The sequence below is a fragment of the Pteronotus mesoamericanus genome, unplaced genomic scaffold, assembly GCF_021234165.1.
Source record: "Pteronotus mesoamericanus isolate MK-2021 breed Mesoamerican mustached bat unplaced genomic scaffold, CSHL_Meso_final contig_26, whole genome shotgun sequence".
In the NCBI taxonomy this organism is placed as follows: Eukaryota; Metazoa; Chordata; class Mammalia; order Chiroptera; family Mormoopidae; genus Pteronotus; species Pteronotus mesoamericanus.
In genome coordinates, this window is record NW_026555109.1 from 8,102,753 (window position 1) to 8,174,841 (window position 72,089).

Genomic DNA, 72,089 nt, shown 5'->3' on the forward strand with positions numbered 1-72,089 from the left:
TGCTATTTCAGTGTCTATTGAAATGATCATGTGTTTTTTGTTTTTCATTTTGTTTATGTGGTATATTGTGTTTATTGAGTAGCAAATATCATACCATCCTTGTATCCCTGGGATGAATCTCACTTGATCATGATGTATGATCTTTATAATGTATTGCCTGATCGAGTTTGCCAATATTTTGTTAAGAATTTTAGCATCTGTGTTCATCAGTGATATTGGCCTCTAGTTTTCTTTCTTTCTTGTGTCATTACCTGGGTTTTGGAATTAGGGTAATATCGGTCTCATTATACAAGTTTGGGAGACATTCCTCACCTTAAATTTTTTGGAATAGTTTGAAAAGTATAGGAGTTAGCTCTTCCCTAAATGTTTGGTAAAATTCACCTGTGAAGCCATCCTGTCCAACACTTTTGAGAGCCAGGAGTTTTTTTTTTATTACTGCTTCATTTTCTCTAGTTGTTATGGGTCTATTCTGGCTTTCTGTTTCTTCTTGATTTCGTTTTGGAAGATAATGTATTTCTAGAAATTTTCCCTTTTCACCCAGGTTGTCAAATTTTTGGCATATAGTTGTTTGTAGTAATTTCTTACAATGCTTTGTATTTCTTTGGTGTCAGTTGTAATTTCTCCTATTTTGTTTCTGATTTTATTTATTTGGGTCCTCTCTCTTTTTGTCTTGATGGGTCTGGTTAAAGGCCTGTTGATTTTGTTTATCTTTTCAAAGAACCAGCTTCTAAATTTATTGATCCTTTGAATTGTTCTTTTAGTCTCTATATCATTTAATTCTGTTTTAATATTGATTATTTCCTTCCTTCTGCTCACCTTGATTTTTGTTTATTTTTGTTCCTGTAGTTCTTGTAGATGTTGCATTAGGTTGTTTATTTGAAATATTTCTTTTCTTTTCTTTTTCTTTCTTTCTTCTTCTTCTTTTATTTTTATTTTTTTTAGGTCGGCCTGTTTCTTTATGAACTTCCCTCTCAGGACTGATTCTGCTATGTCCCATAGGCATTGGGTGTTATGTGTTCATTTTCATTTGTTTCCAGAAACTTTTTTATTTCTTCCTTGATTTAATTGTTAACCCATTCATTGTTTAATAGTATGTTATTCAGTCTCCGTGAATTTGAATGTGTTTGTGTTTTTTCTTTGAGGTTGGTTTCTAGTTTCAAATCATTATGACCCAAGAAGATGCTTGATATGATTTCAATTTTCTTGAATTTGTTGACATTTGTTTGTGTCCTATCATGTGGTCTTTCTTTGAAAATGTTCTATGTGCATTTTAAGGTACTGTATATTTTGCTTCTTTGGGCTGAAAAGTTCTGTATATATCAATTAAGGCCATTTGATCTAGAGTATTGTTCAATGACTATATCCTTGGTGATTCTTTGCTTGGAAGATTCTATTCTCTGTTGACAGTGGGGTGTTAAAACTCCCTATGATAAACATGTCATTGTCAAAATATTTTTTAAAGCCTTCCAATATTTTCATTTTATACTTGGGTACTCCTCTGCTGGGTGCATGTAAGTTTACAAGGGTTGTATCTTCTTGGTGGATTATTCCCTTAAATATTATGAGGTGTCCTTCTTTGTCTCTTTTTATAATCTTTATTTTGAAATCTTTTTTTTCTCATATAAATATTGCTATTCCAGCTTTTTTTTAATGTCAGTTTGTTCAGAATATTTTTTCCATATCTTCACTTTCAGTCTGTGTATATCTTTTGTTCTGAGGTGTGTCTCTTGTAGACAGCATATATGAGGGTCCTATTTCCTTATCCATTCAACTATTCTATGTCTTTTGAGTATTTAATCCATTTACATTTAAGGTTGTTATTGATAAGTACTTTTTCTTTGCTATTTTTTCCTTTCTTACCTATGTCTCTCTCTCTCTCTCTCTCTCACTCTCTCTCTCTTTTCTTCATCTTCCTAAAGCAGTCCCTTTAGCATCTCTTGCATTGCTGGTTTGGTGAAGATGTACTCATTTAACCTTTTTTTTGGTCTGGAAATTTCCTTATTTCACCTATTTTAAATGAGGGCCTTGTTGGGTAGAGTAGTCTTGGTTGCAGGTCTTTGTTTTTCATTACATGGCATATTTCTTGCCATTCCCTTCCAGTTTGTGGGGGATGACTCAGTAGGGGGATCCTGGTAGCTGCTTCCTCAGTTCTCTCCCCAAAGCCTGCATCACCAGACTCTCCTCCAACATCTCTAGTCCACTCTCTCCATCCCCCTTTACAGAAGCCCAGAGTAAATGGTTACAGAGAAAATTATATGTGTTGGCCCTTTGAAAGATTCTCTGTGACTCCAGGAATCTCTCCCTGGCAGAGAAACCCTTCCACTTTTCACAGTTGGATATCATCCCAGTTCTTTTCCAAACTCTGGTGCTGTAGTCTGGGGAGCTCAGCTTGGGGTTTAGACACCACATTCTTCAGGCAGAATCTCCTGGCCACTGAATTTTCCTCTGGCACTTTAGCTGCCACCCATGGGAGCCCAGCCAGCCCTCTTGTGTCTCCTCTGCACTCTACACTGGTCATGTTGTGGTGAAGCAGTTTCTTTTGTCGGTCAATAGTTACAAGGCTTCTCCCCAGTTATTGTTGCATTGATTATTACAGATGATTTCTCTATAATTTCATTGTAATTCCAGATTGGTCCTGGGAAGAGGTTAGTCTAACTTTTACTTACTCCTCTGCGATCTTGAATTTCTTGGCCTTGCTGATTTTATTTACCTTAGTACAGCCATTTTTTTTGAGTCTCATTCCTCATATTAGCTTGTGAGACTCATGAGAACACTGGGTCCTTTACGTGTCTTTTCTCTCATTGTGATTTTAATCTGCATTTCTCTAATGACAATGATGTTGTTGACCATTTTTTTAAGTACCTATTTTCCTTTTTGTTTCTGGTCATTTATTTCACTAAAATATACTAACAAGTTTGAATAACAATTAAATAATTGATGATATGTACACTAAGTAATATGAAGACAGCTAATCAAATACCTTTATATAACATACTAAATAATCTACCAACAACAGTACAGTAAAAACTGAAATTCTTTAGAATGGAAGATTTCTACATGACACTAATATTAACTGTGAAGAGGTAACCAAGAATGACTTTTTAAGACCACTTTTCTATAGATAATATTGCCAAACCTAAAGGAACCGCTGTTTTGCACAAAATAAGTAATGTGCTTCATTGAAAGTGAGTTAAAGGGTTTTCAGCATTTGTTCTATATTACATACTATAGGAAATGTGGAGAGAGTGGATTTTACTACATGCTCTTCACATTAGGTCCCAATTTTTTAAAAACAATTTTTGACTCTTTTTTTAAAGATTTTATTTATTTATTTTTAGAGAAAGGGTAAGAGAAGGAGAAAGAGAGGGAGAGAAACATCAATATGTGGTTGCTTCTCATGCACCCCTCACTGGGGATCTGGCCTGCAACCCAGGCATGTGCCTGACTGAGAATCGAACTGGCAACTCTCTGGTTTGCAGGCTGGCACTCAATCCACTGAGCCACACCAGCCAGGCATAATTTTAACTCTTTAAGTATACACTTAAGATAGCTTCATAATGGAAGAACACTGCATGTAAAAATCTGTTTAAAGCATACCATATCAAAATGATTGCTACTGGCTGGGTATTTTCTTCATTATTCTATTTTTATCTAACCACGTCAAACTCCTGCCTCCTAGCCATATTGGCAAGAATAGCTTAATGAGCTACAAAGGAAGAAAATAAAGAAATAAGAAAGAGATGAAAAGAGCTAATGGGCTAAATTGTTTTGGTAGTCCCGAAATCAAAATATTTTCTTCAACATAGATATTTTAAAAAATCAATATCATGTCACTCTGCCCTTATTCACTTTCATGTGAATCTTTGTATATGAATATATTAAATATCACCATTGGCAGCATAATTTGCATGCCCAATTTTGAAAGCCAAACTCTTATTCCTGACAACATTTAAATTGTCACATAAGCATTGGGTCATAGTTACAGGTAATATAATCTGAGTTTTTCCCCCCATAAAGTGTTTTGGAAAAAAATAATAAGGAAGAGAATAATGAGAGTTTTATCTCAGAATGAGGTCACCATTTGATTAGTTGGGTCCAATTCCAACCACACCTTGGTATAACAAACTCCACCACATACATTATGTCTGCATGCAATTTTTTCAGTTTTCTAAGGAACAAGAAACATCTGTCTCTTTCAGTCTCTTCATAGTATCCAACCCCACAGACAGATGTTTTCAAAACCACGTTGTCTGTGAACATTTAAAGGAATACTATATTTGCATAAACTCTGGGAATTCCAAGCTTCGTGCTTTCCATACTGTTTTAGTTTTTCAAATCAATATTTTTTTGTTCTGTACCCGTCATTTTGTTTTACTCCCCATAAAGCAGACATTGTGTGCACACATCTGTTAAATCTGGGCTGCATTTATTACAGTTCTGTTCTTCCAAAAACAGGAAGGATTAATTACCACAGACCGGCTCTAGAAGCACCCCCGTGTTTCTTAACACACAAAATTAATTCAGAGTTGACAAAACTCTTTCAGACACAGCCTGCTTCCTGCTGATGACGCTTTATTAGCATATTCTTCCCAGAAAAAAAAATGCCTCATAGACCCTTTTTACCTCTCCTCTGAGTTCAATTTGTACAGCACTGAGTGACAGGCAGCAAAATGGCTTGAATATATCTAAGGCAAGTTGCCAAAATCCCCCCGATAGAAGCACTTTGGAGCCTTTGTTCTGAGCACATTAAAGTCACAGAAGGTCCATGTACTGTAGACAGTGTGGGGCAGGCAGGATGTTCTCAGTAAGACAAAACAGCAGGTGATAAATGACATTAAATAACAGTGAGAATTTACCACAGACTAAATTAACTACTGGAGTGAAATGTTCTCAGCTCTAAGGCTATATTAACAGTGAATTTATAATTAGGTGATTATCATACTTTTTAGTGTTTGAGGAAGTCTATATGTAAAAATGATGAAGACAGCTCTATTTGACTCTGGAGAGGCACCACTGGAAGTGGTTCTAAAAATGCTAGAGAATAATTCTTCTTTCAGGCCTTATAAAGTCATTCGTAAATATAAATGCTTGGAGTAAATTAGATTGCTGGATCTCTCTCTCTCTCTCTCTCTCTCTCTCTCTGTCTCTGTCTCATCTCTCCCCCACCCCCTCTTTCCCCCCACTCCCCCTCTCTCTCTCACCCGTCACTCTCTCTTTCTCTCTTTCTCTTTCTTAAAAATAAATCAGTCTCAGAGATGTGACTGCCAGGGAATCCACCTCTCCAAAGTATAGCTTTGCAAATATCCACAAAATTAACGAAGTTAATTATTGGCATGATAATTTTTAAGTTGCATATTAATTTGTGTTTTTATTTTTTTCTATCAGAGACACTGTTTTTAAAATTAGGCCACTCATTTTCTAATAAGAGATTTCTTTATGATTCTTGTGTGTGTGACCTTGTAGAGCATTTCATTTTGGATTTTACCAGAAAACTGAGAATCTAAATAATAGCAATGTAATCTTTCAAAAAAAAATGTGTCAGGGAAAGAATATGAGCTGCTAAATTTACCATTGACTAGGTTTTCCTGAAATCATCACACTGCAATAGTTTTGTCAAATAATCTTAAACAAAATAATAAAAACAGAAAACTACAATAACCTTTAAACTCCTTAAAACCATTTTTCCTTCTACATTATTTTTCTCTCCCAAACCTCTGCTCATGTCCCATGAATAGTGTTTCACAGTTTCCTGGCTATCCATAAGAATCTTTTCCTCAAAGGAGAACAAGTTCCAAATGGTGCCAGGAGCACATATGGGTCTTTGGTAGACTTCTCACCATGTAACATCTTGTGCACTTTTCATGAGGATTTCTTTTAAAGCTAGAACACTTCATTTTTGGCAACCAAGACCTGTATGTCTAGACATATTATAGTGCTTGGTTACAATTGTATTTCCATAATAAAGTAGTATCCATTCATTCATAACTTTCTCAAAAAACTCTCCTTTTGGGCTTTAAACACTCCAGGTTTAGCATGAGCCAAAAAGTGAATATTTGGAAAGTTTCTGCTAAATCCATTTTATCAGATATTGACTTATATGACTCAAAAAATCATTTTCCATATGTCCACAAGAATTATTACCCAAAAAATAACCTGTGAGAAACTGACTTTTATAAAGTTTTGAAAGTGACTAGTCCTTTGAATTACAAGCTCAAAAGCTAGAATGAAAAAATAAATTAAACCTAAAAAAAATTCTATACATACATATATATTCCACTAAAGCATAAATGCAGGCACACACAACTCCATTTAAAAAAAAATGTTTGCACATATCCCTATATGTGTTTCCCTTTCCACTTATTATTTTATCTTGAAAATATTTTTAGTGAACTCCCATCTTAAACTATTCAAAGTTCAAGGATAGTTGTATAACCTCTGTATACACGGGGAAACTATAACCTTTTTAGTCATGACTGTAGTTCCTAAAAGCATGTTAAAGTTCCCAGATATCCTTCCTTGGTCCTGCGTGCTGCTTTGCATATGATACCTCTCTATCTGTTGTTCAAAAGTGTAAAAGCTGTTTGCATGGGTTACTGTGTTGTGGGTGATTTTTAAAATCATTCTAATTTGAGTTTTCCTTTTTTTATGACATAATCTAGAAAAATTATAAATACACCACAGGTATGAAATAAGTAAATATAGCATTGGAGTCAATATGCTCATTTCAATGCATTTCTTCTCTTTTAATCCTTCCTGCCTCTTTTCAGCACTCAGAGTTCTCAGATTCTCCAGGGACTTTCTTTTAAGATGGATTAACTAATGAGTGGTAACTTAATGGCTGAATATTTCAGCCCTTCCAGAATTGTTTTCATTCAAAAGAATACAGTAGTACCGCCTTTTTCTGTATTTAACGTTTCATAGTTTTAGTGACTTACAGTCAACCGTGGTCTGAAACTATTAAATGAAAACTTTCAGAAATAATTAATAAGTTTTAGATAGCTTGCTATCCTGCTCTGTCCCATCTGGGATACAAATCATCCCTTTTCCCAGCATCTCCATGCTGTATATACTCAGCATACATTAATTACTTAGTAAGCTTGATTATCAGATCAACTGTCGAGGTATCTCAGTGGTTGTGTTTAAGTAACCTGTACTTTGCTTTATAATGGCCCTGAAGTGCAAGAGTGTGATGATGGCAATTTGGATATGCAAAAGCGAAGTTGTGAAGTAATTTCTTTGAGTAAAGAGATGAAAGTTCTGAATTTCATATGGATAGAAAAAAATATATGCTAACATTGTTAAAATCTACTGTAAGAATGAATCTCCTGTCCATAAAATTATGAAGAAGGAAAGGAAACATGTTAGTTTTGCTGGTGTACCTCAAACTGCAAAAGTTGTGTGCTTAGTTAAGATGGAAGGTAATTAAATTTGTGGGTGGAAGACATCAAAGGAAAACATGTTCCAGCTGAAAACAGGGTGCTGCAACAAAAAACACTGAGCCTATAGGAAGACAAGGTGTCCCCTGAGACAAATGCCATCAATTCATTTACCACAAGTAAGGGATGGTTACATAGATTCAGGCATAGGTTTGACATTTTATCATCTTCCATCATTACAATAAAATATTTTTAGAGAGGGAAATCATGTTCACATAACTTTTATTATAGTATATTGTTATTGTTTTAAGTATGGTTATTTCTGTTAATCTCTTACTGTACCTACTTTATAAGTTACACTTTCTCATAAGTATATATGTATAGAAAAACAGTATATATAAGGTTCAGTACTATCTGTGGTTACGTAGGCATCTACTTGGGGTCTTGTAACATATCTCCCACAGTTAAGGGGGAAGGAATGTACTCATAAAAGCAAGAGTAACTGAAGGTAAACAATAAACTGATAATGGAATTTAAAGCATTTGGAACACTGACAATAATGAAATTTTGTTAAAATTGATTTCACAGCAAACTCTTTGTACATTACTTATGTAATCTCCCTGTGCTTTAGTTTGCTCATCCACTGAATAAGAAAAATGTGTCTACCTGTTTGGCTAACTGTGGAGCATAAACAACATTGTACACATAGGTTACATGGAAGAGTTCTGATTAAAGATATTCTCAGTAAATATTAGTTATCATTAGTATTACATTAATGTGATTATCAAAGATGACTAAAGAGAACCCTGAAAATGTCAATTCTGGGCCTAAACCCAGAACTAATAATTTAGAATGTTTTTAATATTTAAATTATGATAATTCTGATATTTAGAAAATATTAATTCCTATGATCTGTATAAAATTTTGAGTATACACACAGAAGTCCTTTTCAAACTTAGTAAAACAGATATTAACCACTAATACATAGAATTCACTGCTAATGGCCACATGTTTTATGTGAAAAGTAAGTCTGAGGTGATGTCACTGGTCACTCAGGATGATCCAAACTAGACTGCCCTTGGGCTATATGTGGAAAAACTGGTGTGACATAACTGAATTACCCAAAAGCTCATATCATTCACTCTAGCAAACCATTTTCAATCTCTTCAATATTGTACATTCTTAAATCAAAGACCATAATATACTCATTTAAAACATTAATCTCCTTTCATATGGTGAAAAGGAGACTTGACTTGGGTGGTGAACACACAATACAATATACAGATGATTTATTACAGAATTGTGTTTTTGAAACTTGTATAATCTCATTAACCGATGTCACCTCAAAAAATTTAATAAATATGAAAATTAATCAATATATGCTTTCAGTATTTAAACTACTACATAAATATTTCTATGTTATTTTTATTTATAAAGAGAAGCCATTGACAACATGAACTTAGGTCTCTCTTAACAACTTTGCTGCCAAACCAAAGATAACAGTCACACAGATTTTTAAAAAATGAAATTTGATAAGGTTTAGGGAATCTGGTTAATTTTTGTTACTTTTTTTGTTTATCATAATATGACAAAGATACTACATAGATTTTTTGGTGTAACCAGAAAAATGTAGAAAATAAACACCTTCTAAAATTATTTCATACTAGGTTCAAAATGATAAGCCACTTTGTAATGACTCATAGGATTATAAAGCAAGTTAGACAAAGAAAATGTCATTGAAGTATAGTAGTTAAAAAATTGTCTATATCATAGAGTGCAAGGCAAATTATAAAGCTAACACCAGAATTGGGAATAAAATCTTAATTTCTATGGCCCCAGATTTTGGGTACTTTAAACTAAAAAGATATTGAAGCTTTTTCTAAATTCAAGAGGCCTCTAGCCTCTTAAAAGTATACATATTTTCCTTTCTTTCACTTTTATTATTAGTGGAAATTTCTACTCCTATGCTTAAATATAAAATATAATTGAGCAAAAAGTATATATAAACTACGTATACTTATTTTTCTCCTATAAACTCAGTGATGGTTATACTTCATATTAGATTATTTCTAACATTTAGGCATCACTTACTAGTTTATATTGGTAAAATGTTTCACAACTCAAGTAATCACTTCATCATCTTAAGAACCCTGCAATCTTTCCATTAACAATTTCATTTTACAACTGAATGTATCATATTCCTGCTTCTATTAATTACCAGAAACAATGATAAGTGTAGTAGAAATTGCTCTAAAAACTAACTATAGAGATTTTACCATGTGCCAAGCAGTGTTGTACAGTTTATGTTCATTATTTTAATTAATTTTCAAAACAACAATGTGAGATATGAGCTTTATATGTACCATCTTACAAATAAGAAATTTCTCAAGATTATAAAACTGATACCAGAACTGGTAATAAAACTTCAATTTTTCTCACCCCAAATTTTGTGGACTTAACCACAGTCTTTGAAGATTTACTGAAAATTGTTTTAAACAGTCTTCATGGGACTTCACAGAAGATGCTTTACTAAATTCTTGAAGTGCTTAAAAGTGGTAATGAGTAAATGATTCTTTTTTGACTGCTGAGCAGATGGTGTTGGTGAGCACTATGAGGTTTATCTTGTAGGTTCATATCTTCAAGGATCTTAGTGAATTGAGAAGTTAGATATAAGGTTAAGTAATCCAAAGAGGAAATAGGATGACCATGTAGATTTCACAAACTGTAAAACTGCAATTGCATAGGAATATGAAGCTCTATTGGCAGAATCTGAGAGAAGGGATCAGTGCAGCAAAATGGTCTGCAACGATGTCACATTAGCTCATTAAAGTCTCATCATGAGGAGATCATTCTGCAGGGGGTAAGTGTTACCACCTGGGAGAACACAAAACAAAGGGCAGGTGATGAAGAACAATTCTCTGTGTGGGGATCATATCATATGGGAACATGAATAAATAATCAGTAATGAATAAATAAAATGTATATTAAAATGAGATATCTGAGCCAGAAATAAGGGCAGGAATATGCTTGGATTTAAGTAATTTTAAGTAGTAAAGAAAAAAACAGTCTTATGACTATTTATCCCTTCTGGATTAGATCATACGTAAGAGCAGGATTACCTAAATGTCAAAAAGGCTTGAAGCCAGAGAGTCAGAGTACTAGGAGAAAAACATTTCATTAATCTAAATTTATTAGTTAGTTAGGATCTAGATGAGGATTTTATGGATAGGAAAGGAAAGATTTGGATACTTTAACAAAAATGAACTTGGAATGACCATTACAAATTTAAGGTAAGAAACACCAAATATAAATCCCATTTGCATTTGGAAAGAAAATCTAATAATTTTTAATAATAAATAAAAACTATAACAACTTATTCAAATTATTTGCCAACCTGCCTCCCTTGTGGAGCTAACACAAAAAGTAAAATGAATAAAATTAGCTATTATTTCTCTTATGGCATGAAGACACTCTTTTGCTGTGTCAATGATCGATATAATTTCCAAAAGAGTAAGAAAATGAAGAGTAAAAAATGGATTTTACCAAATCTGTTCACAATGCTGATGAATTAAGATACTGATTTTAATTTGAATACTAACTCTGCATTCTATAAGCCTTATCTATTGCATATTGTCACGCTAGATAAATAGTACATAGTCATTTCTAAAAGCTGGGTTAAGTGTCTTTGGCTGATAATACTAAGGCATTTCAAAATTTTATTAAAGTTATTTATTTTTTTTTACCAGTATGATTAACATTTTCATATTATAAGAGCTTTAAACACTTGTATCTCGACTCCAGGGAACCTCTAGGCTCTTGGTCACAAGGGAAGCTTGCATCATAAACAGTCTTTCAAACACATGCAGGGTTGTATATATAAAGACCCTTCCCATTTTCTCTTCCTGATCTTAGTTCTCAAACTTAAATCTGTCAACTTACTATATGACTGCACAGGAATGTGTTAAATACTTGTATGCCTCCTGCGGAACACAGCTCTGTTCTACATAGTCCTTAGGTCGTCAATGAGTCTGAGGCATGCAATTCTCCCTAGGATCTCTGGGCATCTCTCCTGAACACGTGGGCAGATGTCAGAACTCCTGGCATACATGCTCTGAAAACACAGAGTGGAAATCCCCTTAATTTGCTACTTAGGCTTTTCTCTAAGAAATCTCACAAAATTAAGAAGGAGTAATTCAAAATTCTATGAATTAAAGATAGTAAAAAGCAGTATCAAAACAAAAGGGTGATAATAACAGATTTAAATAATTTTAACAAGAGTCAAAATTACTCTTTTGACAAGAATATGAAGACCTTTGATTAATTAGGGAATACCCTACACACCCATACTGATGACTAGAATGACATTAAAAGGTATCCACTTTCTATCTGCAAAAAGAGAGAATGAGAAGTAAATTATATTGTCAATGTTAAACAAGAATATGGGAAATGTCAAAATTAAATGGTTTTCTTAAAAAACAATAAAAATGTTATCTCTAAAAAGTAAACTCACTTGAAAACACATTGAGAAATTTGTTAAACTACAAAGAAAATACACTCTGATTGATATGGCTGTCTCAGTGGATTCAGTGCTGGCCTGCAAACCAAAGAGTCACCGGTTCGATTCTCAGTCTAGGGCACATGCAAGGTCCAAGTTAGGAGAGCATGAGAGGCAACCACACATCAATGTTTCTCTTCTTATCTTTTTCCCTCCCTTCCATTCTCTAAAAATAAATAAATAAAATCTTGAAAAAAAGAAAATACAAAATACTAAGTATATTAAATGGTTTGCTTAACTATCAAAATTTATCTCAAAATTGATATTAATACTCGACAAATAACCATACTTATTTTTATTGTATATACAGGAAAAAGTACCCAAATGCTATTTGTGTTGATATTGATCCTTAATTTATTCAGTATTAATCACTTTAAAAAAAGAATTGGCATGTTGAATCAAACCTGGGTTGCCAAAAAACCAGAAGTGGGTTTTATTACTTTGTAAATTGCATTATTAAATTCTTATAATTATACTGATGGTGATTGTATTATTTTCTGTTTAACCTGAGAAAACTAAATCTAAACGTAGTCAAAGCTTTGGCCAAGGTCACTTGTAAGATTGTCGTAGGCATTATGAAGAACGCTGGTTTCTTAGGTTTCTGTGTCCATATTAAATCACAGGGACTATCACTTATATAAAAGCTGACCTCCCTGCCTAAAAAGAGAGTTATGGGAGATGAAACCAGACATACAGGCTCAGGCTATGCTGGGCTCTCCAGTGTATCTCCATGAAGGCACAACCTAGTTTGTTTTCTAAAGTGTGATCAGTTTAGTGGGTTGGCTGTTGTCCAGAATTGTCAGGAAAGAAATAGGAATATTTAAGTAGTTAAAGAGACACATTTAGGGAGCCAATGTGGTCACAAAGCCAAAACTATTCTTCAATATTACTTTTATTGGAAATAGCTCAGGTATTTTAGCCCAAGATTTCTGATCTCTTATGTCAATCTTTAGATTAGCCACAGTCTTGGGAAGAAAGAAGAACATGACTTATTGGGTACATTCCTCAAATCTTTCAAAAACCTAATAATAAGCTAAGACTAAAGCCAGATTTTGTAATTCTATGCAAAAGTATCTTTGAGCTATAAAATATGCTTTAATAATTGTGTTCTATCAAGGATTTAAGAGGCATATATAACCTCAAATTATATCCTGATTTACTCAAAGTCATTTTTGGAATAGTTACTGTGATTCTATAATTAAGGATAAAATTGAAGATTAAGTATAAAGGTGGTTTTTGGGGACGATGGTGACTTCAGCACAGCAATCTCTTTCATCCCCTAATTTTGCCAATCCTTTCTCTCAGAAATAAAAGGCACTTTGGGTTCGGGTGAGGATAGGAGGGTATTGTAAGAATGTTTGGATAACCTAGGTAGAAAGTTTGGGGTATGAAGAGTTGCTGATGAAGATAAGAAGTGCGTGAATTTTTGGAACTGGGTAGAGAGTGGAATAATAGGCAAAGAACATAGAGAAGTTATTTTTAAACATAAAGAGCCAATTGCCTCAGACAGACAATAATGACAACCCCTTCCTCTGTATAAATGCATTATAAATAAGATGCTATTAAGAGATTATTTCTTCTGCCTATGAAATAGCAAAGATTTTGAAGAGAGTTGAAAAGATAGTGAGGAAATAGTATAAACTGGTGTAGATTTTTATAAAGTTATTTTATTATATATTAAAACCCTTAAAATGCGTATATTGCCTGATTTATTTTCTCTTTCAATATGCATCTTACAAAAATAATCTAAAAGAAGCATGAAATATATGAATGTGTATACACACATATATATTATTTAAAAATTATCAGTAGTAGAAATGGAGACAACCTCTATTTTGAGCTATATGCATATGATAGAAAGTTGTAGCTTTTAAAGATTCCATTGTAAAATTGTAGGTATTAAAAATAAAATAGGAGCTTTGGCCAAGATGGAGGCATAGGTAGATATACTTCGCTTCCTCACACAACCAAAAGAAAGACAACCTATTTAAAAACAAAAAAAACAGAACTGTCAGAAAATTGAACTGTATGGAAGTCCAACAACCAAAGAGTTAAAGAAGAAACATTCATCCATACTGGTAGAAAGGGCAGAGATGGGTAGCCAGAGCAAAGAGGATGTGGAGCAAGGTGGCAGCTGGCAGACCAGGCAATCCCACATTCGCATGTGGATAATCCAGGAGGAACAACTGGGAAGCAAGACAGGCCAAGCTACCCATAGGTCCACTGCGGGAAAAGAAAGCTTCAAAACCTCTGCCTGTAAAAACCTGTGGGGTTTGTAGTGGCAGGAGAAACTGCAAGTCTCATAGGAGAGTTGATTGGAGGGGCCTGTGGGGTCCTAGAACGTACACAAGCCCACACACCTGGGGAATCAGCACTAGGGCAGTACCTCAAATGGCTCAATTGCCTTGTGGATAGCAGGGGAAATGACTGAAAGAAGGGCAAGGGCTGAGCAAGAGGCATTGTTCCCTCTCTGATACCTCCCCCACATAGAGTGCCACAACTCAGCAAAGAGGGTTGCCCCACCCTGTCGAATACCTAAGACTCAGCCCCATACAATGTAGCAGCTGTACCGAGACAAAGAAATATGGCCCAAATGAAAAAACAGACCAAAACTCCAGAAAAAGAACTAAGTGATGAAGAGATAGCTAACCTATCAAATGAAGAGTTCAAAACACTGTTAATCAGGATGCTCACAGAAATGATTGAATATAGTCGCAAAATAAAGAAAGAAGTGAAGGCTATACAAAGTGAAATAAAGAAAAATATACAGGGAATCAACAGTAACAGAAAGGAAACTGGGACTCAAATCAAAGATTTGAAATAGAAGGAAGAAATAAATATTCAATCAGAAAAGAATGAAGAAAGAATTCAAAAAAATTGAGAAAAGGCTTAGGAACCTCTGGGACAAATTCAAATGATCCAACATCTGAATCATAAGAAAGTAAGAAGGAGAAGAGGAAGAGTAAGAAATTGAAAACTTATTTGAAAAAATAATGAAGGAAAACTTCCCAATCTGGCAAAGGAAATAGACATACAAGTCCAGGAAGCTCAGAGAGTCCCAGAGAATTTGGATCCAAAGAGGAACACACCAAGATACATCATAATTAAATTACAGAAGGTTGAAAGTAAGGAGAGGATCTTAAAAGCATCAAGAGAAAAGGAGAGAGTTACCTACAAAGGAGTTTGCATAAGACTATCAGCTGATTTCTCAAAAGAAACCTTGCAGGCAAGAAGGGGCTGGAAAGAAATATTCAAAGTCATAAAAAGCAAGGGCCTACAACCTAGATTACTCTATCCAGCCAAGCTATCATTTAGAATGTAAGGGAAGATAAAGTGCTTCCCAGATAAGGTGAAGTTAAAGGAGTTCATCATTAACAAGCCTTTATTATATGAAATGTTTAAGGGACTTATTTAAGAAAAATAAGAAGATCAAATCTATGAATAGTAAAATGACAACAAACTCACAACTATCAACAAGTGAACTGGAAAAAAAAAAGACAAACTAAGCAAACAGCTAGAACAGGAACAGGAACAGAATCAGAAACAGAGATCATATGGAGGGTTATCGTTGGATAGGGGGAGTGGGGAGAGTGAGGGAAAAGGTACAAAGACAAAGAAGCATAACTGGTAGGTACATAATAGACAGGGGGAAATTAAGAATAGTATAGGGAGTGGAGAAGTCAAAGAACTTACAAGAACATGAACTAAGCGGGGAGAATGCTGGATACAGGGGGGTTGCAGGGTGCAGGGGGATAAAGGGGAAGAAGAAATGGGACAACATTAATAGCATAATCAATAAAATATACTTAAAAATAAAATAAATTAGTAGCTGTTATTAACATATTTATAATAGTTAAGTTTTTAAAAAAATCATACTATCATAATGCTCTCTGTAATGTAGTTACAAAACCAAAATGAAACAAAAATATATGCAGAGAACAAAAGAGCAAGTAGAAGAGAAAGGGAGAAAAATTTAATTATTATTAACAAGCTTTTTTTTTCAGGAAGTAGCTTTCAGATAACTTTTAATAAATTGCTGTTTTTCTTTCACATTTCTGGGTTTTCTAAATACTTTGTATTTATAATTAGGAATATATTTATTTTTCAAAGTTAAATAACTGGGTAAGGTACTTCCAGTTTCCTGTATCTGTCCATGCACATCTTCTTGCTTACTAACAGATACTATTTTTTTTTAATGAAGTTATATTGTGCTCAGTTTAAAATACTTGTCTACCCAGAATCCCTTGCAGGAAGGGTTTGCCACACTGTAAGAACAATAATAGGTTAATAGGTCAATGAGTCTAATTGCATACACTTTTTGAGCTTTTGCATTTTACCCTATGCCTCCCTTATTTTTTCTCCTTTCTGGAATGCAAATGTGATACCCAAAGATGGAACAGTCACATTGCTAATAGGAGAGTGGAATGCTCTAAACTAAGAAAGAAATTAGAAGAAACTAAGGTTCTTGAAAATTTCATCAAGCTGTTGCACAAGCCCTCTACCACCTACATTTGTGTTTCTTTTCATATGAGGAAAAAAAATAGCTTTCTACTCATGCAAATCACTCTGCACTGCCATTCTTTACCTGCTAACAAAGGTGAACTTAACTGACACAAATCGAGAGAAGAAACATATTAATTTACATTCAACTCTAATTTCTAATCCCTAAATCCAGTCAATATTTGAAAGGAGAGATTAAAAAATTAATAGATTCTGAAAAATCTCTAGACTGGGGAGTTTTCTTCTACATCCTCACCATATTTCAATATTTGGGCAATCAAGAAATATTTGATGATTTTGCATTGGTGCTCTTTTTACTTGGATGGATAATTTTTACCCTAGTTTCTCTTAATAGTTGACTATCACATGTTATGTGATTGGATATATTTACCTTTTAGTTCAAAAATGGAAGATAGGAATTTTTATGTAGTAGGATATTTATGTCAGGTTACTTTAAAAGCAACATTATATATTACCGCATACAATTTTCAGGTTTAAAAGTAGAATGATGAATAAAATATGGTCAAAAATAGAAGAGAATTTTGACCAGTGAACATGACTGATCCTTGGAATAACTGAGGGATTTAAACAAGCATGATTCATGCTTTTGATCTCTCTCAAGATTTAAGCTGCCTTTTTGTGTGATTCCTAACTTGGGGCATTTCAAAAGTAACTTCTGTTCCAAAAAAGTCCATTTCTTTTTCTTACCTTACTAGAGTATTAACACTAGCTTTTGGCATGGCTCTATTTAACAGGTCCTTCTAGACATGACTGAAAAACCCAGTATCAGAAGCCATTCCTTTAAAATGCATGCATTTTTCTAAATGATGGCCAATGAACCATAACAAAATAGAACCTCTCCTCTCTGGAAGTGATCAAACAGGTTCAAAAAGAATATTTGATGGTATGCCAAGCAAGCACATTTCTGCGATTATAAAAGCAATGCCCACACCCAAAACAGCCAGACTTTTCTTCTTTATTATAGAGCAGTTGCATCCCATAGTAAGCTTGATTTAGCTCAAGATCAAAAATCCCAAATCTGTCTCTATGGGTTTGGTGACATTTCACAGTGGCACTGGGACCCAAGTAAAATAATTTCAGTAAATGATTCTGGGAACATGTCAAGAAGAAATTGAAACCTAGGGCCATGTTTTGCAGTCCTATTAGAGTTTTTCTTATACTACTCTGAACTGTCCATTTAGAAATCTCACTGAAGTATTGAAAACATGTTGCTTGCTTGGTAAATCATGCAGACATTCATACATTGAACAAATACCTACTGAGAATAGATACTAAAATGTTATCATATACTTATCATGCTTTTGAAACTAAAATTGTTCTGTTGTTTTTATTGTTCTTCCAAGCAACTTTTTTTTCCCTCTGAACACCTTCAAATACTCATTTTGTGAAACTGTGTAAGGTGAAGCTAGCTATGTTTTTTTTCTATACAATTCTACATTTCACACTATCAGCATTTTAAATGCCTAAATTGTATTTCTGCTATTTTACAAAATTTAGAAGAACAAACAAAGCCTTAATTCCTCACGTGGGTGCTAATCAATCCATAGCACCATATCTACACTGTTATGCAGCGGTGATGTATAATTAATGAAATAATAGAATCTCAATTAGAACGGGCTTTTACGGTAATCCAGATGAAAGCACAGTTTTAACATATATTCACATAACAAGTTTTATATACATATTATTGTATTGTTTATATACATATATATTGTTTATACAAATATATTGTTTATATACATATAATACATACTATATAATATGTATATAATTTATATTATATATAATATGTATATAAAACTTAATATATATAAATATATATTAGTGTTCAAATACATTTGTCTTGATTTTCCTGCCACCACTTTCCCCCGCCCCAGCCACCCCCACCTCCCACCCTCAATCTTTCCCCACTTTGGCTTTGTCCACAGATCCTTTATTCATATTCTTTGATCTGACCCTTCCCCTTCTTTTCCCTGTTACTCCCCTCCTTCCTTCCCTCTCATTACTGTTGTTTTGTTTTTCTTTCAATGTTGTTGGTTATATTTTGCTTGCTTGCTTGTTTGTTTTGTTGATTAGGTTCCACTTATATGTGAGATCATTTAGTATTTATATTTCACCCCCTGGCTTATTTCACTTAGCATAACTCTCTCCAGTTCCATCCATGCCATCACAAAGGGTAGTAGCTCTTTCATTCTTTCTGTTGTGTAATATTCCATTGTGTAAATGTACCACAGTTTTTTGATCCACTCATTTATTGATGGGCAGTTAGGTTGCTTCCAGCACTTGGCTATTGTAAATTGTGCAGCTATGAACATTGGGGTGCATAGGTTTTTTTGAATGCGGGTTTTGGGATCTTAGGGTATAATCCCTGCAGTGGAATTGTAAGGTCAAAAGGCAGTTCCATTTTTAGCCTTTAGAGGAAATTACAAACTATTTTTCACAGTGCGTGCACCAGTTTGCATTCCCACCAGCAGAATACTAGGGTTCCCTTTTCTCTACATCCTTGCCAGCACTTTCTGTTTGTTGATTTGTTTATGCCGGCCATTCTTACAGGTGTGAAGTGGTATCTCGTGGTTTTAATTCATATTTCTCTGGTGGATAGTAATGATGAGCATCCTCTCATATGTCTCTGGGCCATGTGTATGTCCTCCATAGAGAAGTGTCCGTTCAGGTCCTTTGCCCATTTTTTAATTGGATTGTTTGTCTTCCTGGAATGGAGTTGTATCAGTACTCTATATATTTTGGAGATCAAACCCTTGTCCAAGGTATCATTAGCAAATATATTTTCCCATACAGTTGGTTCCCTGTTCAAGTTGTTGATATTTGCTTTAGCTGTCCAGGAGCTTCTTGTTTTGATGTCCCATTTGTTTATTCTTTCCTTTATGTCCCTTTCTCTAGGAGACATATCAATGAAAATACTGCTGCATGAAATATCTGATATTTCCCTGCCTATGTTCTCCTCTAGGAATTCTATGGTGTCATGACTTATATTTAAGTCTTTTATCCATCTTGAGTTTATTTTTGTGTATAGTGTAAGTTGGTGGTTGAATTTCATTTTTTTGTGTGTAGCTGTCCAGTTCTCCCAACACCATTTGTTGAAGAAGCTATTTTTACTCTATTTTATGCTTCTGCCTCCTTTGTCAAATATTAATTGACCATAGAGAAATGGATTTATTTCTGGACTCTCAATTGTGTTGCATTTATCTATGTATCTGTTCTTATGTCAAACCAGACTGTTTTGATTACAGTGGCCTAGCAATATAGTTTGATGTCAAATATTGTGATCCCTTCTATTTCGTTCTTCTTTCTCAAAATTGCTGTGGCTATTCAAGATTGTTTATGGTTCCATATACATTTTTGAAATGTTGTTCGATGTCTGTGAAATACATCATTGGTATTTTAATAGGGATTGCATTGACTCTGTAAATTGCTTTGGGTAGTATGCACATTTTGATGATGTTAATTCCTCCAATCCATGAACACTCTATATGCTTCCATTTATTTGTGTCTTCCTTAATGTCTTTCTTCAGTGTTGTGTAATTTTCTGAGTACAGGTCTTTTACCTCCTTGGTTAAGTTTAGTCCTAGATACTTTATTTTTCTTGTTGCTATTGCAAATGGGATTATTTTCCTGATTTCTGATTTTGATATTTCATTGTTGGTGTACAAAAATACCAAATTAACAATCATGTTCCTTCTAAGTCCTTGACCATCCAGCCAAACCATTGACCCCAGCCCATGGATTGGTATATAGTCACATGTCTGGCCATTTCTTCTTCCCAGAAACAAAGTGGTAGATTTTCAAATGAAAAGTATATTTTCCTGGTTATCCTGGTGTTTCCGTATTAAGTAAAGTGACCAAGGCCTCAGAATTAGAAATGTGCTTATGATACAGTAGATCAGACATTTCTCATCCAATGTGACCCAGATACTACCACCTCTTAGTGTCCAGTTCATCCATACTTAAAACAACTTGAGCCCCTTGTGGAGAATCATGGTTTATAATACTTGTCAGTTACACAGTGGTAAATCAATTTACAAATCATGGATAGTGCAGTGAGTTGTCATTAATGGAATAGACCTTTGTTAATTAATGGATATATTTTTCTTGCTATTTCTGTATCTACTTGCTCCACTATATGTGCATATATTAAACTCTATAATCACACATTTATATGTCATTGCTATTGAACAAATTTTATAGTCTGTAATAAAAGATTTAAAACACTGGGTGCATTACCAAAAATTTGATGCTTTTACAATATACCAATATACCATATACCCTCTGTGGAATATCAAAACTTGTTTTAGTAAGAGTGGAAAACAACACCTTATAAGATCAGAATTCTATAGTATTTGCCATATATAATTACCATGTTCATTAACTGAAACTCTTTCTTTCTCTAGACAGGAAAGCACTTTTGAATCCTCATGCATGAAATTCAAGTAATTTCTGAGGTGTGCCCTGAAGGTAGAGGAACACAGTACTGGTGGTGTGCTGGATAATGAAGAAAGCAAGTCGTAAGCACCAAATTTGGCCTCATAATCAAGCACAGAAAAGAGAAAGCTAGATTCTATGTTTATCCCCTTTCTTTCCTCTGTGTGTGTGTGTGCATGTTTATCAGGAGTGATAGTGATATAATTTATTCTGTAGGTAATGGACTATCGAGACAAGATGGGAAAGAAATAAAAAAGAAAACAGCCAGAAATCCACACCCTACTGATAAATGCAGAAATATACATATATTTTCGTTTTGTTTTCTGAAGAGAAGGAATGAATTTTTGTTTTTAAAAGTGAAATTGCATTATGTTAGTGAGGTTTTTTTTTTTTTTCCATTGGGATGATAAGTATGGAAGAAGGAAGTATACAAATATTTAATAGTGAAAAAGAGTGAATTATGGTTAGCTAGGCCATATTGTTTATCATCCAAATGGTGACACTTATTCTAGGAACATATGTTTCAGTTGTGTCAGTTGTAAACCAGGACTCTCTTTAGGTAGCCAGGACATCTGGTCATTCTAACAAAAGTGGACATTTTCAAAATATTTGGCTGTTTATTTAACTTACAAATCTCCTTCTTGGTTTTAGGACTTTGTACTTCCCTCTTGGAACAAAAGTGAAGAAATTCTGCCATTTCTGACCTTTTCTCAACCCAGGCAAAGTCAGATATGCTTCATGAACATGGGAGAAGGATGTAAATTCAAAAGGACAGCAGTAATGGTTTTACAGTGACTGTTTCGTGGTGTGTAATGATGACGGCTAGGGTCTTCGGCCAATTTAATTTTTTCTGAAGGTTTATTGAACAATTATTATGTATTTTAAATATGTTAATTACTTCTAAGGACAGTTTATTTTAGGGATTTGAATACTGGGTCAAAGAGATAAATTACTTGCCCAAGATCACAGATCATGGAAGAAGTGGAGCCGGGGTTTGAAGCCAGGCAGTCTGGTTTCAGAGCACATATTCAGAAGGACTATAAGATAGTGACCTTGTTGTTTCTCCTCCCCTGTTTCTTGCCCAGTTTCAGGGTTTTCCACTTGTTTCTGCAATATATTCCATAACTTTCTGATAAATTCTTTTTCTGATTTAAATTTTTGTTTATGTTATTTGCAACCAAGGATCTTGACTGAAACTATAACCATCACACGTATTTTAAATCCTCTTCTTTGCTATAGCTGTAATGATGAAGAGACTTTAAGGGAATTTATCCTGAGTAGCATTCTCAATAAAAATCAGACATTATCATGTAACTATAAAAAAATTAATAGTTTTGCAAACTCTGGTAATGGGAAAACATTTGAAATGCCCTTAATATATGCTTTAATTAATTCAATCATTATTTAATTTAAACACTTGAAAATTATATTAAAAACAAAAACATTAGCCTTCGGGGTAACTTTTATTTTATAAGACTAAATAGTAATACTTTCTATTTATTCAAAGAACTTTCAACTCCCTTCACAGAGTTGGTTCTTTCGAATGTTCAGACAGATTAAATTTAAGAGAGCTTGGGTTAAAACAGAGGTATCCTGCCACTCGGAATATTGATCTATTTTTAAAATTTCCAAAAAAGAAGGCGAGGAGGCTTAAATTTTAATCTTAAAGTCAAGGGGCTGAAACTGAAAATCCATTTGCTATTTCATTTTTTATCTTCCCTATTGTGAACAGTTGTTATATTTCATCCAACAAGGGGCTCTGATCTGATGTTTTATACTGAATACCCGTTTCAAGAAATCTGTAACATGATAATGATCGTTTATCAATTACTTCCCCTGTATTGACAATTGTGAAGTTTCTTTTTATATTTGCTATTTTAGTCCAACAATGAATCTATGATGTAGATAGATATGGGCTCGACTATAAAAAAAATAAAACTGAAATGGTTGAATAACTTGCTCAAAATAATGCAAGAAATAAGTAGAACCAGAAGTACATCTCATTTATGTCTTTCTGTGAAATCTGTGTTCTTAACTATCAGAATAATGCTATTTTGCCTCTCACTTTTATAGTTACATTTTGTTAGATTCTAATTCCATGATTCATTTATTCAAAACTATATGTGCATGTACAAGGATATGTGCTTTATAAATGGCAAATATGTATGTATATCTGTGTTCATGTTTATATTTTTAATGCTATAACCTATAAAATGAACATTATACTCACTGGTGAAAGTACACATGAAAGTAAATGGTATATCCCATAGTCAGAGTCTAGACTAGTCATTGTGACACATATTAGATACATTACTGCTCATCACAACCATGAATGACAGGATTGATTGCCCCTTTTTTCCAGATCAATACACAGGGTGTAGAGAATTAAGGTAATTTGCCTTAGGTGACATAGCTAATAATTTGAAGATAGGAAATCTAAGCCAGGGCCTGTTCATTCCAAAGCTCATGCACTTTCAATGAAAATTCACTGACTGGGCATTAATTATCTTGCTATCCAAACACCAAAAATTTATTTTAACTAAGGGAAAATAGGAAAGTAATTATTCAATGTTTCAAATTGCCAGATAAAATGGGATTTTATAGCCAAATTTAACAGAATAGTCTTGTATATTCTCCTGAGCTCCCTGCAGCAGAACCTTAGTGAAATGTCAGCGCTGCAGATGGGCACTGGCAACTGAAATGTACTTCTCTTCCTGGACACAGTAAACAAAACCAAAAATACATGTTAACGTAAAACCTGAAAGCCCTGTAAACCATGTATTTAATCTATATTACTACAGAGTAGTTTTCAAAGACTACTTGTTTGTTTATAGTTTACAGGGAAAAGCATGCTAAACTACTAGCACTAACATTTTATAATAAATTTTATGAATGGATAATACCAGTATATTGTTACCATAGTTCATTATTTAAATCCTGAGACTAACAAGTATTTCTAAATAAAATGTTTATTTAGCTGTTTAAGAGTTTTTTTCCAAATTTATTAACCTCTTTCAATTAAGAAACTATATCAAAAATACATCGTTGTATCTGGTACATTTTTTTCAACCTCAATTTTACATACTCAGAGTAAGGTTCTTATCAAATACAGATAGTTGTCATAATATATCTTATTTATTATTGCTAGATTCACCTCTGCTCTAAAGATTTTTAGAAACAATTTTATATACAGATTCCTCAATGATAAAATTTCTAGACACATTGGAAGAATGAAAACAAATTTAATGAATTCTCAAATAATAAAAATGTGATTAATCTGTCTTCTATCTATTAGTCTGTCTCTATTTTACTGCAGGGATTAAGTTAAAAGGAAAAAAGAGAGAGAAAAAAAACTCACAGACAGGAGGATGGTACTTGCTGAGGGTGGGGGGAAGTGGACGAGAGTGTGTGGGGACAAATCGTGACAGGAGACTTGACTTGGGGTGGTGAACACAAAATACAGTGCACAAATGATGTATTGTGGAAATCAGCACCTGTAACTTGTATAATTTTGTTAACCAGTGTCACCACAATAAATTTAGTAAAAAAGAATATATGGGATCAAGGCATTTTTCTTCCCCAAAAGAATTGTTACTATATTTTGATACCCTTATTATGTATCTTTCTCTCCTTGAATCTTTCTTTGGACAATTTTATGGAGTCTGAAGATGCTTAGGGGTATTGGACAAGAGTGGCACAACCACTCATTTATTTAACAAATACTTTGTACTTTGTTGATGTCTTCCTTTGCTGTGTAAAAACTTTTTAGTTTGATATAGGACCATTTCTTTATTTTTTCTTTTGTTTCCTTTGCTTTAGGAGAAATACCAGTATAAACATTGCTACAAGCAATGTCCAAAATTTTACTGTCTATGTTTTCTTCTAGGATTTTTGTGGTTTAAGGTCTAATATTTACATCTTTATTCATTTTAAATTTATTCTTGTGTGTGGTATAAGAAAGTGGTCTAGGTTCATTTTTCTGCTTGTAGCTGTCTAATTTTTCCAATACCATTTATTGAATAAACCATCTTTAGCTCATTGTATGTGCTTGCTTCCTCTGTCAAATATTAATTGACTATAAAAGTATAGGTTTATTTCTGGGCTTTCTATTCTGTTATATTGGTCTATGTGTCTGTTTTTCTGCCAATACCATGCTAATTTGATTGCTGTACTCATTGAATGAGAGAACATATTCTCCAATATATTTGATAAGCAGTTAAAATCTAAAATTTATGAAGAATTTACAAAACTCAACACCAAAACAATAAACAATTCAATTCTAAAAAACTGGGCAAAGGACTTGAAACGACACTTCTCCAAAGAGGATATACAGATGGCCATTAAACATATGAAAAGATGTTCAACATCACTAATCATCAGAGAAATGCAAATTAAAACCACAATGAGATATCATCTCACATCTCTCAGAAGAGCTATCATCAATAATTCAACAAATAAAACAAATAGCAAGTGTTGGCAAAGATGCGGAGAAAGAGGAACCCTTCTGCACTGTTGGTCGGAACGTAGATTGGTGTGACCACTGTGGAAAGTGGTATGGAGATACGTTAAAAAGTTAAAAGTGGATCTGCCTTTTGACCTAGTGATTCCACTTCTGGGAACTTATCCACAGGAACCCAAAGCACTAATTCAAAAGAACATAAGCGCCCCTATGTTCACTGCAGCATCATTTACAATTGTCAAGATTTCGAAGCAACCCAAGTGTCCTCCAATAGATGAGGGTATAAAACAACTATGGGGCATTTACATGATGGTCCACTACTCAGCCATAAAAAAGAAGAAATTACCTTTTGTGACAGCATGGATGAACCTGGATAACATTATGCTAAGTGAAATAAGCAGGCCAAGAAAGACAAATATATGATTTCACTCATATGTGGAATCTTACGTACAAATTGAACTAACAAGCAAAATAGAAACACACTCATAGAGAACAGATGACAGCCATGGGGGTTGGGAGTTTAGGTGGTAGAGGGCAAAAGGGGTTCATGGGCATGGACAACAATGTGGTGATTGTAGGTGGAGGGGGAATAAGAAAGATAAATGGTAAAGAGAAAAGTACAATAAAATAAATAAATTCTTTTACCAGGCACTATGTTCAGTTCTGGGATGACATAAAACTTCATCTTAGTGGAATATGCAATATATTGCCAGGAATTTCACATGACTAAGGACATCTTACTATAGCTTCATTCTCTGGAGGGTTTTGTTTTTTTGTTTTTTTGGGTTTTTTTTTTTTTTTGCTTAGATAATAATGATGCAGGTGATTAGCCATACTTTGAGTACCCCTTATATGAAGAATTATGCTAGTCTTGGCAGAACTCTCCAAGGATAATTTTTAGAAATCCCATCTGTAAGATCTTGAGGACAGTGGTAATCAATGAAACTTGCATTATGCAAATCATAGTAGTGTGAGTTAGTCTGGAACATTAACTTCTTTTCACTTGGATATGCTTCCTCAAGATCCCAGCCTTCAACGAAGATTTGAAAATAATTGCTTTGGGGTTTAAAAAAGACTCACCAAAGTCTTGATTCTAGAAAGAGCTATCATTCTAGTGTGCAAATGGAGTAACTGACAAAGAAATCACTTCATTTACTCCTTGACCACTATGAAGGAACTCAGGGCTGGCTCCTTCATTCCATTTGTATCTTGCAGTAAGATAAAAGTTCAGTCTTCACAAGCACATATTTCCTTAGGCAGTATTGGATAAGACATTGACATACACATTTGAGAATTCCAGTTGGGAAAGTCAGGAGTAAGTGGAAAATTTACTCTCACACCAGAAGGCAAGACTCCACCTTAACTGTTTTAAGTACAGATAACAGAAAGCCAACAGGACCAGATGTAGTATTTGCTGTTTTGCTTGCTCAGGACCCATCTTAATGGTTCATTATGTACAATGATATCTTATTTTATTGATACGTAAACCTGACTTTGTTATACTATGAGATGGTTTGAGAAAATTCGTCATCTCATTAAAAAGTGAAGAGATTCTCTACCACATACATGGCTTTTAAATTGCTTTTTTTAAATAATAACACACATATATCAAATGTTGGTTTTTTCCTGTGTCAAAATATTCTAAGTTGCTAGTTTTGTTGATGGAAGTTAAGGAAAGGTAAATTTTTCAACAAAAGTACTGCTTGTGGGACAAAAAACAAACATTTTGATTAAATAAATAACACCTCACCTTGTCCTTATAAAATTGTCAAGTGTCTAAAGCGCTAACTTTGACTTTTTAATTGCATTTCGATACATTTTATGAGGTAAAGTAAATGCAATAATGTCTTTCACAAATTTGGTAATTTACAAAATTCACACACATTTTATAAATATCCAGGACCTTCTATACTGATTCCTTATAAAAGTCCAAATACATTACTTAATGTAATTATATTTCTTCCAAATTTTTTGTTTGTTAACAAAAAGGAAAATTAATTGAATACAGATAGAAGCCATAATGTAAAAGTAAAGATATCAGCAGGATATAAAAAGTACTTAGGCCTCTATGTGATTTCAATAAAAAGTCTTTAAAATTTTGTAACCAGATGATGCAAAAAAAAAAAAATCCCAAAGTTGACATCATTCACTAAGTCTAAAAAGCTCAAGTTAAAAATGTATATTTCACATAAGACAATCCACAGATTACATTTTTTAACTTTATATCATAATCCCCCCTTTTTTCCTTGTTGATATCATATTTGCTCCTTTAACTTACAATTGCTTTTTGGCACCCTGTGCAGGCCCGACTTTCTCAGCACCCTACTCACTTAACACGTTGTTTCCCTGATCTCTAACCAAATGTGCTCCTTTTCACCACTTGGTTACTAAGTTCTTTAAAGGAACTCTGAGTAATTAGAAGACGTAAAAAATGTCATTATCCTAGAAGTTTATCAGTTGACAATTTCAAAAATGAGAGATTGCCAATAATCAAAGGAAAGGTTAGCATCATTTTCTTGCCATTTCATTTATTTGGCTTTACCACTTTAAAACAACAGCTGTGTATGTGGTGAATAGCCTCTATATAGCAAGTATACTCAGTGACTGTTTGTAGATCTTAATATCATGTGTAAGTGGATTCCTCATCTGAGAACCAACACAGTCCTCCTTAAAACAAACGAAAGGATTGACTGCTTCCATAGATTCTTTCAGTCTGGTCAGGAAAACGTCTGGAGATAAAAATACTGCGAGATAATTGTTTCTGTGATAAGCATATGGATGACAGCTTAACGGTGGTTTGAGAAGGAACAGATACATATCTCCTTTAAGCAGATATATGAAACTGATATTTTTATCAGCCATTTCCTTTAGTATTTTACTCAAAACGCACTCAGCTGTTAACTTTCTAAGCAGAAAACATTCAAATGAATGGAGATAATCCTTAGGCACTTGAAACACACTTCAGTCACTAAACAACAAGACGCTTGCTACTGGCCTAAGCGTCTGGGATTGATCTATATGATTTTGTACACTAATCTTTTTTTTTAATGGGAGAAAAATTAATAAAATTTTAATTTGTATTTATTTAATTTTGAATATTTAATTTTTATGGTATTTTTTCCATTACCATTTATTTCCCCAAACCCTCTTCCACCTCTACCCATTCCCTTCCTCATGGTTCAGTAATCAAAGTCAGCTGTTTCAGCTTACAAAATATACACCAATAAAAATGCATTCTTGAGAATTAGAGCATAACGAGCAGGTATAGAAAGTACAAAGCAACATTCAATCCTGAAGGCTGTGGGGAGGGAAGCTGAAAAGATAATGATATTTTGTTGGAGAAGGAAAATAATTAAGATTAAATTGAAGCCAATGGAAATTTTGCTATAGATGAATAGCATTCGTGATATTTTCTCATACACTATCATATTTAATCTTTAATGTGTTATATGCAAATTTTTAAGTGGATATATTTCACACATTACAACATTGAAAAATACATACACACACACACATAGAGTATTCAGTAGAGTATGGCAAGTAAATTTTAATCACATTTCATGCCTAAAATGTTTGAGTATTTGCTATTAATAACAAGAGAAAATCCTTTCTGTTCTTCTCTATAAATTTCTCTTGGACTTTGAGTGTGTAGATCTCACTGGAGAGCTAATAACCCTTTAAATTACAGATGTGAGATCATGATAAAGATTTAGAAGTCATGACGGTGCCATTGTTATCAAAACCCATGGGCTCAGAAAAATAGCTCTCCCCATTGGGCATAACACCACACATTACTCCCTTAATCATGATGACATCAGAAATGTGTGTTAAGCTTTGCGAATCAATAGCCACTATACATCAATCAACTATTGTTACCACAAGTAGACTAAGACCACCTTATATATGTGTGTGAGTGCACGTGCGCACATGTGTATGTGTGTGCATGTGTGTATGTATGTATATATACACATATATACGTATAGTCTCTGAAGTCTGTCCAGAAAAAGTTCAGCCATTGCATTGTACACCTTAAACTTACATGTGGTTTGTTAATTATATCTAAATAAAGCTGAAAAAAAAAACACATATTTTGTTTGAGACATTTGCATTACTGTTAGTATCTTATCACTTCATTTTCTCCATTTGTTTCAAAATATCTTTTTCAAATAATTCTTCTTACTTGAATTACATGACTCATTCCAAAACTTAGTCCACTGTAATCATGTTTTTTATAACCTTTTTCAATTTACAATTCATGCAAAATTTAAGGCTCCTAACACTTATATCCACATCATCTTCTAGAAGTATGTTAACATGGCCACATTTGGATTTCCTATTTTACTATGAAGATAATGGAAATTTATGGGCAGTTTTTTATCTTCCTTAAAAATAAGTTGCCGAATAAGGGAGCTTTTATAGTTACTAATTAAAAAAACTTAAACACAAACATAGAAGAGGTGTTAACAATAAACCCTCAAATACTCATTACCTACAGGAGTCAGACATCAGGATTTTGCACACCTCCATCTATATCTCTTTGTTTTGTTGATGAAATATATTAAATATAATTCTGTACATCATTTTATTTCAACCCTTATACTTCAGCAATATTAACACATTTAATCAAAAACATAATGAAATTAACTCTTGTTTATTCCAGCATTTACAGGAATAGCAAAATGTAAAAATAACAATAAAAATCAACTGAAAATTAATAATGGAAGAAGATAATTTAGATCTATCCATACTTTAAAATTCTACATTGCTTTTATTAAAATGAATAGATATGTGCATGCAATCATGTTATTAAGAGATATCTGTAGCTGTGGGTGCATAGATATATTAAAATATATTTATTATGTATGTGATATATACTTACATATATAAATAGTATATATAAAAGGGTGTATTATATATATATATACACATATATAATGAGTATACTGTAAAATATAGTGTGATTTTGGTTTTTTTTTAGTGTCTGCCATGGCAAAATAACCACTTGAGCTAAAGCCAACCTTGATATTTTTTTTTTCTTTTAAAGAAAAATAAAAATCTGTAAGGATTGGTTATCTTAGGAGAAGATACTGAAGGGGTGCATAAAGGGGACCTTTTATTCTATGATTTTTGTAATTTTGTACAGTTTGAATTCTTGTCATGAAAATATTGTTATTATGTAAATAAAAGGTAAAATAATTCTGAATTAAGATTGCCTGTGCTAAAATCCCCACATTCCACTCATTGTATGAACTTGAAGAGTTACTTTCTCTCTTGAGGCATCAGTGTCTTACATGACCTTACACAATTACATGATGACTGAAATAAGGTTAACATTCAATAAATGTTAGATTTCATTAGTATTTTTAAGATAATACATTTAATATTAATACCTTGTAAAATACACTTCACCGCTATAAATGTTTGTTCTACATTTTAAGTAGTATGTATTTATTTTAAAATATTATGAACATTTTATTTAAATAATGTTTCTAAAATTAATCTTGTATTTTATTAAAATATACTGACATAGCCATTGGATATTGAAAGTTTAAAAAATACATATTTGTATGTTTTCTAGAAAATTTTACCTATTATTTTACACAGGGTTGTGTTTTCAGAATTTTAAAATGCTGGAATGAAATTTTTTCGTAAGAATATAATTGTTTATACCTGATCAAAACTGCCTAAGTATCAAACATTGTGTGTTAATTCAACAAGTATTTGTTGATTTACTACTACAATATAGGCAGACAAATAAATTAGAGCTATGATGCAGATATTTAAAAAAATTTAAAAAGGCTTAGCCCTCTACTTTCAAGAGATTTGAGTTAGGAAAGGATAATTCAGCATGGACTATTTCTGAATCAGTATAACCACTGAAATGTTTCTGACCAGTGAAAATACATCAGTGCCTAAATATTCCCTTTGTCCCTTTATTTCACAGTGGGAAGGGTATTCCCGATCAAACATACCGACTGTGTCACATGATCATAATGGATATAAAATTTTCTTAGTTTAAGCATAATAATACAATCAAGATACTTAAAATGCTAACATTTGTGTCTTCATCAGGTTATGGAAGTCTGCATAAGTTACTCAAATCTGACACCAACAACTATCTTCTTCCATGATGTCAAGTGGTTATAAAGGTTTGGCCCCTGGACCAACAGCATCAGCATGCCCTGTGAGTTAAGAAATACAAATTATTTGGCCCACCAGTAGGCTACTGAATTAAAGTTCAGAGGGTAAAGCCCAGCAAGCCCTCCAGGGGATTCCTGATGCTTGTCCATTTTTGAGAACACATATGATTTTAAGATGCTTCTTGGCAATAGCTTGGACAGCAATCGCACTGTGGAGATCCTCAGAAAGCCAACCTTCCTGATGCCCTGAAATAATTAATAAAATATAATACTAACACTCTAGTGAATTTAAAAGACATAAAACTGTTTAAGCATTACTGTTATTAAAACAATGGTACGCACCTTGGCCATTAGGAAACAGCTATAATGAATCATGCCAAGAGAATTAAAATCCCCTTAAAGAAGAGATTAAATAGTAACTATAAAATACAATATTTTTTAGCATATTACAATGGACTAAAATCTTCATTTTATACCCTGAGTAACATCAAAGGACAAAAGTTTTTTACCTTACCAATTGTCCTCAGAAGTCCAACATTCTTGGTTATATCAAAATTTTAGAACAGATGTTTCCCCAGTAGTCAAATTGATCTGGTTGGAATAAGTGTCATCTGGAAGATTTTGCAGATGATGGCACTGGTTTTAGGTCTAATTTATCACAAAGTGCAGGAGAAACAGTATGCTTATGAGCACAAAGTCTGATTGTTTCCTGCAATCTGTACAAACACAACTCAGTGACTGGGGTTAAAAAGGGAAAGGAGGCAGGGAGAGGAGGAGGCAGGTGGACTTTGTGTGGAGAGCAGAATTACATATGAGGATAAATTGCTTCTAATATCTGGGTGATGTGTCTTTATACCTTTAATTCCTACAATTCTCTCTCCTCAGTCATCACCACCTTATTACATGATTTTCTATAAATAGATGTTGTTAATTATAAATATGCCCATTAGTATGTCCATCCTCTGAAAGAAACTGAGGATTACACTTTAAGGAGCTTCTGAAACTCAAGATATCTCCTGGCATTCAATTCAGCTAAATTCATTTTGAAGCACAATTCTACAAAACTGCAGCATGCATACACGCACACACACACACACACACACACACACACACACTTATACAACTATTAATGAAAATAATAACATACAAGGAAGAGATAAATGATTATTCCAGAAATCATTATGCTTTTGTTAATAGGTTTATTTTCATGACCTTCACTTTAATTGCTCATCCCCTTACTCTTTCCCAGCCACATTTGCAGAAACTTTGAGATCAGTAATTATGTCAAATCAGTAAAAAATGTACAAGCTAGGTAACAGACACTCCCTCCAAAAATCATGCAAATAATGGTAAAATTTAAAACAAAACATAGTATACAATCGTATCTCTGTGCCACTAAAATGGTTGTTCAGAAACACACACATACACATTTCATAACAAATTCATTTTTATTTTACTTTATTTTTATGAATTTATTAGGGTAACATTACTTAATAAAATCATATAGGCTTCAGGTGTACAATTCTATGCTACATCATCTGTACCTTGTATTTTGTGTTCACCAACCCAAGTTAAGTCTACTTCCATCAGTATTTACCGCCCTTTTATTCTCTGCTACATCCCCTCAGCCCCTTTTCCCTCTGGTAATCTCCATACTGTTGTCTGTGTCTATGTATTTTTTTCTTTGTTTCATCCCTTTGCCTTTTTCACCCAGCCTCCAACCCCATTCAACTCTGAGAACTGTTAGTCTATTGTCTGTATCTATGAGTTTGTTTCTAATTTGTTTGTTAGTTTATTTTGTTCATCAGATTCCACATATTAGTGAAATCGTATGATACTTTCCTTCCTCTGACTGGTTTATTTCACTCTGCATAATACTTTCCATATCCATCCATACTGTCACAAAAGGTAAGATTCCTTTACTTTTCGTGGTTGAGTAGTATTCCATGTTTAAATGTACCACAGGATTTTTTTATACACTTATCTACTGATGGGGACTTTGGCTGCTTCTAAATACTGGCTATTGTAAATAACACTGCTATGAATAGAAAGGTGCATACATTCTTTTAAATTAATGTTTCAGGTTTCTTCAGTTATATTCTCAGAAGTGGAAAAGTTGGATCATATGGCAGTTCCATTTATAATTTTTTATGTTACCTCCATACTGCTTTCCACAGTGGTTGCAACAATCTACATTCCCACCAACAGTGCAGAAGGATTCACCTTTCTTGACATTCTTGTCAGCATTTATTATTTTCTGATTTATTTATTATAGCCATTCTGACAGATGTGAGATGGTATCTCATTGTGGTTTAAATTTGCATTTCTCTCATGATGAATGATGTCAAGCATATTCTCATATGTTTATTGGTCATCTGCATATCCTCTTTGGAGACATGTCTATTCGAGTCCTTTGCCTATTTCCTAATTGGGTATTTTTGGTGTTGATTCTATAAGTTCCTTATAAAATTTGGATATTAAGCCCCTATCAGGTATATTGGTAAAAGGGTTCTCCCATTTAGTGGGTTTTCTCCTCATTTCATTGATGCTTTCCTCTGCTATGCAAACAATTAATAGTTGACGAAGGAAAAAATACAATAAGATAAAACAGTCTATTCAATAAATGATGTCAGAAAAATTGAATAGATTAATGCAAAAAAAAAAAAAACTAGACCACCTTTTTACACCATGCACAAGAATAAACTCAAAATGGATTAATGACAAATGTTAGACTCAAAACCAATAAAAATCCTAGAAGAAAACATAGGCAGTAAAATATCTGACATTTCTTAAAGCAATATTTTTTTCTGATATATCACCTCAGGCAAGGAGAACAAAAGAAAAATTAACAAATGGGACTACAGCATGTTAAATTTTTAAGTCATTCAACAGTCCTATTGAAAACATTTAAAACTCTGTTGAACAAAAGCCATCCTGCTGCATTTATTTGAAGAAAGATCTAATTAGTTATTCTTTTAGTTTTTGGATAAAGATGGCACATGTGAAAAATAACAGGCTGTCAATACTAAAGAGTTAGTAGTATGAACTCAACAAAGGCATATACTTTAAGACAACAACAGCTTATTTTCTCCTTAATATCGGTGGTATTTTGGGATCCCTTGTGGCATGAAAGCACTTGTTCAAAATTCAAAGTAAGTGTATTTATATTTAATTTTTATCTTTAAGACCTAAAATGTTTCTAATAAGAATTGATTTTTAAATTTCACTAACAACAGGGACTTTACAAAATAGAATAACATGGAAGAATAGCTCTAAAAATAACTACCAGGGTCTATTTTGACTCATTAAATATATATTAACCAATTGATTTCATTTTTGTGCTTCAAACTAACTCATTAACCAATAAGCATCAACTGAGAAAATACTGTTTCAATCACAATTTTTATGAATTCTTAAAGAATAAAAATTAAAAAGAGGTTAATTCTTTTTGAAGCATTTGTGAGTCCGATTGTTTTCTTAATTTCCCTTTCTGATAGTTCATCATTGTCATATATAAATGCAACTGATTTCTGGATATTAATTTTATATTCTGCTACTTTACTGAATTCATTTATTAGTTCTAGTAGTTTCTTGGTGGAATTTTTAGGGTTCTCTATATATAGTATCACGTCATCTGCCAAAAATGATAGCTATATTACTTCCTTTCCAATGTGGATGCTTTTTATTTCTTCTTGTCTGTTTGTTATGGCTAGGACTTCCAGTACTATGTTGATTAAGAGAGGTGAGAGTGGACATCACTATGTAATCCCTGATATTAAGGGGAGCAGTTGTAGTTTTTGCCCATTGAGTATGATGTTGCCAGTCGCTTTGTCATATATGGCCTTTATTATGTTTATGTATTATCCTTCTATTCCCACTTTGCTGTGAGTTTTTAAAATAAATTGGCACCGAATTTTATCAAAAGCATTTTCTGCATCTATTGATATAGTCATGTATTTTTTATCATTTTTTATGAGTTGTATCACATTTATTGATTTGTAAATGTTGTACCAATCTAGCATTCCCAGAATAAATCCCAATTGATCATGGCATATGATCCTTTAAATGTAGTGCTATATTCAGTTTGCTGGTATTTTGTTGAGGATTTCAGTATGTATGTTCATCAGGGATATTGGCCTATAATTTTCTTTTTTTATACTGTCTTTATCTGTTTTTTTTGGAATTAGGATAATGCAGACCTCATAAAATGAGCTTAGGAGTCTTCCTTCCCCTTATGTTTTTTGGAATAGTTTGAACAAGAGAATGTTAGTTCTTGTAGGAATGTTTAATAAAATTCAACTGGAAGCCCTCTGGTCCAGAGTTTTTGATCATTGGGAGTTTTTTTAATTACTGCTTCAATTTTACTAGGTGTAATCTGTCTATTCAGATACTTTGTTTCTTCCTGGTTTAGTTTTGGAAGAATTTATGTTTCTAGGAATTTATCCATTTTGTTCAGGTTGTCCAATTTTTTTGGCATATAGTTGTTCATAATGTTTTCTCACAACCCATTATATTTCTCTGGTGTCAGCTGTTATTTCTCCTATTTAATTTCTTATTCACTTACTTGGGTCCTCTCTCTGTTTTTCTTGATGAGTCTGGTTAAGGATATAAAAAATCTGTCCTCAGAAAATTATAAGGCACTGAAGGAAGAAATTAAAGAAGACAGATATAAGTGGAATCATACTGTGTTCATAGATAGAATGAATTAAATCATTAAAATGTCCATCCCACCCCAAGCAATCTATAGATTAAACACAATTCCTACCAAGTTACAAATGACATAGCTCACAGAACTAGAACAAATATTTCAAAAATTTACATGGAACCACAAATGGTCCCCATAGCAAACAGCAATCCTGAGAAAGAAAGGACAAAGTTGGAGGAATCACATGACCTAATATCAAACTATACTATAAGTCCATAGTAATCAAAACAGCACAGTACTGACACAGACACAAAGATCAATGGAACAGAATAGAGAGCCCAGAAATAAATCCACATTTTTATAGGCAATTAATATTAAAACTTGACAAGGAAACAAGCACATACAATGGGCTAAAAACAGTTTAATTCAATAAATGTTGTTGGGAAAATTGGATAGATATGTGCAGAAAAAATGAAACTAGATCACTTTCTTATACCACACACAAGAATAATTTCAAAATGAATTATAGAATTAAGTGTTAGACCCAAAATCATAAAAAAAACCCTAGAATAAAACATAGACAGTAAAATCTCAGGCATTGCTCATTAGTAATACATTCCTGATATGTCTCCTCAAGCAAAGGAAACAAAAGAAAAAATAAACAAATGGGGCTACAAATGGGTAAAGTAGAAGCAGATATAAAGGAGATAAGTAGTAATAGAAAATATAATAAAAATAAAAAACATTATTTATATTTATTATATATAATAAATGTCTATTTATTTATGTTAAATAATATAATTTAAATATATATTTATAATATATTATAATATATAAGTATTTATATATTATAATATATTATAAATATATATTATTTACATATAAATTATATGTATATAATTTAGAATGGAAGTTTTAAATCAGAATTAAGTAGTTTTTACTGTTTTACCACCATTTGGACTACCACTACCTTGAAGATGTGGCAGTTTTCTTAAGTAAATCAGGTATAGTAGGGAAAAAAACCCTGACAAGATTTTATATCCAATGTCAGAGAGTTCTTTTACTAGTATGGCCACCAGGACTTGCAGGTTAAGAACGACAACTTAATTATCAGGGGCATGAGGTAATTAGAGTTCTATTTCAATTCATCCATGTTTAAGTAATATATGAGATATATTTGCTTCTCATTTTCTATATTAACTGTCCCCAAAGCAGAGCATAGAAGCTGATGATAACATTTGGCAGCAGTCTGTATCCCACAAAACAATTGCTGTCTTTACTTTCAAGAGTGATTTCTTTTAAAATTTCTGCTTCCCAGAAAAAGTCATTCTTGGGGTTAGGCCCTAATTTTGCAAGATGAACTAAGGACAGTAAAGGCAAAAAACTGATAAGTGTTATAAACTGGACAGATGATGGGAAGGACTCTTCTAATGGCACTTTGTCAGGAAGCCAATTCCATCCTATTTAAAAGATAGTGTGTTCTTATGAGCAAATACATTATTCCTCCCACTATTCAGTTACTTAAGATGACAACCAAAGGGGCCACCAAATCTCCTTGAAAGATCAAGGAATAGCTCTTAGAGGAAATGAGTGTTCAAGACTAAGGCATTTCATAAAAAAAAAAAAAAAAGAATGAAGACATGAATTTGAAGCTGGGTTGTACAAGCAGCTCTGCCTGCTCTTGGGCTCACAAAATCTCCTGTATCCTGAAAAGATAAGACCCCCCGCCCCACTCCAGACAAAAACATAAAAAAGAATGCAAAAGCAAATGTGCCGAGAATGTGCCATAATGTACATGTGAGTATAGGGCATGCTAGAGAAGATTCTAGAGAGAAAATACATGTACTCTTCTCCCACTATACTTCCATTGTTTTCCAGGTGATTACTCCACTATTTAGTTGCAATTCCAGTTTGGTCTTGGGAGGAGGAGGTGAACATGACTCCCATTCACTCCTCCGCCATCTTTCTCCCCCTAAAACTATATGTTGATAGTAACAAAGTACACACCTGAATATACCAGTAAATATTTAAATTAACTATTCAGAAAATTTAAGGAGTTTTATTAAAACTTTTTTACTAAGACATACATGTTTTACACAACATAAAATTCCCAATTTTCAAGTGTACTTTTGAATTTTATTTTGATATATTCATTAAGTTGTGCAACATCACTTCTATCTAAATCTAGAATATTTCATCATCCTCAAAAGAAACTCTGTATCTGTTAGCAGTTAGAACCAATTGTTTTGTCCCTCTTGCTTTGGCAACCACTAATCTACTTTCTGCCTCTGTGAATTTGCTTATTTCAGGCATTTCATATGAGTGAAAGCATACAATCTGTGGCCTCTTGTGTCTGATTTATTTCACTGAGCATGTTTTCAAAGTGCATTTATGTTGTAACATGCAATAGTATTTTATTTCTTTTTATTACTGGATAATATTATATTCTATAAATATAAAATTTTATTCATTCATCCATCAGTTAGTGAGCATTTTATTTTTCTACCATTTGTCTATTATGAATATGCTGCTATGAATACTCATGCACACAAATTTGAATATATGTCTTCATTTCTCTCAGGCATTTACAGTAGAAGGTAAATTTCTGGTCATCTATTAATTCTATGTTTAACTTTTTGAGGAACTAACAAACTGTTTTCCACAGTTGCAGCACCATATTACAGTCTCACTTGCACTATTTGAAGGTTGCAATTTTCCACATCTTAACCATTGCTTATTCTTTTTCAATGGATATTCCAATAGATGCAAAGTGGTTTCTCTTTGTGGTTTTAATTTGCATTTCTAATAACTAATGACATTAAGTATCTTTTCATGTGCTTGTGATCATCTGTATATCTTCTTTGGAGAATAGCCTATTTAAATATTTTCCCAGTTTTTAATTGGGGTGACTTTTTATTGCTGAGTTATAAGAGTTATTCATATATTCTAGACATTAGATCCTTATCAAATAGAGGTTTGTAAATATTTACTCCATTTCTGTAGATTGTCTTTCACTTTCTTAAAGTAAATTTAATTTTAATGAAAATTAGTTTACCTATTTTTCTTTTGTTGCCTGTGCTTTTGGTGTCATATCTAAGAAAACATTGCCTAATCCAGCAATTTTCATACTTGTTTTTAATATCATGGCACACCTAAGTTAATTACCAAAATTCTGCAGCACACCGAAAAATGTATATTTTTTGTTGGTCTGGCAAAAAATAGTATAATTTTTATTGATTTACAAAATGAAATAACAGTAATTACCTACCCTTTTTGCTCAAAGGTGACTTTGTAAAAAATTTGGTGTCTATATTTGTGTATAAGGATTTCTGGTACCAAGAATTAACTAATCAAACAGAAACTTAGTATGCAGCATGTTTAACAAGATGCAATTTTATTATATGACTTGTATATTTATAGTTCAAGACAGGGCATTCACACTGGAAGACAACTACTAAATTGGCTACTGTCATTTTTTTTAAATATTTGGTTGTATTTTATAGCTTTTTCTTCTTTTTTAAAAAAAATATTTTATTTATTTAGTTTTAGAGAGAGGAGAAGGGAGGAAGAAAGCGAGAGAAACATCCATGTGTGGTTGGTTGCCTCTCACACACCTCCTAATGGGTACCTGACCTGAAACCCAGGCATGTGCCCTCATGGGAATCCAAAGAGTAACTCTTTGGTTTGCAGGCCGGCACTCAGTCCACTTAGCCACACCAGCTAGGGCTACTGTCATTTTTTTATTTGACAATCAAAGGGAAAATAAATGCCTCTGAAAAAAATAGTAAGGTATTGCAGATTTAAAATTTTTTTTCAGCACACCAAATTCTTTTGCTCATATCCAAGTCAAACAAATTTTCACCTGGTTTCTTTTAAGAGTTTTATAATTTTAGTTCTTTCATTTAGGTCTTTGATTCAAACTGAGTTACTTTTGCATATGATAGAAATGATGATCCAGATTTTTTGTGGGGGATGGATATGCATATTCCCCGGAGAGCATTTTAGTTTTAATTTTAGTGTTCAAAACTGTTCTCTTGCATGGAAAGAATGGTCCCGGAAAAGCCCTCTGTGGTAGCTCTTTTTGTTTGCTCAGCACATTTTTTCTTTTCTGACCAATTCTTCCACTTATGCAACATTCTGGGGTTCCTATTTTTGGGGTCTTCCAGGGATAGCCTATCCAATGATATGTTGCTAAAGCTTACATTTGCTGTCATTAAAAAAAGAGGATAGAATTTGTTAAAGCACTGAATTTAATAAATTTTAGAGAAAAAACTTAGTGACTGGCTGTGAACCATTTACAAGGTGACCTGAGCTTATTTCAGCTTTTAGGCAATCAAAAGAAAGATCTCCATCTGCCCCAGCCTTTAGCTGCAGCAATTCTGAATCTTATCCCTTATAACCAACCAAGCCAATAATGATGTCCTGAAGGACTATAGGGTATTCATAGAACTTCTCAAAACTTGAAACAACTGTCTTAAATTCAGACCCAGACATCTTAGATATTGTTCATAAAATTAATTGATTTCTAAAAATGAAAGACCTTGTCATAGTAAAGCAACAGATGTGTCACTGCTGAAGTACTTTCTTACATTACACTTTATACTAGCTTTATATACAAGGGTGGGCAAAAGTATGTTAAATTACTGAAAATACAAATCATACATAAGGAAAAATAATAACAGCAATATAAAAACAATAATAAGAACAAGACAAATACTATAAAATACAAATAATGCAATAATTATTAAATACACAATAATGCAAGAATAAACCTTTGTGTACTCACAACTTTAAACTTACTTTTGCATACACACACACACATTGTGCAAGGAAAAAGTGAATAAATCTGGTTTTTAAATGACTCTTTCACCTTTTTTCTTGGACAAACAAAAAACAAACAGATATGATGCCACATTTGCTTCAGGTTTAATCTGGAAGGAAAAAGTCATACTCTAAACTGGTAAAGTAGCCTTTGAGTTTATTTAGTCCAGATGAAGAAAGTAAAATCTAGGGGAACCATATGACTTGTCCAGGGGTACATTTCTAGTGGGTAATTGACAAGTCAGCTGTAAGTCAGATGGAGAGGTGCAATCATCTAATCATCTAGAGGTGGAACCTAATCAGCAAAGCAAGCAAGCAAGGAAAACAAGACCAGCAACACTGAAAGACAGAAGAAACCAACAGGGATGAGGGTAGCAGGGAGGGGAAGGGGAAGGGTCAGATCAAGGAACAGGTGTGAAAGACACATGGATGAAGCCAAGGTGGGGAAGGACTGAGGGGAGGAGGTGGGGGTGGGTGGGGCAGGGGAAAGTGGTGGTGGGTAAATGGAGACAAATGTATTTGAAAAATTAAAAACAAGTAAGTTAATTAAAAATGTATTTTTCTCTCACTTCTAGATAATATGCTTTCAATTATAAAATACTATTTTTACAAGCTTCACAGATTTCTCTGCTTTTTTTCTCTTATCACCAGTCTCTTGTCCAAGAAAAAAGGCACACTCACACAAAAAGAGCTGCAATTTCTTTGTAAACACACTATTAAACTGAGTCTCATTTTTGCAAGATTATAGATTTCCTTTGACTCAAGTATTATAGTTTCTAAAATGGCTGTGAGTCTAAGTTGTGATTTTTTGTATCATGTAATATTTTGAAAAATTAAAGGGAATGGAATCAAATCTCTATACCCAAACTCCTTGGATTTTACAAAAGCAATTTGGTAATATTTATTTATTCAACAAGTATTTATGAGGTGCTTACTATTGGAATATATTGATATTTTTATAATTTTTTATAGAGAGTGAAATAGACAATCATTTAGTAAAACCAAGCAAAAATCAGTAAAGGTATTGTACTGTTATGGGTAAAAGATATATAATATATGAATTGAAAAGATTTTTTAGTCATTAACCAATATATAATTAATAAAAAAACTATAAAATAATATTTTAAGGATAGTGCATCATAAAATAGACATCCTTTACACTCATATTATTTTTATTTCTAATAAAATGAAACCCAGTCAATATGCTTTTAAATATAGATTACACAATTCTGCTTAAAAAGTAAAATACTTGAACGTGATATTCAATCATATTTTAGGGTCTCCAGGATATCTTTATAAAATTAATATGTGGATGGTATGTAGAGTATTCTCATTCAATGAAGTCAGCATTCCTCAAGACCAAAAAAATATTCTAAATTCATAAACCAAGACTAGTTCTGACAAAGTATGACCACTGTGTCGCTATATCTGATAAAAAAATCATGCAATATAATAGATTACACCCATTTTTTGGTAGTTCAGTTAATCCATAAACTATGAAATTATGCAAGTCTTGAAAACATTTTGAAAACATGAAATTATAGTATCTATTGCAAATAGACTGAAATCCATTAATAATTTTTATCATGCCATTTGAAATGTATTTAAATCCACATAAAACAGAAACTCACCCTAAATTGACACCAGGATTTTAAGTTATGATTAATGGGATAAACAATGCCCTTACTAAGAGTAAGCATTGGACTACAGGTGCAAGCCATTAACTGTGATGGACCTTTGGGAAATATCCTAACGCAGTGGCTTTTTCCCAAGGTATAGCTTTTATATTTTCAGGCTGAAAACTCTATGTTTTGTGGGCAACCCAAATAAATATCATAGAAGGATGACATTTAGTGTTTCCACTATAATGCAAAAAGGTACAAGGAGAAATCAGTCTGACATGGAGACAAACTGCTTTTATCAGCTGCTCATTTTAGCCACATTGCATTTAAATATCTACTTGAACCACCTGTATCTACCCTCTAGTAAAACATCATTTATTATTTGGCAGCCCGCAACTAATTCATTTATTAAACAAATGCAAATATCTTCCCTGCCTCACTCACAATGCTTCTGTAAAGGTAAAATAAGATTAATCGTTTAAAAATATGCATAATCTTTCAAAAAAGACAAGATATTAAACTAAACATGGAAAATGTAAAGGACTCCATTGTAAATAAAAATAATAAGAAATGTTATAAAAATAAAGAGAAATCTGTTCTTGTAAGGAAAAGCATCCTTATCTTTTATGTATTTTCTTCTGTTTTATGATATTTAATTTTTTGGGTTCTTAAATTCAATATATTAAAATGAAATGGTTTTTTTTTTGTGTGTGTCATTAGATACCATTACTAACCCTAGGTTTAAAAAATACCTAGTTCTTAGATTAATGAACACCTTTGGATTTCAGCAATTCCATATGGAATATCTATAGAATATCTTAATAAATAGCTCTGAACAGTATTTCTGACAAAATTCATAAGATTATTTAAGTAAGAATTGTAAGTGAAAATGGCTACATTTATTGGTTAGTAGAATAAGGAGGTGTCTTCAAGATAAGATTGAACAGGACTAGAGCGAGTAAGCCCATTTTGCCATCAACAGGCAGCAGTGAGAAGCAATTAGACCTGGGAACAGAATAGTAAACTGGTTGATGATAAATGTTTGGAACTCAAACAGATTGAATCTTGCATCTGACTTAGTATTCAGGTGTCTTAGAAAAGTCACTTAGTATTTTCTTTATTTAATAGGTATTATATTTTATTTATTTTTTGAACTATGGTATAATATATACATATATATTGAAGAATAATAGTGCAGTAATATAATCACTATATAACCTGAGAAATAGACAGTGTCCAAACACCCTAGAATTTATTTCACTGTTTCCCAGTCAATACCCCTTAATCATGTTTATGACTCCTGTCACTCTTACTTAAGTTTACCTGTTCTTAAACGTCTTTGGAATGTTCACTTAATGTTTCTAGTTCCACTCATTATATTTGATGTTCTCAATAACATTAGATATCCTGATGTCAAATACCTCAAAATTCCACCTTTGGTTTCTAAAATTGTCTTCTTTGCCTTTTTTTCCCCTGACCATTCTTTCTCCCTTTTTATAAATTACTTTATTCTGTTCACACTTAGATTTTGAAAAATGTGAAGTTTCTCTTCTCTCCAGTATCCTTTCCTTTGCATTCCTCCTGTCTTCTGTTCTGACATCTTCCTCTCTCCTTGCCTCTCTTTGCCCCCATCCCTTCACAGTCTTTCAGAATTGTTTCTTTTCCCCATCCCTAATCAGAGTAAATAAATCACTATCATTGCCTTCTTTCTCCCATGAAAACGTAGATTCAACCCGATTGATTCCTCTCATAATCTTGTCATTCATTACCGCAGCTTTGGATTCTGTTTAATAAAAATACTACTATATTTTGTTTTTAATCATTTTTAAAATATTCAGTGCTGTTGCCAAAATTAGTTCAGGCTGTTAGCCATACTAAGTTCCAGATTTGATCCATTTCCCATAGGATGTCATAATGAGCTTCCTAAAATACATGTATAATCAGTCATAATTCTTCACCTTAAAAACCTACCAATGAGTCATTATTACCTAAAAAAAAAAAATGCTGAAATTCTCTAGATAGATAGAGGTACATAATGTAATCTTAATTCCACATCACTTTTGTAATAAATTACAATTTTGTTTTTTCAATTATATTTCTCATGGCTTCTATGTTTTGTGTATTTGTTTACCTTGCTATTGCTCATTTGTCCTGGGAAACACTTATCTTCTTGTCTGTAAGGATTATACTTCCATTAATTCTTCAAGATTCAATTAATCAATTCTACAGAATCTTTTTTGTCCCTCAAAGTAAAATTGACCATTTCTTATCAGTGTCTTTATTATACCTGTATGCTTTCATCTTAATATATTTTATTACAATTATTTTATGTTCTGATATCTTTGGGGTAACAAATGTGCTGGATATAGATATTACAGGGTAGTACAGTGTTGGCATATAATGCATACAAAATACATATGTTTTAATAAATAAACAAAAAATGTTGACAAAAATGTAGTCAAGATTAGAGCAGAACTGAATGACATAGAGACAAAAAGAACAATTCAGAGGATCAACCAATCCAGAAGCTGGTTCTTTGAAAAGATAAATAAAATTGACAAGCCTTTAAACAGACTCATCAAGAAAAAAAGGGAGAGGACCCAAATTAATAATATCAGAAATGAAAGAGGAGAAATAACAACTGATACCACAGAAATACAAATGATCATCAGAAACTATTATGAACAATTCTATGCCAAGAAATTTGAAAACCTGAATGAAATGGACAAATTATTAGAAAAGTATAATCTTCCAACACTGAAGGAGGAAGAAACAGAAAGCTTGAACAGACCGGTAACAGCTGGAGAAATTGAAGCAGTCATCAAGAAACTCCCAGCAACCAAAAGCCCTGGGCCGGACGGTTTCACAGGAGAATTTTACAAAACATTTAAGGAAGAGCTAACCCATGTCCTTCTCAGACTATTCCAAAAAATCCAAGAGGAGGGAAGACTCCCAGACTCTTTCTATGAGGCCAGCATCACCCTGATCCCAAAACCAGATAAAGAGCTTACAAAGAAAGAAAACTACAGGCCAATTTCGCTGATGAACATAGATGCTAAAATCCTCAACAAAATATTGGCAAACCGCATCCAGAAATACATTCAGAAGATTATCCACCATGATAAAGTGGGATTCATCCCAGGGATGCAGGGATGGTTCAATATACGCAAATCAGTAAACGTGATACATCACATAAAAAAAGAAAAGACAAAAACCACATGATCATCGCGATAGATGCAGAAAAAGCATTCGATAAGGTACAGCACCCATTTATGATCAAAACACTCAGCAAAATGGGAATAAATGGGGCATTCCTCAACATAATAAGGCCATATATGAAAAACCTACAGTCAATATCATACTCAACGGGCAAAAATTGAAAGCTTTCCCACTAAGATCGGGAACATGACAAGGATGTCCGCTCTCACCACTATTTTCAACATCGAATTGGAAGTCCCAGCCACAGCAGTCAGACAAGAGAAAGAGATAAAAGGCATCCAAATAGGAAAGGAGGAAGTAAAGCTATCATTGTTTGCAGATGACATGATAGTGCATATAGGGAACCCTGTAGACTCTACCAAAAAACTCCTCCACCTAATAAGTGAATTTGGCAAGACAGCAGGATACAAAGTCAACATTCAGAAATCAAAGGCATTTTTGTACACCAGCAATGCAATAGAAGAAGAAGAAATCAGAGAAAAAATACCATTCGATATAGCAAAAAGAAAAATAAAGTACCTAGGCATAAATTTAACCAAAGACGTAAAAGACCTGTATGCAGAAAACTATACAACATTGAAAAAAGAAATTAAGGAAGACACAAATAAATGGAAGCATATACCGTGCTCATGGATTGGAAGAATTAATATCCTCAAAATGTCCATACTACCCAAAGCAATTTATAGATTCAACGCAATCCCTATTAAGATACCATGACGTATTTCACAAAAATAGAACAGACATTTCAAAAATTTATATGGAACCATAAATGACCCCGAATAGCCGCAGCAATTTTGAGAAAGAAACACAAAGTAGGAGAGATCACAATACTGGAAATCAAACTATACTACAAAGCCACCCTACTCAAAACAATCTGGTACTGGCACAAGAACAGACCAAGAGACCAGTGGAACAGAACAGAAAGCCCAGAAATAAGCCCAGGTCTCTATGGACATCTAATATTTGACAAAGGGGGCAGAAGCATAAAATGGACCAAAAATAGCCTCTTCAACAAATGGTGTTGGGAGACCTGGACAGCTACATGCAAAAAATTGAAATTGGATCATCAGCTGACACCATACACAAAAGTAAACTCAAGATGGATAAAAGACTTAAATATAAGTCACAACACCATCAAAGTCCTAGAGGAGAACATTGGCAGGAAACTCTCAGATATCCCATGCAGCAATTTTTTCACTGATATGTCTCCTAAAGCAAGGGACATAAAGGAACGAATAAACAAGTGGGACCTCATCAAAATAAGGAGCTTCTGCATGGCAAAAGAAAACATCAGCAAAATGAAAGGGGAGCCAACCCTATGGGAAAATATATTCGCTAATGATACATCAGATAGAGGTTTGATTTCCAATATATATAAAGAACTCACTTGACTCCACTCCAAGAAGACAAACGATCCAATCAAAAAATGGGCAAAGGACCTGGACAGAAGCTTGTCCAAGGAGGAGGTACAGAGGGCCCAGAGGCATTGGAAAGGATGCTCAGCATCACTAGCCATCAGAGAAATGCAGATCAAAACCACCATGGGATACCACCTCACACAGTCAGAATGGCCATCATAAACAGATCAACAAACAACAGGTGCTGGCGAGGCTGTGGAGAAAAGGGAACCCTAGTCCACTGTTGGTGGGAATGCAGACTGGTGCAGCCACTATGGAAAGCAGTGTGGAATTTCCTCAAAAAGGTGAAAATGGAACTGCCTTTTGATCCAGTGATTCCCTTGCTGGGACTATACCCTGAGAACACCAAAACGCCAATACAAAAGAACCTATGCACCCCAATGTTCATAGCAGCACAATTTACAATAGCCAAGTGTTGGAAACAACCTAAATGCCCATCAGTAGATGATTGGATCAAAAAATAATGGTACATATGTACAATGGAATACTACGCAGCAGAAAGAAAAAAAGAACTACTAAACTTCGCTACAGCGTGGATGGAACTGGAGAGCATTATGCTAAGTGAAATAAGCCAGGGGGCAAAAGACAATGATCTCACCTGTAAGTGGAACCTAACCAACAATACAAAGATGCAAGGAAAATATGTCCAGCAACACTGAAAGGAAAAGAAATCAACAGAGACAAGAGGAAAGGAGGGAGGGGGGTGGGGACAATGAAGGGAAGGAGAAAGTCAAGGAACATATAGCAAGGACTCATGGACAAAACCAAAGGGGAAGAGCTGAGGGAGGGAAGGAAGGAAGGGGCAAGGGAAAGTGGTGGGGAGGAGGCAGAGACAAATGTATTTAAGAAATTAATTAATTAATTAATTAATTAAAAAAATAGAAAGAATCCCAAAACGCCAATACAAAAGAACCTATGCACCCCAATGTTCATAGCAGCACAATTTACAATAGCCAAGTGTTGGAAGCAACCTAAATGCCCATCAGTAGATGATTGGATCAAAAAACTATGGTACATTTACACAATGGAATACTACGCAGCAGAAAGAAACAAAGAACTACTAACTTTGCGACAGCATGGATGGAACTGGAGAGCATCATTCTAAGTGAAATAAGCCAGGGGGCGAAAGACAAATACCATATCATCTCACCTATAAGCGGATCCTAACCAACAAAGCAAAGATGCAAGGAAAATAAGACCAGCAACACTGAAAGGAAAAGAAATCAACAGAGACAAAAGGGAAGGGGGGTGTGGCAGGGGAAAAGAAAGGGAAGGGGAAAGTCAAGGAACATATAGCAAGGACTCATGGACAAAACCAAAGGGGAAGGGTTGAGGGGGGAGGGGGCAAGGGAAAGTGGTGGGGGGAAGGCAGAGACAAATGTATTTGAAAAAACAAATAAAAACAAAAATAAAATAAAATGAAGCATTTGAAATAAAAAAAAATATATAATTATTCCTGATCTCTTCACTTAAGTACATAAAAGTTTATTTCCTACAACAATTTCACAATTATTTATTAAGAACAAATCTAGTCAGTGTAGGGCTGCCAAATTCAGCAAATAAAAATACCGGAATGCTGATTTAAATTTGAGTTCCGGTTAAACAATGAAGAATGTTTTAGTACATTATATCTTAATATTGCATGGGAAACACTTATACTAAAATATTATTCTCTGTTTATCTGGAATTCAAATTTTATTGGTTGTCCTATATGTTATTTGTCAATCTAAATTATTTTAACTTGCATCTATAATTCAATAGATGGTCAAATTTGTGACCAAGATTCATCGGAAGTTTTTCCCTATGGGTATTCTCTTACCTGAAGAGTTGATTTTTGAGAGGTGAAGGCAGGGTGGAAGGGCAGCTTAGTTATAAAGATCCACTTTGAAGCTTTCTCACTTTTCTTGATCAGTCCGATGAATAATAGCATTGTGATTGCTGAAACAGTACCACAGCAAAAAAAAAAAATGTTTCCTGTCTTTTATTTGGTTAAAAACAATTGAATTCTTACTCTGTGCATAGTATTCTAGCAGGAGAGAGAAAGAGCAAGTGAGGAGGGGGGAGAGAGAGAGAGAGCCATAGCTGAATAATTCCTCCTCTCTGGGAGCTCACCATCTTAAGGTATCACAGAAGCATTCACAAACAACTCCATGTAAGCCCAGTGTGTCTGCAATTATAGGGATAAAGTAATGGCTAAAGGTATGAACACCAAAGAGGAAGGTGAGTTTAAAACTAGCTATAGAGTGTTATTACAGTATAGTCCATATAAATGAGTGAAAATAAAACTGGGGTATCATAAGGGAAGGTTATAAAATTCTCAAAAAAATATTTTACAATTTTATGTTTTATTGTGCATATAACAGAGCCAAACACAGAATAAGCTGGAGGCCAAGTTAGGTTATTATGCACTTAAGACTAATGTTGAAGAGTTTGTTAGTGTGTACTCTCTGATACATAATGTGCTAAATGTTATGGAAGATACAAATACCAACCACTTTTTTAATTCATCAATAAAACGTTTAAAAAAACTCTTGATAGGGCAAAACTTGTAACTAAAATGGAAGGCAAAGGGGTCCTAAGAGAAGCATAAAAATAGTAGCATGGAAATACCTTTTTTTTGCTAGAATTTATGCTCCATGAGGGCAAGGGCTAGTCTCCCTGGCTCACCCGTATTGAGCTTTGCTAAAATATAGTTTCATATGAGTTACCAGTGACTGCTATCTTCTTTTCTGGCAAGAACCTTCAATTTCCTTGAGGGAAAATTTTTCTTCTATCCTGGGTCAGCTTGGGGAGGCTTCCAAGCAAGTCACTCACCCTGCTCCAGACAAGCAGGGTCACCCAGGTCTCTTTCCCACTAACTGACCCTTAAGTGAAAGGATACAAAGAAGGAATCACCCATGCAGCTGATTCATCCCTGCTGAGGGGCCAAATGGGGACTGTAGACTAGGAACCATGTAAGGATGCCCAGAACTACTCTTTCTCTTGTCCATTCTGAGTCAGATTCTGTATCTATTTCTTTGATTCTCTAAGCTACCCCTTATCTTTAACACTTTAACTTTTTTACCTGAATTAGGCAGACACAATTGGTTTATTTTATTAATATCTAAAGAACACAAACTGGTACAGTAGTTAATGTACCAAGAGCTTGATTTTGCTTTGTTATATTTACACAATTAAACAATTTATTTAATAAAATATGGTCTACTTGGCTGAGTCTCAGGGTATTATGGGGAAAACATACTCATCCCCACAAACCAATTAACAGATAACTAAGTTCCAGGTAGTCTTTACACAATTTTGTTATGGAACACTAGATAATTACTGAGCCTTTTCAAACCTTAGTTTCATAAAAGTTAACTTTTTTTGCTTGTCTAATATTATATGACTCATTATCTGATCATTAGCATCAGTCTGGTGATGGTCTTTATTTTTTGAGACTTCAAATAGCGGAATGATTGTAATGGCTTTGTTAGTGTTCTTGGAATGTGCTTTATAAGGAAATGTGAAATACTCACTTTAAGCCATGTTTCCCATCTGCCAATTTAGGTTGTGTAAAGAAAAATGGAGGACTTAAAGAAAAATTCTTTAATTGAGCAAAGTGTCTTCTATCAAGGAGTAGAGTAAGAAACTACTTGTAAAAGAACATATTCTTTTTTTAAATCTGTAATGCCTCTTTTCTCTCTAGCAAGCATGTCTTTAAGTAAAATATTGAAAATACTCAAAGGAATAAAGGAAGCATATAGATTAGGTGAATGAATAAAGAATGCGGGAGTTTATAATAGAAAGGTTTCTAGGATTTCAGAAGTGAAAAGACCACAGTCCCAGGATCAGGGAACCCAGTTTCCACATAAATCTTCCTTTGGTCTTCAGTTCTTCCATCTGGAAAATAAAAACTAATAACCATGTGATTTTAATCAAAAGACTATTTGGGACAGGGTAGGAAATTCCCAAGTGTCCCTCTAAAGTGATTTTTGAGAGTGGATAATATGATTGGGAGCCAATGTGTGGATTAGGTAATTTTCCATTTGACTATGCTTTTTTTCATTCTACATAAAATGGAAATCATGTATATAAATGCTTTTTTATATTTAAATTGATAATAAGACTATCAAAAACTATTCTTTGCAATTAAGTTATATTCTTGCACACTCATTTTTAGTTCCTTAGAGAAGCTCATTGCCATAATATTAAAAATTATTTAAGTTTTCATCACCAAGTACAGAATAGAAATCTTTCATAATTATTTCAGTGTCACCTGGTATTTAAAAAATTTAAAGGATTTCCAGGACATAACATTCACTGTCAGTATAAATGTTTACATGGAGTCCAAAGTCTTTCAACTTAAGAAAAATCCGTATCTTCTTGTTACAATATCCTTAAATAAAATATTATCATTTGTAAAATAACATGAGAAAACATAATCTTTCCTTCTCTAGATTTAATAATTATGTAGTTAATTAATTGAATAATTCTGGAGTTAAAATAAATAGCAATAGATCAGAACCATTAAAGTCCGAATTGTACATGTGCCCTATACATAGACATATGTATATTTTATATATACATATAAAATAGATTTTATAGATAAAATCTATTCAGAAATCAAGATGACAAAGGAGTGAATGGAAGTCACACTGACCACCTCCCAGGACCAATCTGGAATTACAATTAAGTTGTGGAGCAATCACCTGAAACAAAGACCTGAACAATACTGAAAGAGGAGCCTCATAACCTTGGACAGACAGAAGAATCAGCATTAGCACAACCAAACTGCCACTTACCCTGGTCTCTGGCAAAGATGGGGGCAGAGAGGGCTAGAGAAACATGAAGAGAGACTGGAGACAGTGGCTTTGGGGAGAGAACAGAGAGAGTAAACAGCGGGAACCTGGTGCTGACTAATCCCCCATACTGCAGCAGCCATCTCGCTCAGGCACACCACTTCCCTGAGTGACAGCAACATGAAAGGATCTAATAACCCCACCCCCAGGAAGGACTCTGCCCCACCCTGTGGTGTCTAAGCTGGACTGCTGAGTGCAGAGTGACTAGATTAACAACTGAAGAAGACAGTCACAGACAGTAAATTACTGGAAGTCTCGAATAGACTGTCTAAGGTGAGACAGGGTCAACATCTGACATCAGCAGAGGCAGATCCAGCAGTCTCCTGTCATAGAAGGTCACATCATAAAGTCAAGAAATCAAGACATATCAATTTAAGAAGCAGAAGCAAAACAGAAGGGTCTCACAAATAATAGGAAAACAAAGAAACACCCCTCCCAATCAAAAGGAAAGGAGGCATCCCCAGAAAGAGAACTAAATGAAATAGAGGCAAGTAAACTATCAGTGATTGAGTTGAAAACAACAGTTCTAAGGAAGCTCAATGAGCTCAGTGAGCTCAAATAAAATTACCAAAACTACAGGGAAACTACGAGGAACTTACTGCAAACTATATCAGCATGAAAAAGGACATAGAAACTATCAATAAGAGACAAGAGGAAATGAAGAATACAATTTCTGAATTGAAGGACATGGTAGAAGGAATCAAAAGCAGGACAAGGTAGGAAAAAGCTCCTAGAAAGAGCAAGAAAATGAACACAGATTAAAAAAGAATGAAAGGGCATTTAGGTAAATGCAGGACTACTTGAAAAGTAATAATATCCATATAATAGGGATACCAGAAAGAGGAGAAGAGGAGGGAGGGATAGAGAACCTATTTGAGAAAGTAATGGTGGAAAACCTCTCTAATTGGAGGAGAGAAATAGTCACACGAGTCCAGGAAGGACAGAGGGTCCTATTCAAGAGGAATCCGAAGAGGTCCACCCCAAGACACATCATCATTAAAATGGCACATATCAAAGACCAACAGAGAATCCTAAAGGAAGGAGGGAAAAAGAGGTAGTAACATATAAGGGAGCCCTGGTACAGCTAGCAGCTGACTTCTCAACAGAAACACTACAAGCCAGAAGGGAATGGCAAGAAATATTCCAAGTAGTGAAAAGCAAAGGCCTGCAACGAAGACTGCTCTACCCAGCAAGGCTCTCAATCAAAATGAAGGCAAAATAAGGAGCTTCCTAGAAAAAGAAGACTAAAAGAATACACCTTCATCAAACTAGCATTGCAAGATATGCAATTTAAAGGGACTGCTATAAGAAGATAAAAAAAAGAGTCTATGAATACCCAGTTCCTATCAGAGTCAGTACTATTGGTAATACTTGATATTACCAATATTTTTAATACTTATTAATCTAATTGTGACAAGGATGTGTTATTTTAATTGTTACTTTATTATTTGTTGGAACTAAACTTGTTTTTGTTTATTTCTTGCTTATTTCTATTATTTTCTAAACGCTTTAAACAACTTTTTGATGTTCCTTGTCCATTTTTTGATTAAAGGTTTGTAGAAATTTTTCCCTCAAAAAGAAAAACTATTTACCCTTTTTTACATATGTTGCAAATAATCTCCTATTACTTGTCCTTTAACTTTATATATGTATATTACTGTATAGTCTTAAATGTTTATTATAGTTATATGGTCAATATTTTACTTTATAACTTCTGGGTTTGAATATGTTACTTCAGAGTAAGAAAAATATTATTTTTTATTTTCTCCTAAAACTCCTTAAATTTACATATTGATTTTTAACTCACCTGAATATTTTTTGTGTAATGTGTGAAATTGGGCTCTATATTTGTTTTATTTCAAGTAATAGTGGTCTCTGTACCTTATTTATTGAATAAGCCTTATTTTACCATTGATTTGAAATATCAATTTAAGCATACATTACATGGTTAGACAGATATATACATTTGTTTCTAGAATGCTCACTTTATTTCATTGATCTACTTGATTATTTCTGTGCTCATGTAATGTTGTTTTAATTGTTCATACTTAATAATGGATTTAATTTTTAATACTTTGTAATAGATTTTAGTGTTTAAAAAATAAATAAAATCAATCTCCATTTAAAAAAACTAAAAGAAAGAAGGAACTCCTACCTTGTGTAACAGCATAAGTGGAACTGGAGAGTAGTATGCTAAGTGAAATAAGCCAGTTGGTGAAAGACAAATACCATATGATCTCACCTATAAGTGGAATCTATTCAACAAAATAAACCACAGGCATGGAAACATGGAGCAGACTGAAAGTGACCAGAGGGGATATGGAAGGAGGAGAATGGTGGAAAGAAGGGGAAGATACTAGACAAAGAACGTGTATGAGTGTTCCATGGACATGGACAACAGTGTGAGCATTAACTGTGGGAGCAGGGATGGGATGGATGGGTGGAGGAGGGCAAAGAGGGAATAATTGAGACAACTGTAATAAAATAAACATGATTTAAAAAATAAAATATGAAAAGTAAAATCTATTCATTTTAGATTAAATATATTAAATATTTTATATTTATTAAATATAAATCAAAATTAAATATATTTTAATATTAAATATAAATCAAATATTAATATAAACCTGCAGATATTATATATATTTGATATTAAATATAAATCAAAATTATCTTTGGTTTTATATACAGAACTTAATTTTGGTCTTAGTCACTTATTAGTTTAGAAATACCAAGTAAATGATTTAACCAGTGTGATTCCCCCATCTTTCATTTACAAACTAAGGATAGGAATAATTACAACACAAGATTGGTATAGCTGAAACAAGACAATAAGATCGTATTGTGGATTGCTATCTAAATATCTATTGTTATTTTTATGGACTTCAGAATGTGGAAATTTGGATTGAAAATGAAGAACATTTCTCAACAACTGACCAAAATAAGTAATGATGATTTGTGAATGTTACATAACTTATATAAAATTAGAGCATTTTTATTGAGATGTTATATGAATTATGAATAAGTTAAAATAAAATCATTATGAATATGATAGAATTATACTGGAAAATCCAATAAAATGACATGTCCATGAATATAAGCACTCAAAAATAAAACTATATTTCAGTATATGTACTCTGTATTTATAGCACAGTGTATATTGTACATATAAGCTATATTTTTCTAAGTAGAACTCGAGAATCACAACTAGGCTGGCATTGTTAAATTAACAGCATTCAAAATCTGATGAATAGTAATGTAACAAGTGATCATTTAATTTGCTTTCAAATGAACTTATGAACTTATAATATTATAATTAAAAATTACACTCTATCCACAGGAGTTAAATTTTTTAAAAAGCACCTACTTAGATAGCAAAGTCATATATACATTTTTAAGGTTTTGAATTTTAAGAAATATTCTTGTGACTGTGTAATCATAGGGAGAGTAACTGTTTTTTGTCAGTTCATGGTACAGTGGAGGATAAGCCCCCAAAAGTATATTATTCATTGTTTATTTAAACACTATTGCAAAATAAGATAAAAGTGGTTAATAAGAAAACATACAAGTATTGTTAAAGTTCTATGTGAGCTCAACATATTAAAGAATTCTTGAAAGACATGGTCAAATGACAAAGAGATATGTATCTTTATCCTATGCTGAGATTAACAGCATTATGTCTCCATAACTAGACCCTCATGCAACACATAAAACCATCACATTTGACCATTTTTTTGGAAGGAACTTTGAAAATGATTATGAAAAATAAAGTTGAAGGCTCTTCTGAATTTTTCAAAGGTTTTAAAACTATAAGAATAATTGAACTGTGGCATAGAACAGTCCAGGGTATCCGTCAACATTTTCTCATTTTTTTGGACATCTGTTTTCTAAAAATGTTTCTGCTACTTGTAATATTGTGACAGCAAAAATTAAAACAGGACACAATTTTTCATCCTTGTCAATCAGCTCATAATTTCTCCTAAAATAGTTGATACTAGATTACTAAGAGTCTGTAAGTACTGGATTTTATTTTCATATTTATCAATTAAATTCAATAGCATACTTTGTCAAGAAATTAATGGCATATTAGTCATATCAGATAATGAAAATAAAACAGTAAAATATCATGAAAAGTTTAAAAGTATAAAAGAAAAATGTTTACCATGGGCATATGGTAAAACATTTTGAAATAATTCCATTTACTTTATAACATTGTAACATTTCAAAATGCTATGAAAATTATTAGCACAAAACTAGATGAATCATTACATGCACCTTACTGTATAGTGTTATTCCAAACCTGTTGGTACTAAAAATGGATAAAGAATAAAAATTTCCTTAAATAATGTGTTTTGTATAAGGAATATTAGAAAAGATGTCAGTTGTTCTTTTTTTTTCTCCTCCCGGAGCCAGAGGAACTTAGCAACTTAGAACAAGTTAATTTATTTTTCTAATGATCAATTTATCCACAAATTTGATGTTCCTGTGAGACATACCCACTTCTCTCCTTCTTTCTCTCTCTCATTTTCTATGTGATTCTAATTTTATTTGTAAAACTAATATTTAATGTGCTGACTATTAATTGGGACAAATTGGGACAAATGCTTCTTCACTTAGTTGAATTAATTTTTTTATGATTATTGAGCACCAATCATTTTTCAGTGCTTGGTTGAGTTTTAAAGTTATAGGGACATAAACAGAAAAAATTCCTTTTGGGAGCATAGTGTCTAAAGGTAAATTGAGCTCAGGAAAAGATTATTTCATACAATGTGATCAGTGCTAGAAGGAATGTGCTGGTTATTAATCTTTTATTTTAGTATATGTATCTATATTTTCTTAATTAATTCAAACTAATTTTTTCTGGGTCACATTGTATTAGTTATTTCTTTATGGAGATATCTTACTGAGAAAACTGGCTCTAATATTTCTGACACACTAGCCTTTCTCATATAATGGCCTTTATATGAGAAAATAGACCATAAATTATAGATAATATAATTACTATTACCTAATAGTAATTAGGTAATACCTAATTACTAATACCAGGTTATCCAGGTGTATTTTTAATTCATATATTTTATTTCTATAATGTATGTTCTTACAGATTTTTGGCACTTTACACAATATATTGACTTTATGAGAAAGTTACCTATCAAAGCAAATTATATATTTTAATCAACTCAATATTAAGTGTGCCTACATGTATGTGTATATATACTTGTGATTATAACTATATATGTCCCATTTGAAAGACATGCAGAATGTTGAAAGACTTACAAATTATGTATATTTATAACATTTTATGATATTCCCCTCAGCTATTAAAACTATAATAGAATATAGTATATACATTTTGTTTTATTGACACTACCAGACGTAAGCTTTCAGTAAGTTGTATTTTAAAAAATGATGATGTAGATATTAAAATACAAATATTCATTCACTTCAATTATTTGGAGCTCAAAAGTGAAAATTTGACAGGCACAAAGTTCCTTCCTCCTGAAACACTGAAAAAGAATGATACATTTCCTCAATATTCTGGATTCTGTAGTAACTGAAGATACTTTACAAGGGTTTTCTAGGGGCAAGTGTTAAATAAAACCAAAGTAAATCAATAAACACAGTTAGAGTTTTGTCTAGTCAAGTAACAGATAGTTATAATCTCATCATTTAGTTCTAAAGGGGAAATTATAAAACAAGAAATGTATCTTGTTTTTCTTGTTTTCTTGTAGAAACATTGTTCTATCAAGAAAGGTATGACAATTTCACCCAAAAGAATATGTGCTTATTTTAATGCAGCTTTTCATATAGTAGATGTATATGTTTATCTTGCCATATATCTTCATTCTTTTCACAAAACTAAATTATGTAACTATCAGTTTGGGTTCAAGATGTTCATTATAGTAAGAAAAACATGACTGTATCAATTCAAAATAGTGGCTATTACATTTTGCTGCTGTGTTTGTTTTTGATTCATGATCCATTAAGTCAAAGTAGAGGCAGATCAAGTAATTAGAACAATGGTAGCACATGACACCATTTTTTGCTCATTGCTATGACATCGCAGTGACCTCCATATGTCCCTAGAACCTCAATGTATCAATATTAATATTGTACATGTTTGTCTAGATTATCTCTTCCTCCTAAAGTATGAAAATTAATTGCTTCTTTCCTTACTGTTTAGATATAAAATAATTATCAGTTTTTCTGCTGCTTCGTTCAGTTTTGTGAGATTATATTTTTCTAGAAATTAGTCCATTTCACCCAGGTTTTCAAATTTCTTGGCCTATAGTTGTTCTTTGTAATTTCTTACAACCCTTTGTATTTTTGTGGTATCAATTGAAATTTCTCCTCTTTCATTTCTGATATTATTTATTTGGATCTTCTCTCTTTTTCTTGATGAGTCTGCTTAAAGGCTTATCAATTTTGTTTATCTTTTCAAAGAACCAGCTCCTGGATTTATTGATCTTTTAAATTCTTCTTTTAGTCTCTAGGCCATTTAATTCTACTCTGATCTTGGTTATTTCCTTCCTTCAGGGATCATTTCTATAGTTTATTATTATAAGTTTTTCAAATATAGAGATAAGCACTTGCGTTCAAACATATTCATGTGTGTATGGACTGAGATATCACTACAAGTCCCCGTTTATTTCTCTATCACACAAATCATAGTGCTATCTCATGGGGTTGTTGTGAGATTGCAATAATATGCACAATATAACTATTTTGGAAAATAGTTTCTTATCATTATTATAAATTATTATGATTTGAATATCCTCCCATCACTTTGTAGCTAATAGAGAACTGCTATAGTACATGCAACATTTTGACTTAGCAGGAACCTACTCTAGAATATAGGCTGATAAATGGTGATCTTTGGGGACCACTTCTTTTTGTAAGGCCAGTGAGATAAAATGTTTTTTCACTTTTATTTTTAAACTTGGAAACAACAATAAGGAGTACAAAAAGTAGAATTATATAATGGCTGAATATTAAATAAAATTCTAATTCTATATGTCTTTAAATAAAAGGTATTCATGAATAAATATATAAAATAACATCAATAAATATAATATGAATAAAATACTTTATAAATTCAGTATCCATAAAGAAATGTTGATTGAAATCAGGCTGCAAATATTGGTTTACTGTTGTGTTCCCTTTCACACTACAATAGAGTTGCATAGTGGGCAGAGATTTATGACCTACAAAGCTGAAAATATTTATATCTGGCACTTTCAGAAAAAGTTGGTCTCAGAAAGAATGTGAGTTATATAAATTACCGAAGGTAATTCTGTAAACTTTCTGTAAAAAGTGAGGTTTGACCTAAGTGATTTCTCAGAGACTTCCTGATCTGGTGCTGAAAAGGTAGAACTTTTCAATCATAAACTAGATCATCTCTTCCCGTTACTTCCTGAGCCTTGTGATCCTTGAGAAAGTACAAATTTTGTTGTCATTCTTTTTTAACTCCTATCTATTTTAAATGAGTATTTAAAATTTTAGTATCATTGGCAATGGGAAGAACTCTCAGTTCTTTAACAGGAATTCACCTAGTGCTTAATAAAATTTGGGAGTAGGTAGAGTACAACATTAACATACCATAGAAACTTGGATTATAATTTAGTCCTCTAATATTCCCTTTCCCCCTGCAAAAAAATTAAACATAAGAAAACAAAAAAGAAATATGGAATGTTTCAATGAGAAGGAAAATTACCTTAATTTCTGTATCAGCTATAAAAACTTCCAAATAACTAACAAGTCCTACTTAGAAACCTAATTGGAAATTGAAATTAAGGCTACTAGCTCTCAACATGCTGACTGGTTTGAATGATGTATGCACTATTCTATGTCAACCTATTGATATTGAATCCTAAAATGGGAACTAAGGAAGAATTTATGTATTAGTTGGCAGAGTTTGACCTGTATCTACAAATGGAAGAAGAACATCTTAGAACTAGGAATTTTAGCATCTGCACTGGCATTCAGGCTTTCCTGAAGAAAGTTTTGGAAGAATTACTGGGAAAATTTCAAAGTCAGCCTGTCTTTAGTGCTGTCATATCAGAAGCTCTCATGTTTGAAGTTTTTCTTCTGATTTTTATATAAAAGAGGAAAATGCCAAAATAACGTTGTAATATAGCAATTTCATAAGGTTCTATAATGTTAATATAATTTTTCAATGCAATGTTTTATATTTTACTTTGTGATGTAGAGACCATCAAATTTTTTCAAGTATTTTGAAGCTATAACAACAAAGACTATTCAGTTGTTTATAGTACAGTTAGATTAAAAATCAAGAAAACAAATTATTCATAAAATATGATTAGCCAAAATAGTACTTTCATTATCTTTTCTATGAGTTCAAGCATTTCTATTTTTCAATATAATCAATAATTTATGATTACATATTATTTACCAAATGCTTATATACTAAACACACTAGAGCAAATAAATTACATGATTAACTTTTTCTTTTTCTTATACTTGATCTTAGCGAAAAGGCTGAGAAGTGATCTTTTTCTTTTTCCTTTATTTGTATGTATCTTTTTCTTTTATTTTTATTGTTGACACTATTACAGATGTCCCATATTTTCTCCCCCTTTGCCTTCCACCCTGCCTTTACCACATTGTTGTCCGTATCCATGAACTGTGCATATATGTATATATGTTCTTTGGCTAATCTCTTCCAGTCTCACCCACTTCCCTCCCCTCTGATATCTGTCTGTTCCATGTATTCATGACTCAATTTATAAATTTCATTTTTAGACCAATGATAATATTAAGGCTTTCACAAAAATTTGGTTTACTCAACATATCTGTGAGAAAATAATTCCATTAAATAATGTTTTTTGAAAAAGTAATAATTTTTGTTTTCAAAAGAGTCTTTTTGTAAGTTTATAAAAAGTAAATTCATGGGAGGAAATTGAGTTTTAAATCAACATAACATGCTAATTAGGACATTCTGTATATTTTATATTGGGCATGTTTTAATTGATTCCATTGATTGTGAAAACAACTATGACTCAAAAGGAAAAATCAAGAGTTATATAAAAGTATGAATGAGCAAATATAATAAACTATTCATTAACATATTTATCAAAAGGTTGTAATCAGGTTGTGCTTCTGATACTATCAATCTTAAAACAATAAGGGGTATTCCACAGAGACACTACATTTAATCTCTTCTACTCCAGTGTATGCTGGCACTTACTTTCTTTTTTAACCACTAAGTTTTAACTGGAAGTATTATTTTCAATTTTAAGGTTCAACAATTTATGTCTTATCTCTTAGCAAAGTGGCTGGGTTTAAATCCCACCTAGCTAGTAAAATTATATCTTGGGAATTTCTAAGGAAAATGTCATCCTGGAAGTTTGTGAATTTAATTTGGAACCACCTGCTGAGTTCTCAGTGGAATATTCAATAATTCAGAAACCATTTTTCCTATTTTTAAAAAGATCAGGAAGAGGAGACAAAACTTCATTTTAAGGTCTCTTTCTAACTCTTCTCCCATAACAAATGCATCTAAAATATGGTTTGGGGGTAAATATCTGAAAGAAATGCCAGAACTTAACAGCAGTATATTAAAAACATAAGTCTAGCAGAATTTCTTTTCCAAGTTTATCCTACAGATTCTGAGGTTAAGAAAAACATAAAATAAATAAATGTATGCATCATATTTTGGTAAAGAAAATGATATTCCCAGTGGATACATTTTGACAAATTTGTTAAACCAAGTGTATTTATCTAAGATCCAGGGAATCTTGCTTTCCCCTAACCTGAACTCATTACACTGATTTCAGTTGTGTTTCATTCTCATAGGAATCTTCAGGATATATAGAACTGAGAGTCTATTAAAGATTGGCATTGAATAAAAATCAATGTCTTTATAAGGCAGAAGGATGGCTCAATCATTGGCAAGGATCTAACATGTGCTTTTTATATTGTGGTTTCCCTCATTCCTCATGTGTCACTCCAAAAATTTTATGAGTATTACTTATGCTATCAAAATATATCCTCAGTCAAGATATAAATTTTCACATGACGACCATATATTTATAAGTTCTCCTTATTGATCCATGAGCATGTCTCCATATGCTTAGCAGATCCACTCCTGTACCAGGGAGAATAATGTATCAAATGCTGGAAACCTCTTGTTCCCTATTCAATGTGTATTTGGTTTGCCTCTGTCTCCCACTGTGCACACAGATTATTCTGCTGCTAATGCCTGACATGCTGTCAGAAGAGTTGAAATAAGACATGATACATGAGACAGAAGAGAAGGCATACCTGGAAGGAAAGCATCCAAGACAATTAAAAAAATAAACTCAAACCAAATCCTGCTATAGTCTTAGAATCGCATGCTGTGAATGTCTGGTGAAACTATTGTGTGTGTGTTTTTTTTTTTTTTTGGCTTCATAAGTAAATTTACTGAAAACTATGAAGCAATGTGATATTTAACTCCACTTTACCTATTTCAATTTTCTCTTTTATTCAATACTTTCAATGTCCAATTAAAGCAAAATTACTTGGCTTCATGAATCTGTTACAATTTTCCAAACTATTTTCAGATTGAGAACTGTTGTTAAAAGCAAAATAAAAATAATAATTGCAAAGAAATTAAAAGACAAACAAAACTGCCAGTCATGTGTTAATTTGGTTGATTTCCCAAAACACTCACAATGTTTTCAGATTTAGATTAAGTATAGTGGTACAAACAAAAATGAATAAGCAATGTTCTGATTTCAAGGATCTCATAATTTACCTTAGAGTCTAAATGAACACAAAATAATACTGTAGAAAATTCTGGTTAATTCTCTTATGTACATAAATCAGTACCTAGTTGGATAACAAGTAAACCACTGCTTTCCTAATCTAAGTTTACTGACATTTAGCAGCTTTTCAGGTTTAAATAGGGTGTTCTTGATCCATTTTTGGTACCAAGCCTTAAAACATATTATTTCTTTTATGAAATCTAATTCAGACCATCCTCCAGTGAGCATATTTATTTTCAATTTGGCAAATCTGGTGTGAGAGTTGCAACATACTTTATGAAAAAGGGAAAACTTGGCCAACCACCTTGAACAGATTATACTAACTTACTTGTCTTTACCATTAAAGTGTTCAAAATAAGTTATTAAGAAAATACATCATATTTTAAAATCTCCTTGCAAGATGGTAGATAAGAAATCACATACTAAAAAATAAGGTAAGCCTGCAATAAGGTAGTATTTTTTGCTTTAGCATTTGGACCTATTCTGGGTCAATCAATGTATACCCAAATTTTGAGAAAGCTACAGATGAGCACTTAAATGGACTTAATACCCTTAATATGAAAAATAGTATAATAATAAAGTGCAATTAAGTGTCTGTTATCTGAGGGCTTTCAAAAGTTTTATTTATTATTAATATATACCCTAAACAAATTTAAGTTTTATTATTGTATGAGCTAGTCCTCCCCTTTACCTCCTATATTAATTCATTCAGTCACAGTGATACTGATTGCACTTTCAAAACAAAATGCATATATAGCCTTTCTCTTTCATGTCCATTCTAAAGAAGGACCTTCTCCTTGAAGATTAGACTAACACTGCTACAGGAGTTTTCTAAAGCATCCTTCCATCTAAATACTTACACGGATGATCTGAGGCTCAAAACCCTCCAGTTCCAAGGAGACAATGAGAAGCAGGCCCAGCCTTAGCTGTAACAACCTGGAGCCAACAGGTTCTACTGAAGGAAGCTCTACTCCTGCTTTGACATCTCCATTCAGCTTTAAATATCAGATTCGTTTTTACTGTCGGCCAAGATATTATCTAATCCAGAACAGCTCTGACCACATCAGACTCTTCCTGTCTCCTTCCTTGGAATCCCTTGACCCTTATTTTCTGTACCATATTCACTTGATATTTATAAATGATAAAATTTGTAAATTCAGCCGGGACTTGGATACAATATAGTCCAATCTTTCACTTCAGAGCAATCCAGGTACAAATATTGACATATCTAGTACAATCTAATGATAAATAAAGGATGCAAATCCTACAAATAATTGCTTCTTTCATTTATCTTGCCTTGCCAACAACATTTAAAACTCCACCAAGACAGATACTGCACTTTATGTTTTTCTTTAATATCCAATTTATGACAATATAAAAAGCAAGTAGCTATAAAAACTTTAAAATTTAAAAATCTGAAGAATTATGATTTTGTGTAAAACTGAGCATTGACTTGTAATTAGAGACAAAAAGTAAAGCTGTATTCTATAAAGGGGTCAAGTATTGAGGATCAGAGAGATCGTTGACTTGGCTGTTGTTTTCCCATCTTGACTTGGTCAAGAAAACCTTCTCATTGTCCTCCCATCTAGTACACAGCTGTACCCAAGTGCTATCTTTCCCTTAATGAAGCCCATAGTACTGATTGTGTAATTGTGAGACTAACTGATGCTGATGTCAATGTCACCCTAGTCTACCATGATTTCTTCACTGAATGGCTAAGATTGAAGTGATTTATTACTTATCATCTTACATAGCTATAGCTGATATTTCATCTGGAAAACTAACTCTTTTCATAGCTAAATACTGATTTGTTAATGCAAATCATACCTGTTCACTTAGTGTTTTAATATAACTTTTGTTATAAATGCAATATGTTTAATTTATGATATTCAAATTTAATTAATATGCTTCTGCACATCAAATGAGACCATGATGACACAATTATTAAACTTGTAGATTTGTTGAACATTCCAATTTCCTGACCCCTCCGACATTTTTTTCTCAGTAGAAATAGGATGAATGAATTCATGAAACCTGTTTGAAATAGTCTCTCCCAGAGTATTGTATAAATTTCATAAAACCTTTTTGGGTTATATGAACCATGATTTCTTTATGTATTTTAAAGAACAACATAATATTAAATTACACACTCACACAACACACTTTAGAACTAATAGTCTGACTTGAGTTTGAATCCCAAATCCATAATTATGTGTCCCTGCAAATTAAAATTTTCCAACTATGTTACAAGTAATTACTTTCTTACTATATGCGCGCACACACACACACACATAAAATATTACTAGCAAAATGACTATTGCAAACATGTTAGACTACTACCCTCCCTGTTTCCTTTTAGTGTTTTTCAAAACATATTATAACTCCTTTCCCACTGTCTATAATGTGAAAATGGGCTCATTTTCTCTATCAAAAACAAAACAAGGGGAATTACAGCTAGAATGACTTAGATTAGATAACAAAAAGGATTTCCTGGGTGCTTACACTAATCATTCAAAAGATCATTTATGTAGTGGCTTTTTATGCTCTTGATGGGAATTAGTGAGAATGACTCAGTTACCTTGGAAGGATCCATTCTCTGATATTATTTCTACTGATAAAATTTTGTGCCTTAGTATTTCTACTTCCATGAAAGGACTCAGCTACATATTCAAAATGAAATGGTGGAAAACAGAACAACATACAAGAGCAAATTCTTGTGATCTTAAAGTAAGCTAAGAATGCCTTTATTGCATCTATAAAAAAATGAAAAGTATAAGGTAGACTTGGTTTCTTTTTCTCACACACATTTTACTACTCTCATTTCACATCAGGATTTAAAGTGTGAACATTATATTGTGCTTAACTTCTGAGAACATCATGTAAAATAGAAACTTGTAGAGGCACCCCCCTCCTTTTGTTAATCTGACAAGTGCCCCATGTTAGAGCTAATATGCTATTCTATCCTTATCTTCCAAAACTCATTTCACAGAAAAGCAGCTCAGAGCAGAAAAACAACCTGGATGCTGGCCACTTCTCAAGAGCTAAGCCAGACTTTGGTGCCTGCCATAGCATTTCCTGAACTGGGAGTAAAAATTTCACTCTTAAGCCCTGCTGTCATTTAGATGACTTCCATTGTAATGGCATATCTACAAACCCAACATTTTCTGGATAGGTCCTTGTTTCACTTGGTACTTTCCTGAGGAAGTTTTATCAGTGTTCTGGTGTACAGTAACCTGATAAGCCTTTATTTAGCACCCATACATCACTCCTTAACCTTTATGGAAGACTGCAGGCAGCCAAGCCCTTCCCCATTTGGGTAATGAAAAAGCATTCCGCACTACTTGAAGCAGATTAACCTGGTAATTTTTTTGTCAGAAACAAGTTTCAAGCTTAGGAAGGCCTCTCTGACAATAATGTCAGCCTATGAAGAACTACTATTTATATGTGAGAAGGTTTGAAATCTCATAAACTTAAGTATACATATACATTTATATCACATACACACACAAAATTTTTAAAAAACACTATTGTAATTGCTTAAATTGATACGTCTTAATAAAAAAAACTTGTACCAGTGCATGTATGAAGTAAAATCTTCAAGAAAAGTTGAGCTTAACAATGATCAGTCTTTTGTAATAATTTTTCCTCATGTTTAAGCTATTTGTATTTTAATGGTATATAAATGTATAATATTCAGAAGTGCTATGATCAATTTTTTGCATGATTTGGCACATGAAAATCTATGTCAAAATTAATCTAATCATAAATATTTTATTACTTGGAAATCATGTTATAAAGTAAACAAGTATCCAGAGAACAGTGAGAACACAGTTTTCTGGTACAAAATTCAAACTGAGTGTTGTACCACCTGATGGAGCTTATTAAAGCATATTAGAGCACTTGCAAGATATACTTGGATTACAATATGAAACAACTCACTGTAATAAAATTTTGAGAGGCCCTCACTTTCATTCATTTAAATTCAGTAACAAGAAACATTCTTTTTAGGATAAATTCCATTTGAATTTGGCCTTGAAGGGTAAGTATACATTTTCCAAACTATACAAGTGCAATGACAACCTGGGAAGAAGTCACAACAAGATCAATGTCTGAGTAGTCTCAAAAAGAATGGTATAATTAGAGAATGGTCAATACTACACTTCAAAATGGCTGATTCATTGTTGAACAAGAGTTATATTATGTCCTGAAAGCGAAAAATGTAGTTGAGTCAGATTTTCACACTCCTGTTGTGTCCTTCAATGGAGTCTTTAACTTATTCTGTTAATAGCAGAAAACTAAACTCATTTATAATCAGAAGACCAGTCAGCAACATCTGGGAAGTCATTAGAAACATCAGTTTGAGTATGCCCTAGACTTATTGATTCAGCCACTTTGGTGATGGAACTTCAGGCCCATTTTTTAAGAAGACCTCCAGATGATTCTTATGTTTGCTATGATAGGGATTTTTAACAAGAACGATTAAAATCATAATAATAATTAAAAAATAATAATAATTAGAAACCTTGTCATAAGTTCAAATGTAGACTTACTATTCTTTAGTTTAACTAAATACAAAAGCATCTGACTGTATGAATTATCAATGCTTGCATCATGAAATGGGTCTACTAAATCAAGCCTACCCTATCCTTGTACAAAAATACTATTAGCTTTCTTAGGAGTTAATAATAATGAGAATACATATTTTTTTTATGTTTGTCTGAAAAAGTAATGAATATATTTATATTTATATCTATAGCTATAAACAGTACATTTATTATTTAATTATCAGAAATAAGAGTGATCCTTTCAATATTTGAAAAGGAGCAGTCACATTTATTCATGGGTAGTGGAGTCACCAAAGAGCAGAAAAGTTTTTTGTTTTGTTTTGTTTTTTAGGTGAACAAGGTAAAGATAGATCTGGTAGCAGTGTTTCTCAACAGAGAAGATATTTAAATTTTGTTCAGGTTGATAACTCATTTTCATTTTGAAAAACTTACTTATAGAGTGAAAGAGGTTTAGCAAACTTGGCCCTACTCTCTTAAGTTTTAACAGTATATCATAACTTGATATACTTGTAACAGGCATACATAGATCCAAATACCTCTGGAGAGGTATGGAGGGGAGAAGACAACAAAGGATCAACAAAGCTACCCTGACTGAAACTCAGAGACCCCTGAGGAGAGTGTACTGGAGAGGAAAATTCACTGAGCTTGTCACAGGGTAATCAGGGTATAATTTTCTAGTGTAAACCCTCTATTCATTGTTGCCTCTCTTATAAATGTGAAGTTTGGATTGGATCATCACTGTAGCAAAGGATATGTTACATTGCTTAGTTACAGTGCTATAGGACCAGACCTCAGTAAACTTTGAAATGGATGGAACTGATGTGTCATCCCCATTTTGACTAAAAACTAGAGACGTTATTCCATTATAAACAAATTAGAGACACCAAGTATCAAAGACGCAATTATTGTTGTTACCTTTAATTGAATGAGTCCACTATTCATAGTTCAAAACCAAACACAAATTAATAAAAAGATGAAATGATCAAAATATAGAAGATAGGGAACAGTGACCATGTGATCAGTGATGTTGACTTCTCTAACATGTTCTCGTGACTAGAAGTGCTTCCAAGAATAGAGAAAGTAAACTTTTTCCAAACACTATGTAATTCTATTATATATATATTCTATTCTATTTATATTATATTATATTACATATATACATATAATATAAATCACTAGCTAAACTGAAATGTTGCACAAACTTTAACTTTTCTCAATACTTTGGAAGTTAGCTGTTTTAAGTTACTAAGAAAGTTCCTCTTATTTCTTCTTAAAACATGGTCTGTGAAATAATACCAGACCCAAAATTGTTATAGGCAAATATGATATGCATTCAAAACTCTAATTAAGACTTTTAGAAACTTTTATAAAAACTTGGTATTGCCATGACACCCTTCCATTAGTAGATTCATTTCAGGGAACTAGGTAGAGGCTAGTCAAGGTTTGCTTAAACCTGGTGAATTGCATGTGTTTCAAGCTGCAAATATGACATATGAACAGTTATATTGGTCCACAACAGAATGGGAATACAAGTAAAAAGTCTGCTTCTTCACGATAGATAATTTAGGAAGCCCTGATCAGCTGAAGGTACGGTCAGGTGAAGGGTTCATTGTGATAGTAACAATACTCACCTTCTCATGGAAAAAGTGAGAAAAAAGCTACCTATGTTTTGGGGAGGTAGCTCTCCTGCAGCCAAAATTGGAAAGTCAATGTGTTATGAATAAGGCTGGAGCTTAAAGACTTACAAAAGTTAAAACTCATCTTAAAGTTAATTGATGATTCAATTGAATTTTTATAGATTTTTCAGAGAGAGGGGAACTCAAAATAAAAGAATATGAATATACTTCAGCAGCCAATTACTAAGATATCATGATACGTTTTATTTTAGCACTAAAATTTTATATTTTTATGTCAAGCATGGATTTCCATAAAACCTATCTAAGGTCAAATGAGTACAGTAAAAGAAATAAACATGGAAAGATGTTTTAGCTTTTATGGAAGATATTTTGGTTTTGGAATAAAAATAATTGAGAACTGAGTCTTCACTCATTCACTCTCTACTTATGCTCTCTGTGGCACATTACTATCTTTATGAAATGGATTAATCATCTAATAATATGTGGTTAATTATCATGCATGAATTCTGAGCATAACCTGGCTCCCAATATGTATGCAATAGAAAGTAGTTATGAAAATTATATCGGGTTGGCCAGAAAAGTCTGTTCCATTTTTCTGTGAAATAAAACACACATTTTTCATTTTCACCAAACTTAATTCATTAGTATATTTTGAGTATATCAGCTATCTCCCATGGTAGAAGGTTGATTGTTCTCAATTAATATCTCAATTTGATTTGATCACTATCAACTCCAATTGGTCTACCCCAACATGGAGCATTGTACAGCATGAAGTTTCTAGCAGGAAACTTCACAAACTACTTTTGACACATTCTATCAGTCTCCTCCATACACTGCATAAATCTTTTTGTGCATTTCAGTTGAGTTTTTACCTTTCTTGAAATAATAAAACACTAATATGATGAAAATGTTGTGCATTTTCTTTCATCTTCAATATTAAAATGGCTAATAATTCCATTTTTGTCCAAACTTGGATAAAAACTCACCAAGTTTGATGAGTTTTTCTTTAAATGCACACTGATATGACAGCTGTCACAATACAATCTAACAAAATCATTTTGAATGAAGTTAAAAACAACTAAGGACTACTAGAACCATCTTATGGGAAATAAAAGCTTTTTGGTCAACCTAATCAATATTTTTATTTAATTAGTGGTTTCTTTATATTTCCAAAAGAAATATTTTAAGTACAGTATATCAAAACTTCAAATATTTTGAGAAGTTTCCTATTTTATTAACATCATAATATTCTAGCTTTTTTACTCAACCATGTGAAAAAAGTTATTTCTAGAAAGTAAGTTATATCACTCAATCATAGCATAATAGCTAAGAGATGTGAAAATAAATCATATTATAACAAATCTTCAAATGTTTACATATTGGTGTGTTTATGTTTGAAATCATGTGCATATGTGTGTACATGCAAGGATGTAAGCATATTAAAATCAACAACTTCTATGTATGCATATCTTCTGAAGCTGGGAATAAATATTAAAAGAAAAATATAACTTCCTTAAAAATACTTTTGCTTAATATTCACAACCACAGCAACAATTAGGCTCTGGTTTTGACATGTCAGAGAGTTAAACAAAGACATTTTTTGAGTTAGAGCTTTGGAATCAGGATTGCATGCACCATAGACTGAGTAATAAACATCAACAGAGGAGAAATTTCTAATTTTGTTTTTTATGTCAGTATCTAAGGCCTCATAAGGTTGTGTTAAAGAGAGATAATAAAAATAATGTGGAATGTTTAAGATTCTATTCTTCCCAGTTCTTACATATTCATATCATCTTAATTTTCTATCAAAATTCTATTATGTATTTATTATGGAAATTCTGGCATGAATTAAACATATAGTTTTTTAAGGAATACTGCATCTTTAGCCCATAGCACCTGGGCATGAAATTAAGTTGGGATGGATACATGGGTCAGGATCTACCAAGTAAAGACTCAATTAACATAATAAGAGGGGGGAGTTTAACAACCACAAGAAGTGGAACTTTTCTGGTTTGTTCTTAAATAGAATGCTTTAGGTCATCTTGACTAGAACTAGACTAAGAAAGAATATCAATTAAAGAGAAGTATCCTGTGTGTAGAAATTTTGCTGTGTTTACAAATTATATCTATTTATCAAGTTTCTTTTTACTCCTGCATGCCTTCCATAATCATTCTTTATTTCTTTAAAGGTGAAAAATGTTATTTTTTCTTCACCCAATTCAAGTGTAATATTTGTTCTTATTTCTCTACAAGTCTTTTACATATCTTTGGTTTATCGTCTCACTATTAATCTAAGCTTTGGGGGGAAAAACTACTTTTGTATCCACTACAGAAACTATGGACTATCTGAGGCATTGTAGGCACACAAAAAATTAATATTGTGAGGAAGACACTTTTCACACCAGAACACATTCTATTTATACTCATTCAAGAAAGTTATTCTTTTTACCAAGTGTCACATTTTTCATCATACTTTTATATAGTATTTATTGGATGGAAACAAAAATCACAATTTTTATAGGTACATAATTTGGTTCCACATGTTTAAGAAAGGAAAATTGAGTCAAACAGAATATCTTGAATTCAAATTAGATGCTGATAATCATCAGCAATTTTTAGTTATTATCAATAATATATAAAATATAGTTATATGTAATTGTAGAAAAATGATAATCATGTAGTAGGTGTTCTAGCACATGACTTATCAAACTGCATGCTAAGATCTAAACTAGTTTTAAGGAATGATAGAGTAAGATTATATTTTCCATTTTAGGGGAATGAAAAATGGGATAGAGTCTACTAAAACTACAGAATGTTAGTAGATATTAGGTATTTTATTTAATTTCAAGGTTGTTTAATCTCCAGTCCACTCTTACTTTCAGTTTTTGTTTCCATTCATCTTAAAGGATGATTATGTCCAGAAGAGGTAGATGTGATATTCCTCTCCAAGTTTAACTTTTTATAGGGAAAAAAGGGAAGACAAAAGCAAACTAACAAAAACTATAATCTGCAACTCTTATGAAAAATTTGTATTTAAATATAGTGCTAAAAAACATATAAGCTAGTT